The following is a 72,089-nucleotide window of genomic DNA, read 5'->3' on the forward strand; positions in this document are numbered from 1 at the left end:
ACCTTCCTTTTTTTCCCCTGTCAGACAAAAAAAAAGGAAGACACAAGGAAACACAACTGAAGCAAAATCGGACACGGACCACTGAAGCCAAATCACTGACAGTGCATGAGGCCTATCAGTTTTTTTTCACAGCTTAATAGAAATGAATGGGACCTCCGCTAAACTGTGAAAAATCACGGAACGGACGCGGATGCACACAACGGTCGTGTGCATGAGGCCTTAGATGAATCTCAGATGAAGCCACCAAAACTGAACAGACTGGCCTACCATCTCATGGTTTTGGAGTGTTTTAAATCTCCAGATGTTGGGTTGAGTAAATATCAGGCTGATGGACTTCAACATGCTGATCCTTATGTTCTCAAGTGACATAAGCTGCCGTTAGAGGAGTCTGGAAGCAGTTTATTGCCTCTCCTTATCAAGAACACATGAATGCTTGGCCATGCTGAGTGTGCGTGTGTCTGTGGGCAGCCATATATGCCAGCCGACAGTTATCTAAGATGCATTTTCTCCTCAAGGTTGAAGGAACTGTATGGGCTGACTAAGCTACTCTACTGTGCTTCCCCGCACAGGAGTCCTGGCAACCCAATTTGCTTGGAAATGCAGCATGACCCCAATGCAGCATGACCCCAATGCCCTTTTGATACTTAGGAGTCAAGTGGGTGGTCCTATACAGTGAGCATTCATAAAAATTAACTGCTGGTCACTGAGTAGGACCGCCCACTGGACTCCTAAGAATCAAAACAGCAGGCATGTTAATACATAAAATATTGAAACTTTTCCTATAAAACTATATATTAATCTGCTCTGCTCATTCTGCTCTATAACATGCTGCCTGTAGATAAGTCTGCATTTTCATGTTGACAGGTTCCTTTTAAAGGGATGGGCCCATCTCAGGCTTTATCCTAAGAATATGCCATCAATGTCACATAGGTGCGGGTCTCTCCACAACGGGGCCCACACACGCTGTTGCTCTCCATTCACTGCTATGGGAGTTCCGAAAATAGCCAAGCAGGTGCTCTTGGCTGCAGGGCCGGCGTTGGGGGGGGGGGGGGGGAAACTGGGCAACTGCCCAGGGCCCCCATTGTCTAAGGGGCCCCCTGCTTCAATGCTGCTGTTCAGCTGAACATCTGAGGAAGCAAACGGGCGGACAGCTGAACAGTTGCACTTTACAATGTCTCCTCCCTCACATATAAGAGAAATCTTTACCACAGTGCTGACAGGACCTGCGATAATACTTGCGGCTTCTGAGCAAAGTACAAATGTAGCTGGTTCCTACACTGCCCTGAAAAAGTGGACTTGGATAAGTCCAAGAGAGGCGGTATATTAGTGATAGGGACCCGTCTGCGGAAGCCACCTTGACGCCTGGTAGATGGGCCCGACACAAGTTTGATCAAAATGTGCGCTGAGAGCTTCCATTGATCCATTTATAGTAGGTATAACACCACTTGAATTTAGAATGATCCCCATTTCTCAGCTTTACTGCTTATATGTGTGTGCACCTATTATGTTTTTTATTAACCATGTTTGCTTTATGGATATGCACCTATGACTATGAATAAGAATGTGCCAGTCTAAATTTTCTTGTAGGACCTGTGATAATGTCAGATGCAGGAGGCGGAGCTCAGCAGAGAAGAGGGGATGAAGGACCTGCGATGACCTCACCATCATGTGACCAGAACAGGAGGCGGAGCTCAGCAGTGCAGTAAAGAAATGAAGAAGAAGAAGACCAGCCATGCATGTGAAGATGTATAGATTCAATGTAAGTGCCAGGGAAGTGCTGGGAGTTGTAGTCCTCTCCTCTTATGCCTCCTGGTATGTAATATCAGAGTACATTACAAGAGGAGGTATGAGGAGAGGACTACAACCAGGGGCGTAGCTAGAAATGCATGGGCCCCATAGCAAAAAAAAATTATGCCCCCCCCCCTCTGTGCCATCCTCAGATCCCCCTCCCCTAAATAGTGCCATCCACAGATCCCCCTCCCCTAAATAGTGCCATCCACAGATCCCCCTCCCATAAATAGTGCCATCAACAGATCCCCCTCCCCTAAATAGTGCCATCCACAGATCCCCCTCCCCTAAATAGTGCCATCCACAGATCCCCCTCCCCTAAATAGTGCCATCCACACATCCCCCTCCCCTAAATAGTGCCATCCACAGATCCCTCTCCCCTAAACAGTGCCATCCACAGATCCCCCTCCCCTAAATAGTGCCATCCACAGATTCCCCTCCCCTAAATAGTGCCATCCACAGATCCCCCTCCCCTAAATAGTGCCATCCACAGATCCCCCTCCCCTAAATAGTGCCATCAACAGATCCCCCTCCCCTAAATAGTGCCATAAACAGATCCCCCTCCCCTAAATAGTGCCATCCACAGATCCCCTTCCCCTAAATAGTGCCATCCACAGATCCCCCTCCCCTAAATAGTGCCATCAACAGATCCCCCCTCCCCTAAATAGTGCCATACACAGATCCCCCTCCCCTAAACTGCCATCCACAGTATCAGGTGCCTCTCTCCCCCCCCCCATGTGCCAACCCCCCCCCCCCCCCCAGGTGCCAGTATCAGGTCAGGTGCCAACCCCCCCTCCCCCCATGTGCCAGTATCAAGTGCCCCCCGCTCCCCCCATGGCAGTAACAGTCGGGTATTAAAAAAATAAAAATAAACACTTCTACTTACCTCCATGTCAGCGATGCGATGCGATGCGATGCGATGCAGCCTCTTCCTGTGTCCCGCCCTGTATGTCCATATATGGAGTCAGTGCTTGTATTTCAGAAAAAGTTTCTGCTGGGATTCGAACCCACGACCTTCTGTATCAGAGGCAAAGCATCTAACCACAAGACCATAACAGCTGCCTTACTGCTGACTGAAAAAATATGAGACTTCTACTGTTATAGCTGGCTAAGTCTACATCTATACACACGACAGCTGCTCATATATAGAGATATAGCAGGGCTGAGTGTGCTGGGATAGCTGTCAGATAGAGATATAGCAGTGCTGGGTGTGTTGGGGCAGCTGTCATGTGTATAGATGTACACTTAGCCAGCTATAACAGTAGAAGTGTCAAATTTTTTCAATCAGTTGCAATGCCTCCTTTATGGTTGTGAGGGTAAATGCTTTGCCTCTGATACACTGATACATTGGAGGTTGTGGGTTCAAATCCCAGACATATCAGGAGACTTTAGAATACAGTAAGATTAGAGCACATTAACGAGGGGGCCTGAACATTAAGACCGCTGCTGTGAAGGGGCCCTGAACAGTAAGACATTGATGAAAATAAACTGTCGGGCCCCGAAGCAGCTGCTTCCCGGCAGTTACGCCACCTTTTGGCTGCCTGTGTGTAGTGTCTGTGTGTGTTAATAATAAAAAAAATAAAAAATCTGGACGGGCCCCCAGTGGCGTAGGGCCCCATAGCCGTTGCTATGGCGATCCCTATGCCACTGACTACAACTCCCAGCATGTCCAGCTTGTTATGTAATATCAGAGTACATTACAAGAGGAGGTAAAAGAGGAGAGGACTACAACTTTCAGGCCATTATTATATAATATCAGGGCACATTACAACACCCTGATTATGCTGGGAGTTGGATACCTCCTCTTATAATGTACTCTGATATTACATAATAACGGCTTGGACATGATGGGAGTTGTAGTCCCATCCTCTTATACGTCCCCCTGTAATGTGCTCTGATATTAAATGATAATGGCTTAGACATGCTGGGAGTTATAGTCCTCTCCTGTTATACCTCCTGCACTACTGTGCTCTGAATTAGGGCCGGGACGATGGATAGGGGTGGGATAGTCATCCTCCTAGGGCGCCACATTTCTACCCATAAAAGGGGGCGCACTCACGGCCGTCCAACTTCACAAGCCTCAGGCCGCTAGGCCTCAAGCCTCTGAGGCATTAGAACAGAGCAAGAAGCCACAATGGCATCACTGCAACCTCCTGCTCTGGGTCTCGCATGATGACGTCATCACGTGAGACCCGGAACAGGAGTAGTGATGTCATTGGGACCGCATGCATCAGGACGCAGCAACACAAGCCACAGATAAAACTGTGGTCAGCAGCGGGGGGGACAGGAGGGAGACCTTTTTTTATTTTTTAAGGCCTGTTGCACACGACTGTATGTATTTTGCGGTCTGCAAAAAACAGATCCGCAAAAAATACGGATGACATCTGTGTGCATTCCGTATTTTGCGGAACGGAACAGTTGGCCCCTAATAGAACAGTACTATCCTTGTCCGTAATATGGACAAGAATAGGACATGTTCTATTTTTTTGTGGAACGGAAATACGGACATACGGAAACAGAATGCACACGGAGTAACTTCCGTTTTTTTGGCGGACTCATTGAAATGAATGGTTCCGTATATCGTCCGCAAAAAAAACGGGACGGACACGGAAAGAAAATACGTTTGTGTGCAAGTGGCCTAAATGTCCACACTGCTGGGAGCACCAGGGGTGGGGGAAGGACATCATTATATATACTTGGCACTACTGGGGAGGAATGGAGGAGCATTATATACATACTGGCACTACCGTTATATATATATTGGCACTATGGGTGGAGCATTATATATTGGAACTAGTGGGGGACATTAGAGCCATTGGGAACATTATGGTTATATTATTACTACTAGAGTACTGTAGGGGCGTTATTATTATTTGACGCAATACGGAGGTCATTGCTACTAATAGGCTATTTCGGGGAGTATTATCACTATTGGGGGCACCATTACTAATGAGGGCAATCTGGGTGTATAGTATACTGTTTGTGGACATAGGGGGGAGCAGAACAGGCACAGTATTGGGGGTAGCTTCAAGTGGTTCTCCGTTTTTTTTTTTCATATTGATGACCTATCCTTAGGATAGGTACCATATATCACAACGGTAGGTTTGGAGTGGCGGTGCACGTATACTAGGGCCGGCGTCCCGTGGAGATTGCAAAAGGAGGATCGGCACTCGCTGATGGTATATAATATTGCTCTGTTTATTGCCACATAATAGTGACGCGTTTCGGCACATTACGTGCCTTTCTCAAACTGTGAATATACAAGCAACCTTATATAAATGAAAAGATATATACAGGCGGCACTCACCATTCGGTGCAAACTTCCTTTATTTCCTCCATGGCCGAGTACATAAAGCTGGGTACATCACGGCTGGATACATAAAAGCTGGATACAAAAATGGCTCGGGCCGGACAAACATACAGTGCAGTGTGAGGATATACGGCGACGACCGTTAGGCGCCTCCGCGCTTCTTCGGGCCAGTAACATGAATGGCGCCACTGCGCCAATGTTTAAATGTCGGCTCCCACGCATCATCTGCGTGACGTGCGTGACCTCACCAGTAATGTTGAGCGCGAATATTTTTATATCGATTTTTTTTAGCGAATATCGGCACTTCGCTAATTCGCGAATATTTCTAATATAGTGGTATAAATTTGATATTTCGAATATTCGTTTTTTTTTTTTATTGTTATATTTTTTTCTTTCCCACTTCCTAAAAGTAGTTCTTACCTGTCCTTAGGATTCCTGGCTTCCTGGCTGCTCCAGTCAGTGCCCGTTCCAGCTTCTGACGACTTCCGTGCTCATGGAGCGTCCCCATCACCATCGCAATTCGATTAATTCAAGTTATAATAATCGAATTGCGATTTCAAATTAGCACTGCTATATTCCATATGATATTAGGGTAGAATTAACGAATATGGAATATAGCAGTGCTAAGTTGAAATCGAAATTCGATTATTATAACGAATTAATCGCATTGCGATTTCAACTTGGACCTGGTTTACTATGGTTGGCTTGGTAGAATTAGCGAATATGACAAATGTATTCGTCATATTCCTCAAAACGAAGATAACGAAGTATTCTCCATCTTCGTTTTAGCTACCTATTCGTCAACTTCGCTAATTCTAGCAATCAAATAGGAAGGTTGACTATAGAGACAGCTAAGTTTAATTCCCTTTGCGATTATATATTTTTTTAAATTTTTTTTTTATAAATAGAATCATTATAATAATCAAGTATTTAACTATTCAATTTCTTTTAAAAAAAAAGCAAAGTAATATAATCGCATAGCGAATTAAACACAGCTGTCTCCATAGTCAACTTTCCTATTTGATTGCTAGAATTAGCGAAGTTGACGAATAGGTAGCTAAAACGAAAAGTGAAGAATACTTCGTTATCTTCGTTTTGAGGAATATGACGAATACATTCGTCATATTCGTCATCTTCGCTAATTCTAGCTATCAAACCAATAGGAAAGTAGCCTTAAGTTAAAATCGCAATACGCGAGTATTTAAATCGAATATTAATCGCGTTAACTAGAATAATGACGAATATTCGATTTTGACGAATATGAAACGAATATTCTATAGAAAATTTGCGAATTTCGTCGAAATCGAATATGGCACCTGCCGCTCATCACTACTCACCAGCAGCGTCGTGAAATGGCGCTTACATGTGATGTCACACTGGGGTCGGCATTACATAAAGTTTTTAAGAAAACATAATCCTGCATTAAGGCCTATTGCACACGACCGTATGGCTTTTTTTCAGTGTTTTGCGGTCCGTTTTTCACAGATCCGTTGTTCCGTTTTTTGTTTCCGTTGTGTTTCCGTTTTTCCGTTCCGTTTTTCCGTTCTGTTTTTCCGTATGGCGTATACAGTAATTACATAGATAAAATTGGGCTGGGCATAACATTTTCAATAGATGGTTCAGCAAAAAACGGAACGGAAACGGAAGACAGACGGATGCATTTCCGTATGTGTTCCGTTTTTTTTGCGGACCCATTGACTTGAATGGAGCCACTGAACGTGATTTGCGTGCAATAATAGGACATGTTCTATGTTAAAACGGTACGGAAAAACGGAAATACGGAATTTTTTGCGGAACCATTGAAATGAATGGTTCCGTATACGGACCGTATACGGAACGCAAAAAACGGCCAGTAAACGGGGGAAAAAAACGGCCGTGTGCAGGAGGCCTAAGACATACTTGATATTACAAAAACACTCCCAAATCTATTTTTTCATTTAAACCTATGGATTTTGCGCTCATCCGCAATGGGTCCCTTAGGTTTAAATGAAAAAAATCATGTACATGTGAATGTGCCTTGTATGGGTATCCTCTCTCCTGTATGTGGGTGAGTAAGATGTGTACCCCTTGTGGATAGGAACGGGCAACCACATTCCAATGCTTATTTATGACAGCTCGAATCTTATTTATCCAAGGGTGGTATTTTATAACAAAGGGAATGCGTGTTTTTTTGGGGCTTTCTCTACGTGTGTCTCGTCAATTTTCTTACGCTGTTCTTCCAATAAATGTTGTGGATAGCCCCTAGCTAAAAAGTTAGTGGTCATTTCATCTAATCTGGCCTCACAGTTCTCTTCTTCACTGACTATGAGCTTCACCCCCTGATATTGGGAATAAGGGAGGGATCTCTTACTGTCAAAGGTAAGTAAGCTGTTTCTGTCTGTATCTTTCACATATAAATCCGTCTGCACTTGACCATTGGTCCCCTGTATTACCCATGTATCCAAAAATGAAATTTTTAGGGGATCATAGTGAACCATGAATTGGAGTTCTGTCCAGATGGAATTAATGTAGGAGGTGAATTCCAGGAGGGTACGGACATTGCACCGCCACACACTAAAGATATCATCTATAAAGCGTCGCCAAAAAATGCAGTGTGTTTTATACAGTTCATTCATGGACTGTATCACCCCCCCTGATCACCCCCCCTGTAAGGCTCCATTCAGACGTCCGTATGTGTTTTGCGGATCCGCGAATCCGTGGATCCGCAAAACACGGACACCGCGGATCCGCAAAACACATACGGACGTCTGAATAGAGCCTTACAGGGAGGTGATCAAATAGACTCCCTGATCACCCCCCTGTCATTGATCACCCCCCTGTAAGGCTCCATTCAGATATTTTTTTGGCACAAGTTAGCGGAAATTGTTTTTTTTTTTTTTTTCTTACAAAGTCTCATATTCCACTAATTTGTGACAAAAAATAAAATCTCACATGAACTCACCATACCCCTCACGGAATCCAAATGCGTAATTTTTTTTTAGACATTTATATTCCAGACTTCTTCTCACGCTTTAGGGCCCCTAAAATGCCAGGGCAGTATAAATACCCCACATGTGACCCCATTTCGGAAAGAAGACACCCCAAGGTATTCGCTGAGGGGCATATTGAGTGTCACGGAACCATGAACCAGACGTACAACAAGAGATAAGTGAAAATAAGAAGGCTTTATTGAAAATAAAGCTGTAAAGCAAAAGTCCAAACGGATGGTGAAACCGAGCAGAGTCTTTGCGAAGCCAGAGGTCAGGAACCAGAAGGGTAGTCAGACGAAGCCAGGATCAGGAACCAGCAGGGTAGTCAGACGAAGCCAGGATCAGGAACCAGCAGGGTAGTCAGACGAAGCCAGGATCAGGAACCAGCAGGGTAGTCAGACGAAGCCAGGATCAGGAACCAGAAGCAGCAGCAGTCTTAGAAGCATGTGAACACAAGAGGACCAAGCAAGGAACTGAAGCCACAGACCTCCTATATATAAGAGCTAGGCATCCAGCTCCTCCCAGGGGAAGGAGGAGCCGCAGGGTGGAAGGCTACAAGAAACCCAGAAACCAAGATGGCCGCCAGCACATGTCAAACGAAGGAGAGCAGCAAGCAGGTAAGACCATGACAGTACCTCCCCCTCAAGGGCCCCTCCTCCGCGGAGCACAAAACGGTTTCTGAGGGAAGCGTGCGTGGAAGGCTCGGAGCAAGGCAGGAGCATGGACATCTGCGGAGGGAACCCAGGAACGCTCCTCTGGACCATAACCACGCCAATGGACCAAAAACTGCAACCGACCGCGGACCAGGCGTGAGTCCAGGATATTGCTCACCTCATATTCCTCACGATTGCCCACTTGGACCGGACGAGGCCGAGGAACCGAGGAAGTGAAACGATTACACACCAGTGGCTTCAACAGGGAGACATGAAACACGTTGGAGATCCGCATGCCAGGAGGAAGCGCAAGGGCATACTCTACCGGGTTTACCCTGCGAAGCACTCGGAAGGGACCAACAAAGCGAGGCGCCAGCTTGGGAGTGGGCACTCGAAGGTTGAGGTTGCGGGTGGACAACCATACACGGTCTCCGACCTGGTAGGAAGGAGCAGGCGCTCGTATGCGATCAGCCTGGAATCTCTGGCGCTGCGCAGAGACCTCAAGGGACTTCTGGATCTGTACCCAAGAAGCACGTAGGACGGAAAGGTGATCCTCCACAGCCGGAATATCCTGGGGAGAGAATACCTCCGGTAACACGGCAGGTTGGAACCCATAATTGGCCATGAAGGGAGACGTCCCAGAGGAAGAGTTCACCGCCGTGTTCCTGGCAAACTCAGCCCAAGGCAGGAGGTCAACCCAATTGTCTTGGTGATCGGAGACATAGCAACGAAGGAATTGCTCCAAGGCCTGATTGGATCGTTCTGCGGCCCCATTGGACTGAGGGTGGTAGGCCGAGGAGAAGGAGAGATGAATCCCCAACTGGGAGCAAAAGGCGCGCCAGAACCTGGACACAAACTGACTCCCCCGATCCGACACAATCTCCTTAGGCAAACCGTGCAACCGGAAGACCTCCCTGGCAAAAATCGTGGCCAACTCTTGTGCAGAGGGTAACTTCTTGAGAGGAACACAGTGGCACATTTTGGAAAACCGATCCACAATCATGAGAATGACCGTATGGCCTCGGGATGCAGGGAGGTCCACAATGAAATCCATCCCCAGGTGTGACCATGGGCGCTCCCCGGTGGCTATGGGTTGCAGAAGGCCCAACGGAAGGTGCCGAGGGGACTTACTCTGGGCACAAACGGAGCATGCCGCTACATATGCGGCGATGTCGGAACGTAGGGAAGGCCACCAGAACAGACGTGAAACAGCCCAGGACAGCTGATTCTTTCCAGGATGCCCCGCGGTCTTGGAGTTATGGTAGGTTCGCAACAACCGAGTGCGCAACTCCTCAGGCACAAAACATCTGCCGTTGGGTCTCCCAGAGGGAGCACCAGATTGAGCCGCCAAAATCTGCTCACCCAGGGGAGAGGTCAGGCTGGTGCGAATGGCGGCCAGGATCTGATTCGGAGGTATGACCGAAGTCGGAATCGACTCCTCCCTGGACAGCTCGGAGTACTGCCGTGATAAGGCATCCGCCCTGATGTTCTTGGAACCGGGTAGGTAGGAGACCACGTAATTAAAACGTGACAAGAACAGAGCCCATCTGGCCTGACGTGGTGTCAATCTCTTGGCCTCAGAAAGGTAGGTCAGATTCTTGTGGTCCGTCAGGATGAGAACCGGAACCACCGAACCCTCAAGCAAGTGCCTCCATTCTTTAAGGGCCTGCACGATGGCCAATAACTCCCTGTCACCAATCTGATAGTTGCACTCCGCGGAAGACAGTTTCCGGGAGTAAAACCCACAAGGAAGCAGAGGACCCTCTGGTGTTCTACGCTGAGACAGAAGGGCGCCTACTCCCGTCTCAGACGCGTCCACCTCGAGGACAAAGGGCAACCCAGGGTTGGGATGCGACAGAATCGGAGCCGACACAAAGGCGGACTTTAGGGCCTCAAAAGCTCGGATGGCCTCGAGCGGCCAGACCTGGGAATTACTGCCCTTCCTGGTCAGATCCGTGAGAGGCTTGGCCAGCATGGAAAAGTCCCTGATGAACTTCCGATAATAATTGGCGAAGCCCAAAAAGCGCTGCAGGGAACGAAGACCACTGGGCTGGGGCCACTGTAAGACAGCCGAAACCTTCTCAGGATCCATGGAGAACCCCTCAGCGGAAATGATGTAACCTAAGAAGGTTACCTGGGATCGGTGAAATTCGCATTTCTCAAGCTTACCGAACAGCTTGTTCTCTCGTAACCGTTGCAACACTCGTCTGACATCCAGAATGTGGGCCTCCATGGATTCAGAATATACCAAGATGTCATCCAAATAGACTACCACACACTGCTGCAACAGGTCACGGAAAACATCGTTGATGAATTCCTGAAAGACTGCGGGCGCATTGCACAACCCAAAGGGCATAACCAAGGATTCGTAATGACCGGTCCTGGTGTTAAACGCGGTCTTCCACTCATCGCCCGCCTTGATCCTTACCAGGTTATATGCCGCCCTCAGGTCGAGTTTGGTAAAGACCGTGGCCCCTTTAAGGCGATCGAACAGCTCGGAAATCAAGGGTATCGGGTAAGCGTTCTTGATCGTGATGCGATTGAGACCCCTGTAATCGATGCAAGGCCTCAACTCACCGCCCTTCTTTTTCACAAAGAAAAATCCAGCCCCTGCCGGGGACGAAGATTTGCGAATGTGTCCGCGTGAAAGCGCCTCCCTCACGTACTCCTCCATGGCCTCATTCTCCGCTACCGACAGTGGATAGACTTTGCCACGAGGAGGAACGGCACCAGATTGTAACTCTATGGCACAATCGTATGGGCGGTGCGGAGGTAGGGCAACCGCGCGCACCTTATCGAATACATCCCGGTACTCCTCGTATTCAGGAGGCAACAGAGAGTCCGAGGAAGTACACAGCAACTTGACAGACCCATGGATGCAACTAGCCCCACACTGCGGTGACCACGAGAGGATCTCGACCGATCTCCAATCGAAAGTCGGATTATGCTTCTGGAGCCAGGGGTACCCCAAGACCACCGAGTAGTGTGGAGACGAAATAACCTGGAGGCAGACCGACTCTCTGTGAACGGCACCAATGGCTATCCCCACTGGAAGGGTCTCATGAGTCACGTGTGGCGGCAGAAGGGGTCTGCCGTCTATCGCCTCAAGAGCCAGTGGGGAACCTCGAGCCTGCAGAGGAATGGAATTGGCGGCAGCGAACACACTATCAATGAACAAACCACCAGCACCAGAGTCCACCAACGCCTGGGTCGTCACCGAGCCCCCGACCCAGGAGAGGACAACAGTGATCAGTGGTTTGTCAACACGGGAAACCGGGGACGAGGAGACTCCACCCAAGATCTGCCCCCGACAGGATCTCAGGGTACGAGCGTTTCCCGGACGGTTCGGACATGCCAACCGAAAATGCCCACCGAGACCACAGTACATGCATCGGCCCTCGCGTCTCCGGAGTGCCCTCTACCCCTCGGACAGGCGAGCAAACCCCAGCTGCATGGGTTCACCCCCAGACAAGTCATCCCCAGGAGGCGTGGGAGGAGAGGGAGGCACGGGTGGGACAGCAAACGTAGGCACCAATCTGTTAGAAGACCTCCGCAGGTTCTCCTTAAAGGAAGGTCTCTCCCTGAGTCTGGTGTCAATCAAAATCAGGAAAGAAATAAGAGACTCGAGCTCAACTGGTAGGTCCTTAGCTGCAACCTCATCCTTCAAGGCATCCGAGAGACCATGAGAGAAAGCAGCGACCAGAGCCTCATTATTCCAGCCCACCTCTGCTGCCAGGGTACGAAACTCAATGGCGTATTCAGCTACGGATCGTGAACCCTGTCTGATGGACATAAGGAGCTTCGCAGCAGAGGCAGCACGAGCCGGCACATCGAATACCTTCCGAAGAGAAGCAACAAAACCGGAAAACTCGGCAACCACCGGATTGTTGTTCTCCCATAAAGGGCTGGCCCAGGCCAAGGCCTTGTCCGAGAGCAGCGAGATCAAGAAGCCCACCTTTGATCTCTCAGTAGGAAAGGCATGTGGCAGCAACTCGAAATAAATGCCCACCTGGTTAAGGAAACCTCGGCACTGAGTTGGCTCTCCCCCAAAGCGCCGTGGAAGAGGGGCAGAACCGGTCATACCCCGAAACACCGCAGGCGCAACAACAGGTGTCGGGGTAGACTCTGGCGCAACAACCGGAGCGGCAGTAGGAGCGAGCCCAGGAGCGACAACCGACCCATCGGCAACGGGAGCGAAATGAGCCGTGCGTTCAAGCAGGGTTTGCAACGCCACAGCGAACCGACCCAACAGGTGATCCTGCTGATCAAGTCTGGCAACCAGCGTGGGTAGCGAGGATGGCCCTGTACCGTCAGAATTCATGGCTTGGTCCTAATGTCACGGAACCATGAACCAGACGTACAACAAGAGATAAGTGAAAATAAGAAGGCTTTATTGAAAATAAAGCTGTAAAGCAAAAGTCCAAACGGATGGTGAAACCGAGCAGAGTCTTTGCGAAGCCAGAGGTCAGGAACCAGAAGGGTAGTCAGACGAAGCCAGGATCAGGAACCAGCAGGGTAGTCAGACGAAGCCAGGATCAGGAACCAGCAGGGTAGTCAGACGAAGCCAGGATCAGGAACCAGCAGGGTAGTCAGACGAAGCCAGGATCAGGAACCAGAAGCAGCAGCAGTCTTAGAAGCATGTGAACACAAGAGGACCAAGCAGGGAACTGAAGCCACAGACCTCCTATATATAAGAGCTAGGCATCCAGCTCCTCCCAGGGGAAGGAGGAGCCGCAGGGTGGAAGGCTACAAGAAACCCAGAAACCAAGATGGCCGCCAGCACATGTCAAACGAAGGAGAGCAGCAAGCAGGTAAGACCATGACATTGAGTCCATGAAAGATTGAACTTTTTGTCCCAAGTTAGCGGAAAGGGAGACTTTGTGAGAAAAAAACTAAAAAAAATTAATTTCCGCTAAGACTACTTTCACACTAGCGTTCGGGGCTCCGCTTGTGAGCTCCGTTTGAAGGCTCTCACAAGCGGCCCCCGATCCGTCCAGCCCTAATGCATTCTGAGTGGATGCGGATCCGCTCAGAATGCATCAGTTTGGCACCGTTTGTCCTCCGCTCCGCTCATCAGGCGGACCCCTGATTGCAGCTTGCAGCGTTCGGGTGTCCGCCTGGCCGTGCGGAGGCAAACGGATCCGTCCAGACTTACAATGTAAGTCAATGGGGACCGATCCGTTTGAATATGACACTATATGGCTCAATTTTCAAACGGATCTGTCTCCCATTGACTTTCAATGTAAAGTCAAAACGGACCCGTTTGCATTATCATGAACAAAAAAAAAAAAAAAAAAAAAATTATTATTATTTTTTTTTTTGTTCATGGTAATGCAAACGGATCCGTTCTGAACGGATCTAAGCGTTTGTATTATATTTGCGGATCCGTCTGTGCAGATACCAGACGGATCCGCACCTAACGCAGGTGTGAAAGTAGCCTTGTGTCAAAAAAAAAAATCTTCTATGAACTCACCATGCCCCTCATTGAATACCTTGTGGTGTCTTCTTTCCAAAATGGGGTCACATGTGGGGTATTTATACTGCCCTGGCATTTTAGGGGCCCTAAAGCGTGAGAAGAAGTCTGGGATCCAAATGTCTAAAAATGCCCTCCTAAAAGGAATTTGGGCCCCTTTGCGCATCTAGGCTGCAAAAAAGTGTCATACATGTGGTATCGCCGTACTCAGGAGAAGTTGGGCAATGTGTTTTAGGGTGTCATTTTACATATACCCAAGCTGGGTGAGATAAATATCTCTGTCAAATGCCAACTTTGTATAAAAAAAATGGGAAAGCTGTCTTTTAGAGAGATATTTCTCTCACCCAGCATGGGTATATGTAAAAAGACACCCCAAACCACATTGCCCAACTTCTCCTGAGTACGGCGATACCACATGTGTGACACTTTTTTGCAGCCTAGGTGGGCAAAAGGGCCCACATTCCAAAGAGCACCTTTAGGATTTCACAGGGCATTTTTTACACATTTTGATTTCAAACTACTTCTCACGCATTAGGTCCCCTAAAATGCCTGGGCAGTATAAATACCCCACAAGTGACCCCATTTTGGAAAGAAGACACCCCAAGGTATTTTGTGAGGGGCATGGCGAGTTCATAGAATTTTTTATTTTTTGTCACAAGTTAGCGGAAAATGATGATTTTTTTTATTTTTATTTTTTCTTACAAAGTCTCATATTCCACTAACTTGTGACAAAAAATAAAAACTTCCATGAATTCACTATGCCCATCACGAAATACCTTGGGGTGTCTTCTTTCCAAAATGGGGTCACTTGTGGGGTAGTTATACTGCCCTGGCATTTTAGGGGCCCTAATGCGTGAGAAGTAGTTTGAAATCAAAATGTGTAAAAAATGCCCTGTGAAATCCTAAAGGTGCTCTTTGGAATGTGGGCCCCTTTGCCCACCTAGGCTGCAAAAAAGTGTCACACATGTGGTATCGCCGTACTCAGGAGAAGTTGGGCAATGTGTTTTGGGGTGTCTTTTTACATATACCCATGCTGGGTGAGAGAAATACCTCTCTAAAAGACAACTTTTCCCATTTTTTTATACAAAGTTGTCATTTGACAGAGATATTTATCTCACCCAGCATGGGCATGTGTAAAAAGACACCCCAAAACACATTGCCCAACTTCTCCTGAGTACGGCGATACCACATGTGTGACACTTTTTTGCAGCCTAGGTGGGCAAAGGGGCCCCAATTCTAAAGAGCACCTTTAGGATTTCACAGGGCATTTTTTACACATTTTGATTTCAAACTACTTACCACACATTAGGGCCCCTAAAATGCCAGGGCAGTATATCTACCCCACAAGTGACCCCATTTTGGAAAGAAGACACCCCAAGGTATTTCGTCATGGGCATAGTGAGTTCATGGAAGTTTTTATTTTTTGTCACAATTTAGTGGAATATGAGACTTTGTAAGGAAAAAAATAAATAAAAAAAATCATCATTTTCCGCTAACTTGTGACAAAAAATAAAAAGTTCTATGAACTCACTATGCCCATCAGCAAATACCTTAGGGTGTCTACTTTCCGAAATGGGGTCATTTGTGGGGTGTTTGTACTGTCTGGGCACTGTAGAACCTCAGGAAACATGACAGGTGCTCAGAAAGTCAGAGCTGCTTCAAAAAGTGGAAATTCACATTTTTGTACCATAGTTTGTAAACGCTATAACTTTTACCCAAACCAATAAATATACACTTATTTTAATTTTTTTTCTCAAAGACATGTAGAACAATTAATTTAGAGAAAAATCTATATAGAAATGTAGTTTTATTTGAAAAATTTTACAACTGAAAGTGAAAAATGACATTTTTTTGCAAAAATTTCTGTAAATTTCGATTAATAAAAAAAAAAATGTCAGCAGCAATGAAATACCACCAAATGAAAGCTCTATTAATGAGAAGAAAAGGAGGTAAAATTCATTTGGGTGGTAAGTTGCATGACCGAGCAATAAACCGTGAAAGTAGTGTAGTGCAGAATTGTAAAAAGTGGTCTGGTCATTAAGGGTGTTTAAGCTATGGGGGCTGAGGTGGTTAAGTAGAAAGCCAATAGACTGTCTGCCTAATATATGGTTTTACGAATGGAACGGAAACCTCTCCATCACCTTCTAATGTCCTCCTTTCTGAAAGAAGATGATTAGCCTTTCTATACCTAGAATATTTAGGGGAGTGAAGAAATAAGACATCCTGGTCAATATGGGACCCTCAGTCCCTTTAATCGGCTTTGGCATTACAGAAAAGCAATGACTGATTAATGATGATTGATCTCTTGGCATATGATTGTGACCTTGGACTGGAGGTTCTGATGAATGACTATAATATCCTGACATACAGATGTGATCTTCTTTTTCTTCTGGCTGGACATGTCCTGATATATGTGTTACAAGACAATCAGCTTTTCAAAGCAACATTATTTTGCGATATTGTGTAACAAGATGTCTATCCCATGATGTGTCAATGTGTGGCCACCCAGTAGTTTGGCTGTGATTTGCAGACTTTGCTTATGCAATGAGCAGGACCGTAGTACGGTGGACAATTATGCAGTGGATCAAGGTATGTGTACAAAAGTCTATAGTTTTTGTTTGTGACGCCAATTGCAGCGTGCGCATGGTACTGTTGCAGGGCCCTTTAAGATGTTGTAACTCACGTACCAGGGGAGGAATGCCAGAGTGGGGATAGTGTCTCTGTGTAATGTCAACGGTGTCTCCTACTTTTGTACGGATGGACTCCTGGATCCTGGCTCACTTGCAATAAATTGAGTGTTGTTAGTAGGAGTAATTGAGGAACTTGGTAGTAATGAATGAGATCTAGACTTGGAATATAATCCAACTTGTCTTTACTGAATGGCAGCATAAATCCATACGAGTTATAGCATTAGTCTTTAGGTCCCAGCAGGTATTTGGCAAAGTAGGGCAGGGATCAATATCTCTTCTGCAGCTATACTATGTGCCTGGAGGATCTGGCAGGAATCTGTCTTCTGCTCTGTCTATCTTCTGCTTGGTGTGGGCCTGACTAGCTGAGGAGGAATTTGGCTTCTCCTGGTCTCTGGATAAGTACTCACAGTTATGCTCACAGGGAATGGCTCTTCCTAGAGGTTCTGCTTGCTGGTCAACAGTTGAGGCTGAAAGGCTCAGACTGTGAAGGGTGATCTTTGGCCTCAGCCGAGGCACGATCCTGGGTTGGGATCCCTATTTCTGGGAGCTCCTACCAACACAGCCTTCCGCTAGCAGGGGTAGCTGGAACACTCACTAGAACTTCCCTTCCTCCCCATGAGGCAGGATGTGGGAACATTCCACACCTCCCCAAAGAGGGGGGAGCTAAACTGGAATGTACTATTCCAGTTTAGAAACACTAAACTGACACTAGAGACCTGCTAACATTGCTGCCACCTGCTGGTGTACATGGAGATTACAGCAAATATATGAAACCGGCATAGAAAATGCACATAATGAAGGATGCAATGTTAGATTACACAGGATGACAATATACATACACTTAACATGTTGTAGCGTAGCGGGGTAACAGAGCGTAGTAACATAACTCTGGGATGTTACATTTGCATGTTGGAATATAGTATTGAATAGGTTTGAACTGGAGTCTAAGCTCAAGGCTATGTACACCTTGTTTTTGCATTTTACTCATATTAGGCTAAAAATAATTTTTTCAATGGGTCTTTAAAAAAAAAATTAAGCCATTCTGTCACAAATGGGTTAACTGTTTGTCCAGCTGTATGACTGGTACTTTCACTTTCACTTGGTCATCTAAGAAACCTTATCTCTAAATTGCTAGGTCATAAGGTCATAAACACTTATTTAAACCATGTTATAATCAGTAAGGTACACATTGAACTATAATGAGGGTTTATAACATAAGAAGCCCATCAGCTCCCTGCCTGATGGAACAGAGTGAAAATTCAGAGTCTGCTACTAGAGAAACTCAAGGCTGCACAGAGACAAAGGTTCAACATTTTTAATAAAGAACAGTTGAAAAAAAAAGGATTTTTTTTTAGCTCAAAATGAGTACAGTGCAATATTTAGCCTCTAAATGATTTTTCCAGGACTTAGGCTACTTTCACACTAGCGTTTTAGTTTTCCAGTTATTGAGATCCATCATAGGGGCTAAATACCAGAAAAAAAATGCTTCAGTTTTGCCCCCATTCATTGTCAATGGGGACAAAACTGAACTGAACAGAACGGAGCGCTCCCAAATGCATTGCGTTCTGTTTAGTTGCGTTCCCATACTGGAGAGAAAACCGCAACATGTTGTAGTTTGCTTTCCGTCCAGGGATACGGAGCAAGATTGATCTGGCATGACCCCCGTTGTAAGTCAATGGGGACGGATCCGTTTTCTCTGCCACAATAGAAAACAGATCCGTCCCCCATTGACTTTCAATGGAGTTCATGACGGATCCGTCTTGGCTATGTTAAAAATAATACAACTGGAGCCGTTCATAACGGATGCAGACGGTTGTATTATCAGTAACCTACCGGATCCAGTAAAAAAGCTAGTGTGAAAGTAGCCTAAGGGATGAGGCTCGGTCATTAATATCGGATTGGGGGGGGGGGGGCGAATATAAAGTAGATGGAAAATATACATCGGACTGAACTGACATCAGAAGTTTTTAGTTTCTGGTACCAGTGTACTGCAGCTAAGCTTCCATTCATAAGAGCTGAGCTGCAGTACTTCAGCCCGGCCACTACCCAGAGGCTGCCCGAAATAGCTGATCGGTGGGGTTGCTGGGGATTGGCATCCTGGGGGTGGCCATCAATACCCCCATATCCAACTTGGAGCTAAGGTGAACATATCTGTTGCAAAGACAAGGCCACAACTGGAGATAGGTATATATGACTGCTTGCTATTATCACTGGTGGGGGGTTCATGTGGCTGGAGTCCCACCAATGTGACTTTTATTAATCTCAGATTAACGGCTGAGCATTAGTGTTGATCGCAAATATTCTAATCACAAATTTATATTGCGAATATCAGCACTTCGAGAATTCACGAAGATCTAGAATATAGTGCTATATATTCGTAATCGCGAATATTCTAGAATTTGTTTTTTCATCAGTAACCTCACTGCTTCTTGCTTGTGGGCCAATGAGAAGGCTGAAATGTCTTTGTTTGAGCTTAGCAACATCCCTGGCAACCAATAGGAAAGTTGCCTACCCCTTACTATATAAGAACCTCCCCAGCAGCCATTTTCTGCAGTTTAGAGAGAGACAGCAGTGACATTGCTGTGCTCTGTGCTTTCCACTCATTAAATTAGATAGTTAACTCATACATATAATACAGATAGTTAGTGGGAGATAGTCAGTGTAGGTTAGATCAGGGATGCTCAACCTGTGGCCCTCCAGCTGTTGTAAAACTACAACTCCCACCATGCCCTTCTGTAGGCTGTCCGGGAATGATGGGAGTTGTAGTTTTGTAACAGCTGGAGGGCCGCAGGTTGAGCATGCCTGGGTTAGATGATATAGTGTAGCTGATAGGTTCCAGTGCAGGGTGACAGGTAGTGTGATAGGAATTACTGTGCTGTGATAGGGATTAGTGCCAAATTGCGCAATCGTGAATATATTGGAGCACTCTATCTGCATATTAAGCTATTGTTCTGCCATGCATGCGAAATGTAATCAAAAACAGCGCTGTAATGTAAAATTACTTACAGTGATCAGGAGTTCTCCATTACAGTTGTAACATCCCAGAGTTATGTTACTAAACTCTTTTTCCCCGCTACTATTTGTTGGTAACATGTGCCTTGTCATCTAATGTGATTTTATTTAATATTCCTCACAAATGTGCATTTTCTAAGCCTGTTACATGGATTTGCTGTAATTTCCATGTTCACCAGCAGGTGGCAGCAATGTGTCAGCAGGACTTTAGTTCAGTTTAGTATCTAGACTGGAATAGTTCATTCCAGTTTAGCTCCCCCTCTATGAGCAGAAGTGGGCTGGCCCATGTCCTGCCTCATGGGGAGGAAATTAAGTCAGAGTTAGTGGCCAGCCACCCCGGCTAGGGGAAGGCTGTGCAAGTAGGAGCTCCCAGAAATGGGGATCCCAACCCAGGATCTTGTCTCGGTTGAGACCAAAGATCACCATTCCCAGTCTGAGCCCTTCAGCCTCAGCTGGTAGAGGGCAAGCAGCCACCTCCAGAACTCCAGGAAGAACCATTCCCTGTGAGATAACTGTGAGTACTATCCAGAGACCAGGAGAAGGCAAATTCCTCCTCAGCTAGTCAGTCCCAAACACAGCAGAAGATAGACAGAGCAGAAGATATAGATTCCTGCCATATTCTCCAGGCATATGATAAGAGCAGAAGAGATATTGATCCCTGCCATACATTGCCAATACCTGCGGGGACCCAAAGACTATTGCTGTATCTCATGTGGATTAATGCTGCATCCAGTAAAGACAAGTTTGAATTATATCCCAAGTCTGGATCTCATTCATTGCTACCAAGTTCCTCAATTACTCCTACTAGCAACACACTCATTTATTGCAAGTGAGCCAGGATCCAGGAGTCCAGCCGTACCAAGGTAGGAGACACCGTTGACACTACACCACTCTGGCATTCCTCACCTGGTACGTGAGTTGCAACACTTTAAAGGGCCCTGAGACTGTACCCTGCGCACGCTGCAATTGGCGTCACGAACAAAAACAATAGACTTATATACCCATATCGGGACCCACTGCATAATTTGGCGTCCGTGTAACCGTACCATGGTCCTGCTCATTGCACAGTCACGAAAGTTGCTGCCAACCATTTTCTCCAGTCCATTTTTGGCGTCACTGGAACAGGATCGATCGAGCTGTGTGCCAACAGAACTGTATTGTGTGCCAATAGAACCGGATCCAATTGCGTGCTACAACAGAACCGGATCCAATTGTGTGCTTAACCGGATCAAATTGTCTGTTTCACAGTACTGCAAGATCTACAGTTTGTGCAAAAAGCCTGAAAATTGACTTTATTGCCTTGTTGCTGTGCCAGAAAGCACCATGCGGTGCCCACGAGTACTCAAACGGTTAATTCGCCATATTCGCAAAATGGCGAAAAGGCGCCGCCTCTCCATGCTTGTCGGAAGCGGGAAAAGACAAGAACGCCCTCTCAAGAGCGCGCAGATGCCGAATACGCCCCCCTAGAAGCGGGAAATCTAAAGACTGCCCACCAAGAACTTTGCATTGTGAGCCAAGGGAGTGCAGACTCCTCCCTCTGGGCTCCACCCTCACCTCCTGCACTCTTCATGACAGAGGAAGCAAGGAAGATGGCGCTCCCTCTACCAAAATGGGCCAGGTGGCGATACAGGGAGAACTTGTCTACGAGCCCACTGTGCCTGAGATCCGAGTTTCCCAGCTCGTGAGGAGAGATGGCCCCTGTGCATTTAAAGCGTCCCCAGAGCCAGCACCTGCTACAAGCAAGGACGAGTCAGCCGCCGCTAACTAACCAGAGAAGGCCGCTGCTACTGAACCAGTTCCCACGGAAGAAGACGCGACTCTGGTCAAGTCCTCGGAGGCTGTGGATCCCTCCGCTACTTCTACTGTCAGCATCGAAGGCGAGATGTCACCCAAGATGGCTGCCGACGCTGAACCTGCTCCCACGGAGGACGCCGCCAACACAGATGCCCAGGCTATGGATCAGCCTGCACCGCAGACGGCGATGGGACCCCGCGACGACCACCAGGAGGCACCGGAACCGGCCGCCCGGCCGCGACATCAGGTAGGAGCAGCCGCGCTCCCTGAGGCCCAGGCCCGGTCCGTACCTGCCCCTGCACTGCTTCCCGCGGGTCTTGAAACCTCCAACAGGCCTAGGCCTGCTCCGAAAATGACACCTACTGGTGCGGCGGAGGCGGCTGGAACTTCCACTCCACCACCCAGTTCCGCTACTTCAAAACAGGGATGCCTAAACCCCAAAGTCCCTTGGGAAATCACCGCCTACGCCCAGACGGCTTGGGAATACAAGTCCGCCATAGAGGAATGGGTCAAGCAGGTGGTGAATGACCCCCAGCCAGGAGACCCCAAACTCACCAGGCGCACTGGGACTGTGCTCTGGTTCTCCTTTGAGAGGGGAGTGGGATTCCTACAAGATAGCCACACTGGGTCCGAAATCTTTGTGGGCCGACTATTGCTGTATCTCATGTGGATTAATGCTGCATCTAGTAAAGACAAGTTTGAATTATATCCCAAGTCTGGATCTAATTCATTGCTACCAAGTTCCTCAATTACTCCTACTAGCAACACACTCATTTATTGCAAGTGAGCCAGGATCCAGGAGTCCAGCCGTACCAAGGTAGGAGACACCGTTGACACTATACCTACTACCACACAGAGACATTACACCACTCTGGCATTCCTCACCTGGTACGTGAGTTGCAACACCTTAAAGGGCCCTGAGACCGTACCCTGCGCACGCTGCAATTGGCGTCACGAACAAAAACAATAGACTTATATACCCATATCCGGACCCACTTCATAATTTGGCGTCCGTGTAACCGTACCACGGTCCTGCTCATTGCACAGTCACGAAAGTTGCTGCCAACCATTTTCTCCAGTCTCTAGCTTGAAAAATGTAGCAAAAGTGAGCAACGCCTGTATTGCACACGCAATACGCGCATATTACATTGCCGTTTTTCACAATCAAGAAAATAATGACTGGAGATCACAAATTTTTGAATTTATGGTGAATATTAGGCCAAAAATTCACAAAATATCGCGAAAACAAATATTGCCTATGCTGCTCATCACTACTGAGCATCTAAATATAAAAATTGTACTTTGTATAATTAGAAAATAATTTTGGGACAAATGTATTTTCTTCAAAGCTCACAACGAAATTTGATTCGCAGTAATGCTGAATTTCCTCATGCTTCGTGGTAGTGAATTGATTTTTCCTGAATGGTGGTAAAAAAAAACAAAAAAAAACTTTTCCCTCATCTATTTGAGCGCAAAGAGGCGGCGGCCGCACGAAATCCTCTGCGCGGTGATGTAAGGCCATTACCACGCCAGACGACATGATGATTTCATCACGGGATACGCAAGATTTCGTTCCAGATCTTCAATTAAGATGGCAGAGGCTAGCTCTTTGCAACCAAATGGATAAGGTCAGTATGATTTTTATTTATTTTATTTAAAAAAAATTTACACTGAATTATTGCTATCAGATCCTACAATTGGCTTTGAACGCGGCACCTGAGGGGTACAATGACGGGGGGGCGGTGAAATTGCCACTCCCTGTCATTGCACCCACTACTTACAAAGAAATTCGCTTTACGACGAAGTAATTAATCACAAATGGATTTTTATTTTTTATTCGGCAAAGCTGTGAGATTGAGAAACAGCTGTCATTGAACACTGTTTGTGTGTGGATAAAGTTAAATGATCAGGACTGATATTCTACTGTTTGGCCACAAGATGCTGCTGTTTTCTTAAACACAGCTAATAGACTGCAGATATTTGTATATTCAAAGGAGGTGGGGTTTTGAGAACTTGCTAGAAGGAGGCAGCAGCCATTTTAGAAGCTAGCTGAGACTGAGGAGCTGTGTGTGAGCAGAGAATCTGATCGATCCAGGAGTGAGAGGACCCCTCAGTGATCACAACTGCAGGTGAGTGAAGTTGATCGTTGTCCAAGACCCAGATCCTGTCCAGGGAAAGGAGAATTGTTTCTAGGAAGTCTGGAAAGAGCTAAGGACCAAAGCTACATACACTGTGGGACCTCATGTTTGCTGGAGAGACTGGTTGTTCGGTTCAGAGTCATCAGCGGGAGAAGAGCAGACCCTGGTCAGTAAGATCGTGCACGCACCTCATTGCAGTGTTGGTGCCTAGAAACTGAGACCAGGCCTGTAGTTAGCTAGTTAGGGTCTCTGCTTTGGGTCAGGCCACAAGTGTTCCTACTGTTACTACAAGAACTCCATTACTAAAAGGAACATTGCACATTTGAGAGCTGATAAACACCCCCACAAACTCGATCCAGTTCAGCATTTTTGCTCAGGAGTAATACTCAGGCATGTGCTACTGTACTAGTTATGGGAGGGGGAATACTGTAGAGCACGGTAAGATTATAAACTGTTGTGTTGCACCGCAGGCTAGCCCGTACTAAGCACCCAAACAATTGTTCGTGTTTGCTTCAGGGTAATAATAAATACGGCGAGGCAGTTTTAGTTGTGCCCGCCAGTAGGTAAATTATCTCACTTTTTTCCTCCGGCATCCATCAGAGGGCGCCGTGCTGTGCAGCACAGGGGTCTCAGCCTTCAGGCTGGGTGTATGTAAATTTATTTCCTGTTCTCAGCATTTGTGGTTGTGTTTGTTATCACATGTTAGTAAAATTCTGTTTTGGCAAAAGCTGGTGTCAGAGTTGCTTTCCTCGTTCGTGACTTCTCTGTATCCTGGGGAGCCCACCCCGGTAAACGGTTTACAAAGCAGCCAAATCAAATTTTTGAATACTTTGCTCATCAGTAGTTGCAACATCAAATCTGCTCTCTTTCTGCATCCTTCGCAGGTGGATAAGATATTTTACACCCATTAACATCTCAATCAATTATTTTTCCACAGCACAGAAAAAAAGTCATCCTTGTGATTTTCTTTTAATTCTTTTGCAGATTCGGCACAGAAGAGCATTGAATTGGCCTAAACCTCATGGATTCATCGACACATCCACTGCGCATGCGCTCCAGAAATTTGTGTTAGCCTAGATTTTCTCCTGCGGATCCTTCTGTAAATAAACAATGTCTTTGCTGTAGGCCAGTGGTCCCCAACCACCGGTCCGCGGCCCTGGATGATTGTTTGCTGGGAGTAGAGATGCTAGGCGCATGTGCACGGGACACGCACATCACACTCAACTTCAGGTGGCAGAGCAGGAAGGAAAAAGAGCGCTCCTTCCTTCCAACTGTGATGCTGACCAGCCACTGCCACCAATGAAAAGCCTGACAAAGGGGTGCACCTGTGAAGGATTTCACCTGGAGACAAGGTGGAGAGAAGATGCTGGGGTGAGGAGCTGGGCTTCTAGAAGATGGGAGTGCCTTGGCACCTTTTGCCCTGTGAACTGTCTCTATGACTGTTTTCAACCGATTTGCATATCTTCATGCATGCGGTTCAGTGTACTGACTGCACAGGCGCAAACAAATTCAGCTGTGTGCATGCACGGGATTTCATCTAGGGTTTTATTGACGTAGAGAGCTAAAGGAGGTGGACAGAAGACAACAAAGGGAGGAGCAATGCATCATTAACCCTGGGGACCGCCCCATGGACTCTTTTTAAAGGACTTTTTTCTGGGGCTATGAAAATGACCAAAGGGACTAAAATGTTGTATATGTAGGAACTGTTTAAATGCGCAATCATGTGGTGACATCCTCAGAAGTCACCATTGTGCCATGCTGTACAGATCTACATTTCAGTACATCTACTTCACTCAGTCCCGCTTTATTGGACTCTCGGAGTTAATAAGACGGGGGTCAGCCGGTCATCATCCATCTTTCGCCGTGCCAGGCCAGTGTAATGAATAAACGCTTTTATCTCATCTAAACAAATTAGAAAATATGTATCTGGATTGTAGGGCCACCTGATTAATCACCCGGCATTTTGTCACACGAGAGCCTGTGATTGCTCAGCTCGCCAGCCCGGGCGCAGGGTGTGAGGGAACTGACAGCTCACATGGGTGTTTGTGGTGTGCACCGAAACCACAGAGCCCCAGGCATATGGCTCTCATTCACTGTGCTGACGGGCCTCGTGTAGACCTTCCGAGGACCGATGCAGCGAGACCAGATCGCATATCACACAGACTGAATTCGGCAAGACTGGCACTTGCAACGTAGAATTATCGTGGTGCTTATTACGTATATGGATTTATTTTTTACTTTTTAAGTGTGTCAAGCAAACACATGAGATGCAACAATATCAGGGAGGGTTCTTAGTTGTATCTACAGTAGAAACTTTCTGAGATGACCACACACATTTGCATTGAAGAGGTGTCCTGAATATAGACGCCTTCAGCAGAATCTGTAGTCTTCGATCCATAAGGTCATAACTTTGGCCATTACAGATCCAGGGGTGCACCACCAATGAGACCAGGTGAGGTGATCGCCTCAGGCAGCACCAGGTAGGGGCAAGAGAGGGGCAGCCTAAGGGCTATGTGCTGAAGGGAAGGGGATAGGTTACAAAATTGACATTGCAGAGGGAGGGGCACCGTTTCAGTTTTTGCCTCAGATAGCAGAAAGGCTAGGTGCACCCCTGCACAGATCACAAGCTACAGTAGAACGGTTTTTAGGCTTTGACCAAATGATTGATATGTTCTGCTCTTTCAGTGTTTGGGTTAATGTTAATTTCAAAAGTAACGAGCCGTCAATCTCAGCCCGGACTAGCAGGAACATGCCGTTCAACAAGGTCATGTAGCCGGAGGACACTGGTCATCCCATGGTCAGCTTAACAAGGCCTCCCTTTGCTATGACCTTCCCTGGTCAGCAGGGCCTGCTCATTCAGCTTTCCTGGTGTCCTTCAAATAGAAATTAGACTTCAGTCTCTGAACTTTCTTGAAGGCCATAGCTGGGCTCGTTGGTCATGGTCTTTGGGATCCTCACACATTCGCAACGCAACAGCAGCGAGGACTGTCTCCAGAGGCAGCAGAGGACTGATGCTGGAAGACAGGGGTAACTATGTGCATGGCGTACATTGACCAGGGGGGGCTGTGGTGTCACTCCGAGTGCAAAATTAGGGGAGGTTTGGAATTGGCTCAGATTTCAGGTGCAGATTTTGCAACAATTGGTGCAATAAATAAAAAAGTTGTGCGGAGCTCAAGGCACTGTGCAGATTGCGTTGCTCCAGTCCTCCCTGCCCGTCTTGGTTTATAGGGCTGCACTACTGAATGTCATGTTGACAGCATGTGAGCTGGGCGTGGAGAACCTCTTTGGAAGGATGAGCATGGTCACCAGCATTCAGGATCTCTTGAGATGGAGACAGTAATGCCAGCTGGAACTACTATTGCCTTTTGTGGACGGCGCTCTAAAGTGGAAATGTCCTAGTAGACCGGACACTTTAGTATTACATATATATCATAAAACACTGACGCATTGTGATCCATTTTGAACCAGGCACAGCAAGCATAGAATCTATGTATGGTCGTTGGCCTTTCATTATTTAGGGTGCACTCGTACTGTGAAAGCCCCTAGGGGGTTTCCAAGACTTTTATACTGATTACCTATCCTCAGGATAGTGAATGGGGCTGAGCTGCAATACCAAGCACAGCCACTATACAAAGGACGGCACTGTGCTTGGTTAGCTAACAAAAAAAGGTATGATAGCACAATATTTCACATACAAACAATAAAAAAAAACTGAGAAATAAGGATAATTCTAACTTAAAATGGTATTATACCTACTATAAATGAAAAAAAATAGAAGCTCTTTGCACACATTTTTGATCAAACATGTGTCGGTCCCATCTACCAGGCGTCAAGGTGGCTTCTGCAGCTGGTTCCTACACTGCCCTGTAGCTGGTTCCTACACTGCCCTGAATATTGTAGGCTTAGTCAAGCCCTGTATGGGCTTCGGAGGAGCTCCCCCCAGCTGCCGGACACAAAGCAGTAGTGATCTCCTCGGTTCCTCCTCATGTTCCTCCATCGTTCTTCACATTCCTGAGCTTTGTTTCCATGCACTCATCTCACATGCTTCTCTATTATTATTTTTTCCATTATTACAGCCGGTCGGGACTTTCTTCCAAGTCCATAATAACATGTTACTGGCGGCGTGTAAGAACCATAAGTGACGTTCTGTGGCATGTAGGGGGCTCGAGGAGTCCTAGTTACATCTGCCTGGAACATGGCTTTCTGCAGACTCATCCATGGCCGCAGCACAAACCAAAGACCGTATTGTTTGACCTACGTCTGCCGGGCTTAGCCTGGCCGATGGCCAAAATTATCAGCAGCCGCCCACCAGATGGATGATTGCTGTCTGGTTCCCCCCATCTGGCTGCGGACCACGGAGGGAATTCTGATGCTGGAAGACAACTATGTGCATGGCGTACATTGACCAGGGGGGCTGTGGTGTCACTCCGAGAGCAAAATTTGGAGAGGTTTGGAATTGGCTCAGATTTCAGGTGCGGATTTTGCAACAATTGGTGCAATAAATTTAAAAGTTGTGCGGAGCTCAAGGCCTCCCTGCCGGTCTTGGTTTATAGGGCTGCACTACTGAATGTCATGTTAACAGCATGTGACCACTGCAGCCAGTCACTGGTCTCAGCAGTATGCCTTTCAGTTGGTGGACACGAGGTTAGCGCTGTAGCGGCGGGCAGCTCAACATGTAAGCAATGCTGTTGTACACTGGCCCCTGCTTGGGCCCCAATTTTTAAATTAAAACATTTTGAAATTATTCTAGAGCACCTATTGTGGGTTCCTCTGTTATTCCTCTTAAAAAATTATAGGAATGAATAGACCACTGGGTGTTACCATTCCTGCTGTCAAAGGTGTGTGTCATTTATTAGCAGCACTGATTGGTCAGTGTCAGACTGTGTAGGTACACATCTCCAGCTATTTCTAGGATGACTAACAGAGGAACGCCAAGGAATGGAGAGAAACATGTATTGGAGGCTGCATACGGACATGTCTCACTTGGGTCAGTACAGGTCAGGGATCAGCAACCTCTGGAACTCCTGCTGTTCTGAAACTCCAACTCCCAGAATCCTCCTTTCACTTTTTTGGCAGTCATAAGAACAGAGCAGCAAATGTGCATGCTGGGAGTTGTAGTTTCACAGCAGCTGGAGTGCTGAAGGTTGCTGAACCCTGGTATTAGTTTTTGTGATGACTGCTAGTGCTATTAAGAACCTCGTGGAGGTGCATACACAGTCCTCTTGCTTCGTTTGGCTGGTCTTCTTAGTCAGGTGTGTCAGTATACACAGATTTTTTTGCATTATATTCAGATTTTGAATTAATTCGACTTGCTCCTTATTTATGTATCATTGTGATTGCCCTAATGTATGCCTGCCATCTGCCAAGCTCTTCACCTGCTAATTGTTTGAATGTCTTTTTGTCATCCATGTTTTAGTCTCATCTTGCTCGCTGCGGCCGCATTGCGGTTTTTGCAATTATTATTTTTTCTTTGCTATCGCAGCAAATGCACAGAAAAAACACAGCAAAACCGCACTGTAACCGCAACATGTAAACCCAACCCTTTTGGTACAGTGTTAATTTTCTGATTGCTGCAGGCTTCTTTCTTGGTTTTATGATGAGTGTCATTATAAACCGCTGGCTTGGAAGTTCTATTCATTTTGCGGTCCTTGTCTGTCTAGCCCACGTTTATCTAAGCCAATCTAACAACAGAGATGCCTTCCTGTCACATTTTACAATCCTCCACTTATCACTATAATGCAGATTGCCTTGCAGATAAAATGCGGAAATAAAAACAAAAAATCAGCGGTCAAAAACTTGTTTTTCATAAATATTGAGTTTAAATAAATACCTCCTTCTGATGGACACATCCCTTTAAAGAGGACCTGTCCCCTCTCCTGATGTGTTGGCTTTAGTAACTACTTGAATAACAATTCTGCAACATCTATTCATATGACTCTATGTTGCGTCATTCCTCTATTATTCCTACTGGAAGTTATGACTGAATTGTTAGCAATCTGCAATTATCAGTGTGGGAGCATGTATAACACCAGCAGCACTGACTGGAGAGTGTCGTACTGTGCAGGGTCAGACTGGTAACACTAAAAGCTGGAACTTTGCCAGCAATTCGTGTATAACTTCTAGTAGGAATAATAGAGGAATGCTCCAGAATTGTTATTACATGGGGAATGCAAGCAATTAGTAAAACAGACATGTAGAGGAGAGGGGACAGGTGCTCTTTAAGATGAAACCACGAGATATCTATGACCCAGAACTGGTTAAACTACTTTCTGAGTGCGCAGTAAGCGCGGCGCTGGTACACGTCACCGGGGCTCGGTCGCTTCCCTTTGTGCTGTCTTGTGATCTCGCTGTCAGTGTGCTTCTTTCCAGGAAACTGTTACTTCTGAATGCTGCCCTGTCGGGGGTGAAGCATGTGCGTCTGGGGCTGCTGTTTACAAGGCGAGAATGAGGAGAAGGAGGACGAGGTAGGAAGAAACGTACTGGTTCCCTATGATCCCTGCCTTAAAGGGGCACAACCTGAAGTGCACTGTGTTGTCCTCTGTTATCAGTCATCTCGGACCATGGACTCCTTCCTGAGAGATTATTTTATAAACTGACTAGCAATGATAGGAGGCGGCAGAGAGCCCCACGGCAGAGCCACCACCCTCCAGTTTCATTGCATAGAAACAAGGAAGACTTGTTCCCACGTTTTAGTAAATAATTGTGTTCCCCATGACATAGCAATTCTTGGGCTTCTTTTCTTATGATTCTGTACTGTGCCGTTCCTCTATTATTCCTGCTAAAAGATCCAGCTGGGTGTTACCTGTGGGGTGTCTGTCTCTGTCTGACAATATCCAATCAGAGCTGCCGGAATCAGACTGTGCAGAGATACACCCCTCACTTTTACTCACTGTATTCAGGTGCACTTCTAATAGGAATAATAGAGGAATGGCAAACATAGTCCCGAATTGTTATTACGCGGGGAATGCAAGTAGTTACTAAAACAGGAGTTGCAATTGCACCAGGATTCCTATGCCAAGGGGTTAACAGATCAGGATTTTGCGGTGGGTGGGGGGTGGGAAGGGCGGTGTACTAAGCGGGTCCAAGGCAGGTTGGATCTATCCATCTTCTCCAGGGTCCTAGATTTGTAGGCAGGCTATACTTCAACAGGGGGCACATGTTCAGGTTGCTGCCCTATGCTGTGTATCTAAATACCCTGGCCATGGCACAGTGGCTTGTTGGCACCCCCTGGCATTGTGCACCCACCACCACATTCCTCCTAAATACACTCCTGGCAATGCAACATTGGCAAACAATGACGTAGCGAAGTCCAGAGTCATGCTGCCCTTTAAGAGATGAGCAAGAATTGGGGGTGCAGAAAGCAATGGTGCTTATTGACAGTGGCACCACTTAGATTTATGCTCTGAGGTCTTCTGTACATGCCTCAGAGGGATCGAAACCCAGGTTTGCTCCGGATCTCAAGGAGGGTGATGTCTGCACTGAATATCCGCACAAACAGGTGACATGCTGCAGATTACAAAATCCTCACCGCAGGTTAATTTCCCCGTGTAAAAAAAAAAAAAAAACTCGCTGTGTACATGGCGGGAATTGGAAACCCCCTCATACTGTCCCCAGTATGACTAATAGCCCCCATAGTGCCCCCCAGTATGAATAATTGCCCCATAGTGACCCCAGTATGAATTTGGCCCCATAGTGCCCCGAGTATAATTATGGCCCCATAGTGCCCCGAGTATGAATAATGGCCCCATAGTGTCCCCTCGATATATATAATGTCCCCTTAGTGCCTCCCAGTATAAATAATGGCCCCATAGTGCACCCCAGTATGAATCATAGCCCCCATAGTGCCCCCCAGTATGAATAATAGCCGCTATAGTGTCCCCAGTATGAATATGGCCCCATAGTGCCCCTAGAATAAATGATGGCCCCATAGTGCCCCCTCAGTAAGAATAATGGCCTCATAATGCACTCCAGTATGAATAATCACCTCGTAATGCACCCCAATAGGAATAATGGCCTCATTGTGCACCCAGTATAAATAATAGCCCCCATGGTGCCCCTAGTATAAAAATAGCCCCATAGTGCCCCCAGTATAAATAATTGCCCCATAGTGCACCCCAGTATGAATAATAGCCCCCATGGTGCCCCCAGTATGAATAATAGCCCCCCATAGTGCCCCCAGTAAGAATAAGTGCCCCATAGTGCACCCCAGTATGAATAAACATCCCATAGTGCACCCCAGTATGAATAATAGCCCCCACAGTGCCCCTAGTATGAATAATAGCCCCATAGTGCCCCCAAAGTGCCCCCTCTGTATATATAATGTCCCCTTAGTGCCTTCAGTATGAATAATATCCCCCATAGTGCACCCAGTATAAATATTAGCCCCCATAATGCCCCACAGTATGAATAGTGGCCCCATAGTGCCCCAGTATATAGCAGGATCTGCACTTTCACTCTGATGACATCACATTATGTGACATCACCATCCTTGGAGAGTCAGGTCCTAAAGCCTGCACTGAGAAGAGAGTGCCCCTGCACATGCAAGTGGACGAGGTGGGTATTAACCCCTGAATGGCTTTTGGTGTACCCATTTTTAACGACTGTTAGACGGGTGCACTCATGCCTAAATGGGCGTTAAAAACACAGCCGTGTGAATGTATCCTTAGAGTGCACAGACACAAACCGAAAATGTCTGCCACTTATTTCACTGCAGATTCTGCGCAAATCCTCTGCAGATTTTGACCACAGCACAGGTCAGTTTCTGCACGGATTTCTTTCTGCAGCATGCGGATAGGGGTTATTAAAACGCTGCGGCAGTCGGGACTTTAAATATGGTGCTCGCTTTAAAGCTGATGACGGCGGTAACGTCGATCGCTGCCTTTTAACTGCTCAGATCCCGTGATGAAATGTGACCACGGCCAAGATGTGGAGGAGACATCCGCCGGTTCTGTAACACCCCGAGTGGTGTTGCCACTCCTGCATCCTGCTACTATCTCTAATGGGCTAACAAAACGTCATCTTATGTATTTTGTTCAGGTCCTATACACTGTGCATTTGTAATGTTTGCAACTGTTATGTTAACATGTAACATGTAATGTGCCTGGTTCACCAGCAGGTGGTAGCAAATACAGCAAAGCTGTACTTAGAATGGAACTTATCATTCCATTCTAACCCCCCTCTGTGGAGAAGTGGCCGAGTCCTACTTCCTGCAGGAAGGGTGGGACAGAAGTTCTAGTTAGTCTAGCTTACCCCCTGCTAGGGGACAGGTGTGCAGGGGGCACGTCTCTGCTGGACGTGCCCACGCCAGCCACAGCAACCTAATCTCTGCTGGCCATGGAGGCCAAAGCTAGAAGACTCAGGTGCCAGGAGGAAAGTTCCCTGGCATAACCTAGAATCAGACTACAAAGTGAAGTACAGCCTACAGAAGGAGCTGAGTTATACAGCCAGCCTGTCAGTACAGCAGAGTCAGAGAAAAACAGATATAGCAGAGTGGAGTTTGCCTGCCGGTTTCATGCTAAAGCCTGCTGGAACCAAGACAAAGCCTGTAAACGGTTATGGAGAACGTTTATGCGAAGTAAAGCTGCCGTTGAACTTCATCTCAAGGTCTGGAGTCAAGTTATTCTTTTATCCCTCAATTATTCCCCCTATTTATAGCTTTGGAGGCAAAACCTGGGGTCCAGCCGTATCCAGGTAGGAGCACCATGACACACATAAAGAGACATTTTAGGCCACCCTATACCACTCGGCCATTCCTACACCTGGGTACCAACCTTTTAATAGAGCCCCAGGGGGCGAGCGGCTCGTTGCACTTCCTCTGGTAGCCGGGCAAGTAGTGATGAGGAGAGTGGCGTAGGAGCTGGTGTTGCGAGCGGTCAGGCTCCTGGCCCAGAGATCGTTGAGGAGGACATCAGTGACGTGCAGACAGTACTCGATGATGATGTAGCTGATCGCACTTAGGAGCTGGGTGAATTACGGGCTTCATCATCATCGGGAGAAGAGGGTGGCAGCTTGCCCGTGAGGCAGCGGCGGAGCCAGCAAGTCGCTAGCGTGTCCGGGAGTCAGCAGGGTGGCAGCAGTGGGAGGTGGGGAGCCAAATGTGCCCGGGGTAGACCACCGGCTTTGCAGTAGCAGTGGCGGTAGCAGTCAGTCAGTGCGTAGTGTTGGGGGTAAAATAACCTACTCGGCGGTGTGGCAGTTTTTTGTTAACATGGCCATTTGTAGAATCTGTGGGCAGAAGGTGAAGGGTGGCCAGGGTGCCAATGTTGGCACAACGGCCCTGCGTCAACATATGCAGCGTCACCATAAAGTGGCCTGGGAGAACTGTGGCTCCGATGTGGTGGTCCAGCCTGCCACAGCAACTGCTGCATCACCCAGTGGCACGCAGCCGATTTCAGGCAATCAAGGCTCTACCATCTCAGCCGAAGGGAGCTGTCTGTCCTTCCTATCATCTGCTGGTCCTGATGCTCCTGCTTCTCGCCCTCCTACTCCTCGTCACGCATTCCGTCAGCAATCGATCACCGAAGCGATTGCCAAAAGACAGCAGTATGCGTGCACTCATCCAACGGTTCAGAAGCTGAATGTGCTCCTGTCCAAATAGCTGGTGCTGCAGTCCCTCCCTTTCCAAGTGGTGGACTCTGCACCTTTCAGAGAACTGATGGCTTGTGCCGAGCCGAGGTGGAGAGTCCCAAGCCGTCATTTCTTTGGCAAAAAGGCAGTACCAGCCCTGCACGCACATGTAGAAAAGAAGGTGGGCCAGTCCTTGAGCCTGTCGGTGTCTGCCAAAGTGCACGGCAGCGCCGACGTGTGGAGCTGTAGCTACGGTCAGGGAAAGTACATGTCCTTTAAGGCCCACTGGTTAAATGTGCAGTGTCCCACTACGTGTGAAAAGGGGACACTTCAAACTTTTGTACATGTCATGCTATTTAATGGAATTTTTCTATTTGCACTGTAAAGGCTGCTAGTTCCTCACAACAGGCTGGTAACCGTATTTACACACTTTCACCACTAGGTGTAGCTGTTACCTCATATAAATAGCAGAAGTCAGACACAGAAGTTGGTTAGGAGTTGGGAGGAGGTTAGGAGAGGAGAACATGTAGCCTGTATAGTGTGCCCCTGGATACTCCCCAGACAGGGCCTAAAGCAGATAGGACATCAAGTCTAAAGTACTACTGGATCCATTCTTGAGGTGCCACTATTATGGAGTCAGAGACAAAGTGGACTTACTATTATGGAAGCAGCCTGTTCAACTAATGGAGCAGAAGAGTAATGCCTGCCACTAGGGAGACCGCCCTGTTGGTTGCCAAGTTTTAATATTCAGAAGATCCAGAGGACCTAAAGGCTGAGTTGTCAGAGTAAGCTGAGCAAGCTAAGGAAAGTAACCCTTTCTAAGAATTGAGTTGGAACCTGCACTTCACTGTCACTGTGCCTGTTGTCTGGAATTGCAGCTCACTTCCATCTGTATGTACCATGGCATTAGTTATATGGATGTCATTTACCTTCAAAGCAAATGTCTTCAAGTAAAGTTCTTGTTGGTTCAACTATTGACTCTCTCCTTATTCCACACCAACTCTTAACGCACCTTGCGGTGCTGGCATCACGAACACCAGGGACCCTGCCTCCAAGGCACCCTAAATACCCATACAACCAAGGGCACCTCAACTTCCATCTGGCTGGGAGTCCCAGGACAAACAGAGTGTGCCCCGAAGGAACTGCTGCTGTCCTTCCCGACACTGCACTCTGGCCCAGGGAGCTACAGAACAGTGAGTTATACTACTACCCCCATCGGCCCACCATAACTCACACATATTGCCCATGCAGCCCGGTCGCTGCAAATGTGGTTCCTGCACAGTCACAACAGCAACTTGGCCAGTTGACGCCACTTTTACCTCCACATTCTCATGCTGTTGGTCCTGCGACAATGTCCGCCTCTGCCTTCTCATCCTCCACTATGTACTCAGCCTCAAATGTAGGGACAATTCACAGTGCCCCTCCAGCATACCACATGTGCAGGGCTCGGCGGTGTCACGCTGTTCTACACCTCGTTTGCCTGGGCGAATGGAGTCGCACAGGGGAGGAACTGCTCCGTGTACTTCATCAAGAAATCGAATCCTGGCTTTCTCTGCGACAACTCAAAATTGGAACCATGGTGACCGACAATGGGGAGAACATGGTGTCGGCGCTGCGTCAAGGAGGGCTGAGTCATGCGCCCTGCATGGCACACATGTTCAATCTGGTTGTCAAGCAGTTCCTGAAGTCTTCCACCCATCTGCAAGACATCCTAAAAATGGCCAGGAAACTTTGCATGCACTTCAGCCACTCGTACACTGCAAAGCACATCCTCCTTGAGCTGCAGCGGAAGAACGGCATCCCCCAACATAGGCTGATATGTGATGTTTCCACCCGTTGGAATTCCACCCTCCATATGTTGGACCGACTATACGAACAGAGAAAGGCCATAAATGATTTCTTGATGATCCAAGCGGACAGGAGTACTCCCCTGTGTAACTTTAATGTTCGCCAGTGGCAGCTCATGCGTGACACCTGCCGTTTGCTCAGGCCCTTTGAGGAGGCCACGTTATTTGTCAGTCACCAGGACTACGCGATGAACAACATCATTCCACTGCTTCATGTCCTGGAACAGATGCTGGTAAATCTGTCTGGTCAGGGGACTGGAGACATGGCGCCTAGATCTCATGGCCACATGAGCCCTGTGGGGGCTGAACTGGAGGAGGAGGACATTGGAGCACAAGCAATGTGTAGCGGAATGGGTGATTTTTTTACACAGGTGACAGGAGAGAAGGAGCAGGAGCATCCAGAGGAGCTACAGGGCGATGAGGAAGATGAGGCAGAGGAGCCAGACACACCATGGCAGTATGCAGTAGAGATGGAGGCAGGAAGTCCCTCCGAGTCACTTGCACAAATAGCCCGATGCATGATCACTTGCTTGCGTAGTGACAGACACATTTTCAGGATTCGGCAGAGGAATCACTTCTGGCTTTCCACCTTGTTGGACCCTCGCTACCGGTCCAAAATGGGGGCCTTTTTTACACCCGCTGAGAGGGAGGACAAACTGAACTAATATAGAGACATCCTATGTAGTGAGATGGCGGCTGCCTATCTGCGCCATCGTCCATCCTCTCACAGGTCTGCCCGGGGGCCCCCTCTGCGCTCACGTTTCTATGCCATGGCTGCTGTGGCAGGTTAGGGGGGTAGGAGCTATTCCAGCTACATCAGCAGCAGCTTGAGTCTAGAGTCACTGATGAGCAGCTTTCTTCACCCGCCTAGTGAAGAAACTACTCGCCAGCAGCAGCAGCTAGACCTGTAGCAGGACCTGAACCAGCAGGTGGTGGCATACTTGGACAGCACCCTGCCACCCCGCATTGAAGATCTGCTGGACTACTGGGCAGCCAAACTGGATTTGTGGCCCCAACTGGCAGAGTTTGCCCTGGAAAGGCTGTCCTACCTGGTCAGTATTGTGGCATCACAGCGGGTGTTTAGTGCGGCGGGGGCCATAGTTAACCCAAGGAGAACTCGTCTTTCCACCCAAAATGTGGAGAGACTGACCTTTTTCAAGATGAATCAGGCGTGTATCAGTCAGGATTTCCACCCACCAATGCCTGATGCATCAGACTAGATCATCCATGGTGCCACACCAGCACTTTGACAAAAGATATTGGTTTCTTCTGGCTACCTGCCTCATCTACCATTCTGATGCTGCCTCCCGCATGATGCCACACATCTGATGCCAAGTGCTCCTTCTTTCACCTACCATCTTTATCTGGTATTGCCACCCACCTCCCCACTCTGTCAACGGGTCACTCTGTGGTCTCCTCCTGATGCTGCTGTTGCTGCCACCTACACTCTCTGTCATTGTGCCACTCTGTGGTCTCCTCATGCTGCTGATGCTGCTGCTAACTACACACTTTCATTGTGCCACCCTGTGGCCTGCTGATGCTGATGCTACCTACACACTCTGTCATTGTGCCCCCCTGTGGCCTCCTGATGCTGCTGCCACCTCCACACTGTCATTGTGCCAAACTGTGGCCTCCTCCTGATGCTGCTGCCACCTCCACACTCTGTCATTGGGCCACTCTGTGGTCTCCTCATGCTGCTTCCATCTCACCACTGTGTCATAGGGCCACTCTGTGGACTTTTCATGCTGTTCCCAACCTCCCCATTTCATGACTGGGCCACTATTTTACCTTTTGGCCTGGCTGACATCATCATTTATTTGACCCTTCTTCTGATCTGTCAGAAGGAAGGAAAAATGAGACGCACAACGGATCCTGTCTATGTGACAGCTCTAAGGCCTGCATGACATAGTCCCTATTTTGCATCAGATTTGGCTTATTATTATTTTGCAGCCGAAAGCAGGAGTGGGTACAAAACACAGAAGACATGCAAATATTCTATTCACGTGTCATCTCTGTTTTGGATCCACTCCTGTTTTTTTGGGCTTTAGCAATACTGATGGATTGCTGACCAAAGCTGACGAGTGAAGGCGGATGCTCCACAGACAGAATCCGTTTTTTGGGGGTTATTGTTCTGACGGATCAGAGGAAGGTCAAAATAATCAGTGACGTCAACACAAACTTACTGCTGACACCCTCTCCACTCTTTCAGGGGGCTCTACTTGTATAAGTGTTTAATAGAACAGGTTCTGTAGACATCTATGAGGCATCAGCTGACGACGGTGTAAAAGGAGTGCACTCTTTCACGCTATAGTAGGATCTTGGGCCTCTGCACGGTTCTTTATACCTGGCGCTAACATTGACCTGTAAGGCTGAGTTCACACTTGAGTTATTTGGTCAGTTTTGGCCCCGTAACTGCCCAAAGAAGTGAAGTGTGCAGTGATTCTAAGAGCGACTCCTGTCATCTACATGTCATACTAACTCACAGTATTATATCACTACCACAGCAGACTCCCTATGCGTGTTACTTCAAGGCACAGTGTTCTAAACCACTATAAAGGCTCTCTGCAACCTGGAAATAGCCATTTTTTAACGCGATTCGCCACAAATTCAGATTGAACCAAATTTTGGGGGGAAATTCGGCAAACCGGCCAAATCGAATTTTTGAGACATTTACTCAACTCTAATCACTACCCTTTTCCCAAAATGAAAATAAAAGTACATAAACAATTAAAAAAATGAACATCATGGGTGTTGGCGCATGCGAAAACGCCCATACTATTAAAATATACAAATACGTGATCCAAAAGTCACACAAACTCCAAAATGGTATCAGATCGCCCTGCAAAAAAATAAGCCCTCACACAGCTCTGTACACATAAAAAGAAAAATAAAGTTATTGGGGTAGGAATATAGTTATGCAAAGAAAAAAACATTTTTCCAAAGTTTTATTTATTTTTTTATATTAAAACACAAGAAAAACTATTCATATGGGGTATCGCAATCATAGTGCCCCCGAGAATGAAGGTAGCAGGTCAGTTTTACCACATAGGAAATGCTATAAAAACAAAGTTGTTGATCCAAAAACAAGCCCCCTTACGGCTATGTGAATGGAAAAATAAAAAAGTTATCGCTTTGAAAGCTGGGAGTGAAAAACGAAAATGGAAAAAAAAAAAAAAGGAAAATTGCCCAGTCATTAAAGGGTTAATATCTCTTCAGCAGAGTAATAATATGGGAGATGTATTTACAGGAATAATAGAGGCACGGTGGCGTAGCACATAATGATACATCCCAGGCCTCTCATTTTTCAGCATTGGGCAATGCTTCATGTCTGGTAAAGTGGAAACAGAATGACGGCGATCTGATGGCATTCCTGGGTCACATGACTGCGGCAGTATATAGGGCCGAGCCCGACTGTGCAAATACTGACAAGTGCCTTATGTGGAACTGTATCCAGGAAGAAGGCACTGAACACCGAAATGGGCATAAAATGGGTCAATTATGCTGTTAAAACCTACGTACATGCAACAGAATATGTACCAATTTGTGTACTGTACGTACCAATGTATTCGCTATACGGTATATACCACTGTATGAACTGTATGTAGGAATGTATGCACTGTACGTACCAATGTATGCACTGTATGTATCAATGTATGCACTGTATGTACCAATGTATGCACTGTGTATACCAATGTATGCACTATACGGTATATACCAATGTATGAACTGTATGTAGCAATGTATGCACTGTATGTAACAATGTATGCGCTGTATGTATCAATGTATGCACTGTATGTATCAATGTATGCACTATACGGTATATACCAATTTATGTAGTGTATGTACCAATGTATGCACTGCATGTACCAATGTATGCACTATACGGTATAAATACCAATGTATGAACTGTATGTACCAATGTATGCACTGTATGTATCAATGTATGCACTGTATGTGCCAATGTATGCACTGTATGTACTAATGTATGCACTGTATGTACCAATGTATGCACTTTATGTGCCAATGTATGCACTGTATGTACCAATATATGCACTGTATGTACCAATGTATGCACTATGCAGTATATACCAAAGTATGCACTGTATGTACCAAAGTATGCACTGTATGTACCAATGTATGCACTATACAGTATATACCAAAGTATGCACTGTATGTATCAATGTATGCACTGTATGTACCAATGTATGCGCTGTGTGTATCAATGTATGCACTGTATGTATCAATGTATGCACTGTATGTACCAATGTATGCACTGTATGTATCAATGTATGCACTGTATGTACCAATGTATGCACTGTATGTATCAATGTATGCACTGTATGTACCAATGTATGCGCTGTATGTACCAATGTATGCACTGTATGTACAAATGTTTGTGCTGTATGTACTAATGTATGCACTGTATGTACCAATGTATGCACTGTATGTACAAATGTTTGTGCTGTATGTTCCAATGTATGCACTGTATGTACTAATGTATGCGCTGTATGTGCCAATGTATGCACTGTATGTACTAATGTATGCGCTGTATGTATCAATGTATGCGCTGTATGTACTAATGTATGCGCTGTGTGTATCAATGTATGCGCTGTATGTACTAATGTATGCGCTGTGTGTATCAATGTATGCACTGTATGTACCAATGTATGCACTTTATGTGCCAATGTATGCACTATGTGGTATATACCAAAGTATGCACTGTATATACCAATGTATGCACTGTATGTACCAATGTATGCGCTGTGTGTATCAATGTATGCACTGTATATACCAAAGTATGCACTGTATGTACCAATGTATGCACTGTATGTACCAATGTATGCGCTGTATGTATCAATGTATGCACTGTATGTACTAATGTATGCACTTTACGGTATATATACCAATTTATGCACTGTATGTACAAATGTTTGTGCTGTATGTTCAATTGTATGCACTGTATGTACCAATGTATGCACTATACAGTATATACCAATTTATGTAGTGTATGTACCAATGTATGCGCTGTATGTATCAGTGTATGCACTGTATGTACCAATGTATGCACTGTATGTACTAATGTATGCGCTGTGTGTATCAATGTATGCACTGTATGTACCAATGTATGCACTATGTGGTATATACCAAAGTATGCACTGTATATACCAATGTATGCACTGTATGTACCAATGTATGCACTATGCAGTATATACCAAAGTATGCACTGTATGTACCAATGTATGCACTGTATGTACCAATGTATGCGCTGTGTGTATCAATGTATGCACTGTATGTACCAATGTATGCGCTGTGTGTATCAATGTATGCACTGTATATACCAATGTATGCACTGTATGTACCAATGTATGCACTGTATGTACCAATGTATGCACTTTACGGTATATATACCAATTTATGCACTGTATGTACAAATGTTTGTGCTGTATGTTCCAATGTATGCACTGTATGTACCAATGTATGCACTGTATGTACTAATGTATGCGCTGTATGTGCCAATGTATGCACTGTATGTATCAATGTATGCGCTGTATGTACTAATGTATGCGCTGTGTGTATCAATGTATGCACTGTATGTACCAATGTATGCACTTTATGTGCCAATGTATGCACTATGTGGTATATACCAAAGTATGCACTGTATGTACCAATGTATGCACTGTATGTACCAATGTATGCGCTGTGTGTATCAATGTATGCACTGTATGTACCAATGTATGCGCTGTGTGTATCAATGTATGCACTGTATATACCAATGTATGCGCTGTGTGTATCAATGTATGCGCTGTGTGTATCAATGTATGCACTGTATGTACTAATGTATGCGCTGTATGTGCCAATGTATGCACTGTATGTATCAATGTATGCGCTGTATGTACTAATGTATGCGCTGTGTGTATCAATGTATGCACTGTATGTACCAATGTATGCACTTTATGTGCCAATGTATGCGCTGTATGTATCAATGTATGCACTGTATGTACTAATGTATGCACTTTACGGTATATATACCAATTTATGCACTGTATGTACAAATGTTTGTGCTGTATGTTCAATTGTATGCACTGTATGTGCCAATGTATGCACTATACAGTATATACCAATTTATGTAGTGTATGTACCAATGTATGCGCTGTATGTATCAGTGTATGCACTGTATGTACCAATGTATGCACTGTATGTACCAATGTATGCGCTGTATGTGCCAATGTATGCACTGTATGTATCAATGTATGCACTGTATGTACTAATGTATGCGCTGTATGTGCCAATGTATGCACTGTATGTATCAATGTATGCACTGTATGTACTAATGTATGCGCTGTATGTGCCAATGTATGCACTGTATGTATCAATGTATGCGCTGTATGTACTAATGTATGCGCTGTGTGTATCAATGTATGCACTGTATGTACCAATGTATGCACTTTATGTGCCAATGTATGCACTATGTGGTATATACCAAAGTATGCACTGTATATACCAATGTATGCACTGTATGTACCAATGTATGCACTATGCAGTATATACCAAAGTATGCACTGTATGTACCAATGTATGCACTGTATGTACCAATGTATGCGCTGTGTGTATCAATGTATGCACTGTATGTACCAATGTATGCACTGTATGTACCAATGTATGCACTGTATGTATCAATGTATGCACTGTATGTACCAATGTATGCACTTTACGGTATATATACCAATTTATGCACTGTATGTACAAATGTTTGTGCTGTATGTTCAATTGTATGCACTGTATGTACCAAAGTATGCACTGTATGTACCAATGTATGCACTGTATGTAACAAAGTATGTAATGTACTGTATGTATCAATGTATACAATGTACAGTTGCAAGAAAAAGTATGTGAACCCTTTGGAATGATATGTAAACATTCACAGTGCAGGTGGAAAAAGTATGTGAACCCTTGGATTTAATAACTGGTTGAACCTCCTTTGGCAGCAATAACTTCCACCAAATGTTTCCTGTAGTTGCAGATCAGACATGCACAACGGTCAGGAGTAATTCTTGACCATTCCTCTTTACAGAACTGTTTCCGTTCAGCAATAGTCTTGGGATGTCTGGTGTGAATCGCTTTCTTGAGGTCATGCCACAGCATCTCAATCGGGTTGAGGTCAGGACTCTGACTGGGCCACTCCAGAAGGCGTATTTTCTTCTGTTTAAGCCATTCTGTTGTTGATTTACTTCTATGCTTTGGGTCGTTGTCCTGTTGCAGCACCTATCTTCTGTTGAGCTTCAGCTGGTGAACAGATGGCCTTAAGTTCTCCTGCAAAATGTCTTGATAAACTTGGGAATTCATTTTTCCTTCGATGATAGCAATCCGTCCAGGGCCTGATGCAGCAAAGCAGCCCCAAACCATGATGCCCCCACCACCATACTTCACAGTTGGGATGAGGTTTTGATGTTGGTGTGCTGCGCCTCTTTTCTCCACACATAGTGTTGTGTGTTTCTTCCAAACAACTCAACTTTGGTTTCATCTGTCCACAGAATATTTTGCCAGTACTGCTGTGGAACATCCAGGTGCTCTTGTGCAAACTGTAAACGTGCAGCAATGTTCTTTTTGGACAGCAGTGACTTCATCTGTGGTATCCTCCCATGAAATCCATTCTTATTAAGTGTTTTACGTATCGTAGATTCGCTAACAGGGATGTTAGCATATGCCAGAGACTTTTGTAAGTCTTTAGCTGACACTCTAGGATTCTTCTTCACCTCATTGAGCAGTCTGTGCTGTGCTCTTGCAGTCATCTTTACAGGACGGCCACTCCTAGGGAGAGTAGCAGCAGTGCTGAACTTTCCCATTTATAGACAATTTTTCTTTCCGTCGACTGATGAACAGCAAGGCTTTTGGAGATACTTTTATAACCCTTTCCAGCTTTATGCAAGTCACCAATTCTTAATCATAGGTCTTGTGAGAACTCTTTTGTGCGAGGCATCATTCACATCGGGCAATGCTTCTTGTGAAAAGCAAACCCAGAACCGGTGTGTGTTTTTTATAGGGCAGGGCAGCTGTAACCAACACCTCCAATCTCATCTCATTGATTGGACTCCAGTTGGCTGACACCTCACTCCAATTAGCTCTTGGAGAGGTCATTAGTCTAGGGGTTCACATACTTTTTCCACCTGCACTGTGAATGTTTACATGGTGTGTTCAATAAAAACATGGTAACATTTAATTCTTTGTGTGTTATTAGGTTAAGCAGACTGTGATTGTCTATTGTTGTGACTTAGATGAAGATCAGATCACATTTTATGACCAATTTGTGCAGAAATCCATATCATTCCAAAGGGTTCACATACTTTTTCTTGCAACTGTATGTAGCGATATATGTGCACTGTATGTAGTAATGTATTCACTATACAAAGCAATGCACTGTGTGCTCTGTATTTACTAATGTATGCACTGTATGTAACGATATATGCACTGTAGGGGAGTTTTCTGGTGTAATTGTTTAGACAAATATGCTTTGCCGAGGCCCCAACTCCATGCTAATACCTCAATGCTTCTTTTTTTGGCACAATTGTTTTTAGCCTATGCTCCATCAGGAACAATTCCTGAGAACTGCCTGTGTCACTGGGGTAGTGGAGAGACACTGGGGTGGTGGGGGATATTGGAGTGGGAGATACTGGGATGGTTGGGAGATACAGGAGTGGCAAAGAGATACTGGGGTGGTGGGGAAATACGTGGAGAATGGGGAGACACTGCCATGGTGATGAGACACTGGGGTGGTGGAGAGATACTGGGTGGTGGGGAAAGATAGGGGTAGTGAGGAAATACTGGGATGGTGGGAAAATGCTGGTATAGTGAGGAGATACTAGCAAGGTGAGGATATACTGGGGTGGTGGTGGGAGACACTGATGTAGTGAAGAGTCACTAGAGGTGATTGGGAGATAATGGGGTGGTGGGAAGACACTGAGGTGAATGGGAGATACTGCGGTGATGGAGAGATATTGGAGTTGTGGGAAGATACTTGGTGTTGGGAAAATACGTGGGGAGATAGAGCGGTGGTGGGGAGACACTGGTGTGGGGAGGAGATATGGTATGGTGGGGAGCTACTCGGATGGTGGGAAGACATTGGAGTCTTTGGGGCTTACTGGGCTGGTGGAGACAGACTAGGATGGTGGGGAGACACTGCAATGATGGAGAGATATTAGGGTAATGGCAAGATACTGTCATAAAGGGGAGACATTAGGTTGGTTGGGAGGCCCTGAGATGGTAGGGAGACACTGGGGTAGTGGAGAGACACTAGGGTGTTGTGGAGACACTATGGAGATGGCAGCAGGCCGTACACTTCGGCTATTCTTACCAATCCCACTTACACATGCACACTTGTCATTTTTTATTGTAAAATATTTCATTTTGAAACTGAAAAATGTAATCCTTCTCAACCTGATTTTTATTTATTTTGCTCACTTATACAGCACTGACATATTCCACAGTGCTTTACCGACATCATCATGCTGGCTTCAGTGCAAGGCATCAGCGTTCACCACGAGCCCCCATGCTGATATCTTGGCACAGAGACTGATTATGGTTTGTCTTATGACATTTTTATTTCTTTTGCAGACTGTTCCTTTTTCTAAAACCGCGCAGGTCCCAAAGCAAGTGAAGGGTAAGTCCCCGATACCGCATCTCATCACCCTCTTATCCTAGAAGAGCCTCCAACCTCCTTATCACCTTCAAGCCCTTATTACATGAGCCGAGGCTCAGGATAAGTATTAGGTGATGGACATTTGTGCAAATTCTTGTTCCTGATAGTTGCTTCGTGTAATGGTGCCGCCAACCACCCGACGAACGGACAAAAACTAATTTCTCTGGTGATCGCATCTGATATCCTCTTTGGCGGGCAGCACATAGGTAGACAGGGATGGGCGGCCGACAAAGAAGGAAGCCATGGGGAGGAATGATTGGCGGCATGTTTCCATGGAGAAATAATTGAGAAGAAGAGCCCTAAGAACTTCCCTGAGCACCGCTTATCTCCATTGCATTAATCAATGCATAACTTTTACACTAAGAAGCTGTGACTCGTCGGTCCCCTAGAGCAGTGTTTCCCAACAGCTGGAGGCACACTGGTTGGGAAACACTGCCCTAGAGAATGAATGGAGGGGTGTCGTGGATGCTCCATGTGCCTATCCATTTATGGAAGCATAGGATCGGTCTTGTGAGCAAGGTGATGGGTCTGTGTGGGTAGGGGATGAGTGTTCAACTTGGTACAACCCCTGCAAGTTTCACTTCTCTTACTTCAGAGAGGTCCCAGAGATCACAATCTGCAGATAATCATGGTGAGCACACGATTGTTACCAGTGTTACATAGTTGCCTTTTTGTTGCAGAATGTCCTGACGGTTTCCATTTTCCTCTTCAACAAAAATTTGGATCTAAAACAAAATTTAAAAAATGAAGTACAAATGACTTTCTTGGCACCAGGGCTGAGAAATGTCAAGTGCAGTGACATTGATAGACATTAGTGTTGAGCGGAACGAAGTTAACGAATTGGCTTTGATTCGAAAAATTCCATTGGCCACGAAGCCGAATTTCCTCGCGCTTCGTGTTAATGAATCATCTTTGCCTGAAATGGCAGTGTGAAAAAAAACTCACCTTGTCCATTTGCTTGAGAAGAGGCCTTGATTAAAGAAGCCGAGCAAAATGTCTCATGCTCTGATGTGTGACGTCACCAAGTCAGCGCTCTTGCCGGACGCAGTGACGTCATTAGTGATGATGTCACTGTGCCCAACCATTGTGATGACGTGGTTACATCAACACGTCACCGTGCAAGATTTCACAAGGTTTCTTCAATCAAGATGGCCGCGACGGCCTCCCCACAAGCAAATAGATGAGGCCCCTGAAATGCCTCAATGTTAATGTCAGATGCCATGATCAGTGATGAACGCGGCATCTGAAAGGTTCAATGACAGGAGGTGGCACGATCGCTGGTCCCCATCATTGCGCCTGCTACTTACGAAGGAGTGCGATTCAAGATGACGGAATTCATAACAAATCTAATTTCTTTGTGAAATTTGGCGAAGCAGCCAAATCAAATGTTTGATAACTTCCACAGGAGTGATGAAATATAACAGTATCAGATAAAAGCAGTAGTCGTGACCCTGTTGGGGTACAAACCATCATAGAGACTAACTATACCACACCTGGGGGTCTACTTCATGAGGGCAGAGTCGGAATGGCCCACCAGAGTACCAGAGGATCCTCTAGGGGGCCCAGGCTTTGATACCACAGTGGGCCCCAAAGGTCCAGGAAAAAAACAAACAGTTGGATGCCTTTTGTGCCAATCACTAGCCCCTAGAGTGTATTTCTGTGATTCAAAGCCTATTACATTTTTTGATATATAGGGGTTGGACCTCAATTATAATTTCCTCTGGTGGGCCCCAGGGACCCCAGTTTGACACATTAGGAGGGCATTGGCTAGAAAGCCATACCTATCAATTTGATTGTGCTAAAAAAAAAAAATGAAGCAACACTCCAAACCAATACATGGGGGCCAGATTTACTATTCAAAATGCTCCAGAATTTTGTTAAAATGTATGCCAAAAAATTGGCGTACATATTTTGCACCAAATTTATTAAAAGATTTTTTCAGGACTTATAGGTAGACATTGATGACCTATCCTCTAGGTCAGGCATGCTCAACCTGCGGCCCTCCAGCTGTTGTAAAACTACAACTCCCACCATGCCCTTCTGTAGGCTGATACCTGTAGGCTGTCTGGGAATGAAGGGAGTTGTAGTTTTGCAACAGCTGGTGGGCCGCAGGTTGAGCATGCCTGCTCTAGGTCATCAGTATCCAACATTCGGCACCCCCATTGATCAGCTGTTTCGGTCAGTTCCGATCAGTTGGGTCGAAACCATGTGTTCTTCTGGTTCCATCCATTGTTTCTGGAGCCCAAAACAGCTGATCACTGGCGCTGCCGAGTGTTGGACTCCCACCAATGTGATGTTGAATACTTATCTAGAGGATAGACCAATATCTAAACCCCTTTAACTGTTTTAAACACTTTTAGACACGTTTCCCACTTTGCCCTTCGTAGAGGTATAGCTTAACAGACAGGGAGTGACAACGGGGAAGTGATTTGAATGTAACATTGTGTGCCAAAAAATGTGCCAAAAACTTTTTGGAGTAAGCTAAGCCACCAAATACAGTAGGTGGTGGAAAGTTATACTAGACAGTGTAAGTCTAAGTTTACAGTTACTGTTAGACAGTATTAGTAAAGCTGCCCCATTGTGTTATGCCCAATACTGGGTGTAAGGGGGTTGTAAATTAAGTAGGTTGATTGATCGGCACTCCTGTCGTCGTAGGTGGTGCTCAGTGGTATGAATAGCATGAACATCAAATGAGTTAAACCACGGCACTCAAAATTATGAACTTAGGTATATTCTTTATTCCATCCAAAATTTTAATTTAACACAGAGCCATTGGCTAACGTTTCGGTCTATCCTAGACCTTGATCATGGCCTAGACAAAATATACAAACATAATAAGTGATGGCATATTTACATATGACATATATATAGTAAAATTTACAACAGTTACATATATATCATTAATATAGTTCAATTTGCGTAGTCCTCATAGGTGTTGCTTCTTGGATACAGTACCATTTATAGAAGCCAGGGGAGCTGGGAATATAATAAAACCACATATGTGTATATATATACTGTACATAACATATATGTGATAAGAGGCCCCTAAGGGTAGAGTGAGAGACCACAGCCAGAGGTAAGTATATAGTATATATAGTACATAGAGTCCCAGTCTGAGATTTATACTTATGACTGCATTTAGAATATAGTAAAGAGACATTTTAGGGCTATTGGAGAATATAACCCAATAAGTAGGTAGGGTACATGAAATAATAAACATGTAAAGAAGCATAAAGAAGTTGGTGATCAGTGGGAGCTTACTAGTGTTGAGCGCGAATATTCGAATCGCGAATATCGCTACTTCTAGAATTCGCGAATATTTAGAATATAGTGCTATATATTCTTTTCGCGAATAGTGTTGAATATTCTAATCGCTAATTTATCGTGAATTTATCGCAAATATATTACATTGCCGATTTTCGCAATAAAGTAAACAATGACTGGAGATCATGAATTCTTGAATTTGACAATTTATGGCGAATATTCAGGCCAAAAATTTGCAAAGTATCGCGAATTCGAATATTGCCTATGCTGCTCATCACTAGAGCTTACCATATACACGGCTGCCATAGATGCGCAAGTGCAGGGTGGTGTATCGGCATAGGAGTATATGCCGCGTGTTTTTAAGCTGACTGGGCGGACGACGTCTGACATGACATCCGGTCTCTCCGCTCTGGCGCATGCGCAATGAATGTAATAAAGACGCGAAGGTCCTGGCGGAAGCGGGAGGGCTATGTTGACTTCCCGTCTAGTTTGAGTACGGTATATTAGTTAGTTTGTTGAAGTACAAGCAAATGAGCGGGCATCACTATGCGCTTTTGGAGCAGCAAGAGCAATCTATTATATACATAATGGCTATGGTCTCTCATGTACCCAAATAGGGGCTAATACATAATTAGTACATCGTTAGTATAAAGAATATGAGCAAAAATGACAGACTGAAAATAACAAAATACGAAGTAGGTGCTCGAGAATACAATAATAAAGATGAAGGATGACATAAAGTTGACAGATAACATAAAATTTTGTAACAAAATAAGGGGGGGGGGGCGGTTGGCCCAAACGAGGCAAAACCAATAATAGAAAATATGGATCCTATAGGAGTCAATTCATTTAATAAGTAATGATCTGTAGAATCTTGTGTTTGAAGTTAGATGGTGGACATCAATGAAATTTGGTAGTATGAACGGAATTAGTACATAGTAAATGACCATTATAGGGGGAGCATTAGTACTCCACAGATATATTACCTGTATGGGAGACACTTCTATTTGGTCTGTAGGGAATGAATGAAAAATGATTAGCAGTCTAATCAATCACCATTTATGTGATACAGAAATCAAAATCCCTATTCAGACCCCGAGGTGAAAGAGTATTTAGCTCAAAAATCCAATATGCTTCACGTTGTTTTAATTGTGCTATTCGATTACCGCCTTGTCTTGCCAGTGGGACATGTTCTAAAAGGGGGTTTTGAATGACACAGGAGGTGTTCTTTAACATTACGTTTGTCCCTTCAGTGCTGAAGAAAGGAGAGAAGATTGTCTTAAAATATGTAAATGTCAAGGAATACGATGAAAGGTTTGATGAGATTGCCGAGCTGTACAACAACCAGATGGAAAATTACATGACTATGAAGAAGAGTTTATTTGAACTTAATGAGGTCAACAATTCTTCCAACCTCACCGATTGTATGGAGAAGATAAAGAAAAAGTACAGTAAGTGAAGATATATTTGTTGTACTGTTTAACCGTTCAGGTCCCTATGCAGCATGCTAGATGAGTGTATATCTTCTGTGGATCATTCTGTGGACCATGGTGGTGATTAGATGCCCCACGAGCACCACACAGATTGTGAAATGTGCTCATAATGTGGACTCTACTCTGTGTATATCATGTGGATGACGTCCTGCTACACCATCTTTTGCTAGGAGGAACCATTTATAAACCAAAAATCACGATAGGACAATTTTTGGCAAATAAAGTATTGCCCCACAACTATTCTTTTTATTTTTCTTTGCTCTTTTATTTCATAATGTAGATACATTCAATATAGGTCCAAGTAGTATAGCAATTGTGGTTGCAATTGTGGATAGGGCTCTCATTATATGTAGCCGTTTCGGTCCAAAGAAAGACGTTCCTCAGTATAATGAGCCTGTAATATACTATTCCAGTGATGGCTGTTGAACCCAATTTTTGGTAGTCATTAATGGACCATTTGGTGAAAAGGGATGGCCCTTTGGATTTCTCAAAAAAAGGATTTGGTGGATCAGATGAGTAAATGGGTCAATAATTTTACTTTACAGTAAAAGCGAAAGCAAATATTGTATCTGGTCATCAGTGCTCCCTGGAAGAGGAAGAGCAGGATAAAGATGCTGAGCTTGAGACATGCATTTTAAAAAACAGATCCCTGTATGCAAGCTCATACAGAAAAGGCTGTCAAGCTTTTTGTGTGGGCAAGGGGAGTAGCAGGACTTAGATGCTGTCTTTCTGAGGGGAGGGGGAAGCAGAAGGCACAAGCTTTCTCTGTGAGTTGGAAGGAGAATCAGGACTCAAAGGATTTTTCTATGAGGAGGTAGTGAAACAGGACTCTCAGGCTTTCTCTATGAAGGGATAGTGGAAACAGAATGCTCAGGCTTTTCTGTGAGTAACTGGGGGAAGCAGGACCCCCATGTTTTCTCTATGAATTGGAGGGTAAGCAGGACATAGGCTTTCTCTTTGTATGGATGGGGAAAGCAGGACTCGCAGGCTTTTTCTATGACTGGGTGTGGGAAACAGGACTCAAAGGCTTTCTTTATGAGTTGGAGGGAGAAGCAGGACTCATGGGCTTTCTCTACAAGTTGGAAAGGGAAGTGCAACAACAGCGGTCCGCAAGGGGTCCCTTTTGTAAAAGAACAGTTTTTACTGAAGAATCAAATTCAGATACATCAGTTATAGTTCTCAGCATGCATGGACTGGAAGATGTTATACAAGGTGTGATTTCCACAGGTCTCAGGGGTTACACAGCTGCAATGGTGGTTAATCGGCCAAAGTGTATCTTCAAAGCAATTCTCCTCACACTGCACCTTTCTAGCTGTCTGAGGCACAAGCATTCAGAAATAGGGGTGCAACACTGACTTAACCAGAGGGAACCACAGGGTGGACTCCAAAGACATACTAAGTTCTGCACATTTTGTACAGGTCCCCATGCTCACTGTTATAATTTACACAAAGGCCTCAGTGGGATGAAGTAATTTTGTTACAGCTGTTTGCAATGTATGTCTAGGCACCGTAAAACTTAAATATCCTGAACGAGTTTCCTGTCAGTCCTTTCAGACAGCTTATCTCCACAGAGCTTCTACATGCACCTTCCTCTTAACACTGGAATGCTGTTCAAATTTATATTCAGTTTTTTTCTCTCTGCTTCCCTCTCACTGGTTTTCTCCAGGGTTGTCTTTCCATCTCCATCTGCTCTTATCATCATCTAGACACTGTCTCCTAACACTAAATTATAAGCACTCCCTATGGAGAAGGCAACAATAGCCCCAACTAGTGATAGTAACTAAGGCCTATTCCCTCTTTGTGCACCAATATTACGTGAAATGCATACCTTACATAAAAGCGCATTTTTAACCTTTTTGCAATGTACCACTATCGTAGTAGTGGGACACTGCTCTTGCATCATTTAAGTTGCTTTATACATGAAAAATACTAATTCATATCTTAAAAAATGATACATATTCTCACGCTCACCTCCTGGTTCTCTATACTATACCGTCACATAAGCAATGATAGGACAGCTGACAGAACCGCTTTAACAAAGATGCAGAAGCATCTCAGGGAACACCTAGCCCTTTCCTAAGGCTATTACAGCTTAAGAAGGGGCTCGGTCCACCCTGAAATGTGTTACATTTGTATTTTTATGCACTTTTTAAAAAAATTGAATAAACTCTTGTGGTGTTCATGGACCCATTTTTTACAGTGATTAGTTCAACGATAGTGGCGCCAATTTACCACAATTTTTCCTTCATTCATCTTCTGCAAAATAAGAAGTAAAACCAGGATAAGATGCTACCTCCCTGAAACTGTCGATGAGTGTCCAGCGCAATGCTGAAAGATCTGGTTGGGATATGAGACTTCAATTTTGATGTCTATGCCAACAACCTTGTTTTCTCAGCAGGAAGTTCCTGCTCTTCCATTTTTCTTCAATAATTAGTTATAAGAGATCTATATTTGTTTGCACTTCTACTTGAAGGTATGTTTTTCGAACCAATGGGCAACATGGCAGTATCATAACTTTTCCGCAAGAGACTTAAGGGACCTTTACAGGCTTTCTCAAATTTTCCTCATCCCAGTCCAGTTTACAGGTCTTATATTTTTTAGGTGGTGTGTGCAAATCAAAACCTTCTCGCTGGCCATAAATCTGTCCGGCCAGGCACAGAAAGAGGCAAACATGTGGCCAAAATACATACGACTCTTAAACAAACCCGCATTAAAGAAAATAAACCAGCAGCTCGCAGATTTCCAGGCGGATCATGAGGCAATTCCATTAGCGTAGGGTCTAATACACCAAGGAAAACGCTCTAACCGGTCGACTAATTAATTATACAGAGTGATTGAAAAGACAGAGGCTAGATAATGTGGACAGCAGTCTTTACCATAGTTTCCTCTTACCAGTCCATGCATAAAATTATAGACATTATACAGTATACCATACGACAATATAATAAAATATATGCCATGGCATCACCAAAGGTATATTTTAGTACTGTAGCCGCCCATATAGATTGGAAGAGTCACAAGAAGGAATCTATAAATATAGTAAATTGAAGTGAATAGGGGCAACGCTGCAGTTACCAGCTCTGTCCACCACACAAAGGATGGAGCTGTGTAGTCTCAGCACCGGAGCTACTGGAGAACAGCTGATCGGCAGGGGTATGGGGTGTCGGACCCCTGCCGATCAGGTAGTGATTGCCTATTCTAAGGATAGGTCATGATTTGTAAAAGGGTTGGACAACCCCTTTATCATGCCATGACGTACTGTGCCAGTCCATCATGGATGGGCATACATTAAAGTATCGCAAAGTACAGGTATGTCATGATGATCATGGGACTATAGGAGCTTTCTGGTCCATCGCCCCCCCCCCCCACTGCACATTACCATGGCAACCAACGACCTAACAGGGGTATTATTAGCATATACTAATGTACTATATAGCAGTGACAGATTATACAGTAACGCTTTGGAACACTCAGTATTCCAAAGAATTACAGATGCAATCAAATGATCATAGGTTTAAATCCCCTAGTGGGACATAAAAACAAGTGGAATAAAGTATAATAAAGTTTAGTTAAAAAAAAATAGCTCCCACCCCCAATAAATAAATAAATAAATAAATAAAGCTATGTTTCATGAAAAAAAAATTGCATTGCTTTAAAGGGGTTGTCCAGACATTATTATTGATAACCTGCCTTCAGTATAGGTAATCAATATCTGATCCGACACTCCCAACGATCAGCTGTTTGACGAGGAGGAGGCGGTGCTCCATGAGAGCGCTGCTTCCTCTTCATTACACTACATCTCATCTCCTGTGGGGCTGGCCTCCTCTTCAAACAGCTGATTGGCAGGAACGCCGGGTGTCCGACGCCCACCGATCAGACATTGATTACCTATCCTGAAGATAGGTCATCAATATTAATGGCTGGGCAATCCCTTTAAAAATAGTAAAAAATTAAAAATAATAAAATATCTAAATACATAGCAGGCACTTGTTCATAGCAGGAATTTGTGGGTTCTCCAGTTTTATAATGAAATGGGTTTTTATCTGTCCAGAGCACCCCAAACACTGCATAACTTTACCCATATGCCTGTTTTTTATGTCAGCACTTTCCTTCACATGTTCTTGCCATCACTGCATTCTGACAGAATGTTTACATGCAGAGCTTCTGTAATGTCCCGGAGTGCCATTACCACTTCCGTACTCTGCTACTGTCTCCTATGGGCTAATATAGTGTCATCTTATGCATTTATTTCAGGTCCACTGTACATTTCTAATGTTGGCAACTGTTCTTGTTCATGTAATTTACCTGGTTCACTAGAAGGTGGCAGCAAGTATGGCAGAGCTACAGTTAGAGAGAATGGAACCCTTCTTTCCATTCTGGCCCTCTCTCTGGGAAGGGGAGGAGACTGGCTGGTTGGAGTCAGTCTAGCTTTCCCCCTGCTTGGGGAAGGAAGCAAGGGCTGGGCACGTCGCTGTTTGATGTGCCCATGCCAAGTCCTGTCTAAGCCAGGTAGAGCACCTTCAGCTCTGTTGGATATGGAGGCCACAGCTTGAAGCCTCTGAAGCCAGGAGGAGAAAGTTTTCCCTGGATTAAGCTACAGTCAGACTACAAAGAGAGAAGTTGCAGCAGATAGCTAAAGCAAAGTTATTTATTTAGTCAGCCTGTCAGCACAGCAGGGCCAGAGAGCACCAGATGTAGCAGATTTGAGTTTGTTCGCCTGCCAGAGTTAATGCTAAAGCCTGCTGGGAACCAAGACAAAGCCTGAAACTGTTGAAGAAATGTTTATTCAAGTAAAGCTGTTATTGAACTTCATCACAAGGTCTGGACTCAATTTATTTCTTTAAATCCCTCAATTATTCACCCTATTTGCTCTGCTTCAGACGACAATGCCTGGGTTCCAGCCTATCCAGGTAGGAGCACCGTGACACGTGCACAAAACAATAAGGGACATTATAGGCCACCCTTTACCAATATAGGCCATTCCTACATCTGGGAACCATATACTATATCATTAAAAAGGGGCCCTGTTCCCTTGTTGCTTCACTGCAACTGGCGTCACAAAACACTTATCTCATCTTAAAAGGGACCCCTTGTCACTGTCGGACGTTGCACTTCCTGTTTTCATCTGCTTCCTGCTGTGTTTTCAGAGCTTCACTCTGTAATGTTTCACAGGACTTGCTATACCTAGTTAACATGGAGAAAAGAGATATAGGGGGAATTACTACTGCAGAGAGAAGAATATGGAAGGCAGAACAAGCCCTACAAAACATTATGGAGCAAAGCATGATGGAATTGGTTAGTAAACCCAGCAGAAGGCTGATGAAAACAGGAAGTTCTGCATGTAAACATCCTGCCATGATGCAGTGATGCTGAGAACAGGGGAATGAAAGTGTGAGATTCTCTGGGCAGAGAAAATATCCTTATTATAAAACCAGAGAACCGCTTTTAACAGATTAAACAGGTTTCCTACCATATTTTTGTTGTAGAGCCTGTGCTGCTCCTGTACATAACTGGCTGTCCTGCTGTTTCTGACACAGATCTGACAGCACCTTTTGTTCTTCATCACCTCTCTGCATTTGGTTAAATCAATAACATATATAGATTTAAAGTGTATTTTTATCTAGAAGGTCATGGCCATCAAGAATCTACCAGAAGGCAATATTGCAACATGTTTTATGAAGTACTAATACTGTTCTTGTATCCAATGTACTGTCTCTGTGCTTTCTTTTCAGACAATTATGACATCCAGATACAAATGAAAGGCTACAACTTCACTTTATTGGTAAAACCAACAGAGGATATCCCAGATAACTTGCAGGAATCACAGGAACTCATGAAAGAGCTGAGTCGGGCAACAAAGGTTCTTATTAGTAGTCAGACAAAGCTGGGAGGTATGGTGTTCTCCATGGATCAGATCCAAGAAGAAATAGATAAGAAAATAAAGGAGGTCAATACTGGATACCTGGATCAGAAACGTCTAGTAGAAAACCTCAAGGAGAACATGAAGAACATAGACATAGTTAAACAATGGTCCATGGAGTACGAAGAAGAAGCCAGTGAGGTTCTCAAAGAGATTGCCCACATTGCAGGTGTTACAATCTGAAGTAACGTAACATATAATATATATCCAAAATCAAAGATATCTGTATTATCTACAAATTTGCTTAATTCCAAAAGGCCTTCAAATCCTGGAAATTCTGGAAATAAGTAAGGCTAAGGTTACCTAAGGTGAGCAATTTGTTGCTATAATGGCAACACCAATGGTTATTAGCTGGGCCAAGACTGTTGGTGGCCATTTCAGGCATGAAATTAGGGTCTGTTGAAGATGGGACACAATGGTCGAAAGCCTCAACGCAACAGGTGCCAATTAGGTGTGGGGCCCCATAGCAGCCACTATGCTAACCGCCCCCATAGCTATATCTATGCGTTTTGCCAATCTCTGGTTGTTTTATCTCATCCATTTCCATTTCGGACCTCTGTGACTTTTCACCTGTCTGCTCCCTGGTACTATTGTCATTGTCAACTTTAAACTCTGATCATGCATGGACCATGTCCTCACCTGTTGTGCCCTGATGACAATACAATAAACCTAGTGATTTCAGCCCAAAACACCAGTGCCTCTATATAAATGAGAAAATCCATCATCTCCATTGCTAACATCCTATTGTGGTTACCTTTGGAAGTTGGCTTTCCTCCCACGTACCAGAACCACACCATTAGGTTGATCACCTGTGATATAAGCTTTAAACTTGCAGAAGGAGGCACAGAGATTTTCTGGACTGTAAAGTGTAAAGTGCAGATGTCTGTTACAGTATATTTTGCCAGTGAATGATGCACCTTTTAGTGTACATATCTCATACTTTCTGTGTGACTCGTCCTGACTCTGGCTGGCGTTTGCTATATCAATTAAATGCTATTTTATTGCCCATGTGTCTTCTCTGAAAAGAAATTCCTGCAAGGAATGTTTTTTTTTCCTTTGGTAAGATGAATTACTCTAGATCACAGAGCCGAAACTCTCTGGTTGAAAATCCAGTCATTCAGGGTGGAGACCTCAGAATAAATCAATGTTCCTGTCAAGGGGGTTAGGAGCATCAGCAATAATAGGTAGGAGCATCAGGTTCCCCTGCCTGACCAGGCTCAGGGGTCCATCACTGAAGCACTTGTAGAAGGACTAGCCACCAGATTCACCATATTTTATCAGATTTGTCAACCAAGGGCTATGTAGGTAAGCTTACACATGGTCAACACATTGAGGACCAGAGCTAGTAAGGAGGCTTCTACAATCATCATCCAGATCAGATATGTCTCCCTTCCATCACTCCAGCACCTTTTCTCTCAAATGGCCAAGAGTGAATGAAGATAGAAGGTCGTTCTATCTTCATTCAGTAGCACCTATGATGACGTCACCGCGCTCACCACGTGGTGGGCGCGGTGACGTCATCGCAGGTCCTTTCGCAGGTCCTGCAGAAAGAGGAGGATACCGGCTGCGCGATCAAGAGGAGGAGGTGAGGTTTTTTTAATTATTTTTAACTCCTCAATGGCCATTTTATTTAGCATTCTGTCTTAAGAATGCTATTATTTTCCGTTATATCCATGATATAACGGAAAATAATAAAGTGAAGTTCGGGTCCCTATTGACTTTAATGGGGTCTGGGTTCGGGGTCAAGTTCGGATCAAGTTAGGGTCCCGAACCCGAACTTTGACCTGAAGTTTGGCCGAACCCGGCGAACCCGAACTTTCACGGGTTCGCTCATCCCTACTAATGGATTATCAGGCAGTGGAGTGACTATAGGGGCCGCAGCAGTTGTGGTCGGGCCCAGAAGCCAGGGGGACCCACCGGACTCCTCTCTACACTAAGTACTTGTTTGATCTTCCTGATTTCCTTTGATGTCTGTCAACCAAGGTATGGTAAATCAGAGACACTGGTGAAGAAGATTTATGATGCTGCACAACCCCACTGTCAGAAAGGAGATCTTTAAGGCCTCCAGCACACGTGTGTGCCCCGTGGTCGGGCTGCGGCCTGCAAAACGCGGGCCGCAATGCACGAACACCGTCCGTGGGGCAGCCGCAGCAGATCACGGACCCATTCCCTTTAAAGGGTCCGTGGTCCGGCCGTTCCGTAAAAAGATAGGACATGTTCTACCTTTTTGCGGAACGGAAGTACGGGACGAAATCCCACGGAAGCGTCCCGTAGGGTATCGTTCCGTGCTTCCAATCCGCACCATTCTGCATCTACGGATTTGCGGACCCATTGAAGTGAATGGGTCCGCATCCGTGATGCGGAATGCACACAGAACGGTGCCCGTGTATTGCGGATCAGCAAATGCGTTCCGCAATACGGCCACGGAGTGCACACGTGCGTGTGTAATAGGCCTAACCTTGATGCAGATAGAGAGTGTGAGGTGCGGTCCTGCTGGGGGGACCCAAACTGAAATTTTGCAGGGACCTGTGAGCCCTTAGTTACACCCTAATCAGAGATCATTCACACTAGTTTAAGCTCTAGGAAGCAAGGGGTCATTATTTGATTTTTGTACATGGGGCCTTCTTATGTCGGTGGCTATCATGCAGCTAGATGCTATCTGTGCCATACTATCTGGTAGGGTTGATACTGCTGATTAAAATGATATCAGTCTTGTGAAAGTCGGTTGTGGCGATGTGGCTGTAAGCTGGAGCCCTGATCTGCAAAAAGAATAGAAGACTTTATTGTCCCAAGAAAGAAACAACCAATTTTCACAAGGCTGGTATTATTTTAATCAGCAGGCGTAACCTTATGAGGCAGAATGCCTGGTTTAATAGAGTAGATTCCGCTGACTGATGCCCCTAATAATAGCAATGATAATTTCTTATCCTGAAAGGGATGGGGTGGGTCTGAGGGGCTATGCATTTCTATTAAGTCTGCAAAAAAAAAAAAAGAGTCTGCTAAAACTTCCAGGACACGGCTACACCCTCCGGCAGGGCGTAATAGGATTATGTTAAAATTAAAGAAAAATACAATATACATTTCTGAATTATACAAGCAAGGTTCAAGTTCCATAGTGGGATTGAAAAAATTAGTTCAATAAAGTATTTTAAATATATAATTTTTCCCATTGTGTATACTGCGTATATATATATATATATATATATATATACACTCACCTAAAGAATTATAACACCTGTTCTATATTATTATTAACACCTGTTCTATTTCTCATTAATGCAATTATCTAGTCAACCAATCACATGGCAGTTGCTTCAATGCATTTAGGGGGTTGCTCCTGGTCAAGACAATCTCCTGAACTCCAAACTGAATGTCAGAATGGGAAAGAAAGGTGATTTGAGCAAATTTGAGCGTGGCATGGTTGGTGGTGCCAGACGGGCCGGTCTGAGTATTTCACAATCTGCTCAGTTACTGGGATTTTCACGCACAACCATTTCTAGGGTTTACAAAGAATGGTGTGAAAAGGGAAAAACATCCAGTATGCGGCAGTCCTGTGGGCGAAAATGCCTTGTGGATGCTAGAGGTCAGAGGAGAATGGGCCGACTGATTCAAGCTTATAGAAAAGCAACGTTGACTGAAATAACCACTCGTTACAACCAAGGTCTGCAGCAAAGCATTTGTGAAGCCACAACACGCACAACCTTGAGGCGGATGGGCTACAACAGCAGAAGACCCCACCGGGTACCACTCATCTCCACTACAAATAGGAAAAAGAGGCTGCAATTTGCACGAGCTCACCAAAATTGGACTGTTGAAGACTGGAAAAATGTTGCCTGGTCTGATGAGTCTCGATTTCTGTTGAGACATTCAAATGGTAGAGTCCGAATTTGGTGTAAACAGAATGAGAACATGTATCCATCCTCTGATGGCTACTTCCAGCAGGATAATGCACCATGTCACAAAGCTCAAATCATTTCAAATTGGTTTCTTGAACATGACAATGAGTTCTCTGTACTAAAATGGCCCCCACAGTCACCAGATCTCAACCCAATAGAGCATCTTTGGGATGTGGTGGAACGGGAGCTTCGTGCCCTAGATGTGCATCCCTCAAATGTCCATCAACTGCAAGATGCTATCCTATTAATATGGGCCAACATTTCTAAAGAATGCTATCAGCACCTTGTTGAATCAATGCCACGTAGAATTAAGGCAGTTCTGAAGGCAAAAGGGGGTCCAACACCATATTAGTATGGTGTTCCTAATAATTCTTTAGGTGAGTGTATATATATATATACACAGTACAGACCAAAAGTTTGGACACACCTTCTCATTCAAAGAGTTTTCTTTATTTTCATGACTATGAAGGCATCAAAACTATGAATTAACACATATGGAATTATATACATAACAAACAAGTGTGAGACAACTCAAAATATGTCATATTCTAGGTTCTTCAAAGTAGCCACCTTTTGCTTTGATTACTGCTTTGCACACTCTTGACATTCTCTTGATGAGCTTCAAGAGGTAGTCCCCTGAAATGGTCTTCCAACAGTCTTGAAGGAGTTCCCAGAGATGCTTAGCACTTGTTGGCCCTTTTGCCTTCACTCTGCGGTCCAGCTCACCCCAAACCATCTCGATTGGGTTCAGGTCTGGTGACTGTGGAGGCCAGGTCATCTGGCGCAGCACCCCATCACTCTCCTTCATGGTCAAATAGCCCTTACTTTCAAAGTTTTCCCAATTTTTCGGCTGACTGACTGACCTTCATTTCTTAAAGTAATGATGGCCACTTGTTTTTTTTACTTAGCTGCTTTTTTCTTGCCATAATACAAATTCTAACAGTCTATTCAGTAGGACTATCAGCTGTGTATCCACCTGACTTCTCCTCAACGCAACTGATGGTCCCAACCCCATTTATAAGGCAAGAAATCCCACTTATTAAACCTGACAGGGCACACCTGTGAAGTAAAAACCATTTCAGGGGACTACCTCTTGAAGCCCATCAAGAGAATGCCAAGAGTGTGCAAAGCAGTAATCAAAGCAAAAGGTGGCTACTTTGAAGAACCTAGAATATGACATATTTTCAGTTGTTTCACACTTGTTTGTTATGTATATAATTCCACATGTGTTAATTCATAGTTTTGATGCCTTCAGTATGAATCTACAATTTTCATAGTCATGAAAATAAAGAAAACTCTTTGAATGAGAAGGTGTGTCCAAACTTTTGGTCTGTACTGTATATATATATATAGACACATATACATACATAATGAGTATTCTGGGGTCAAAAATTATTAGAATAATAATTATTTAACCTACACAGTTAAGAAAAAAATCCCAGTGCCAAAATTGCTATCTTTTGGTCACCTTGTTTAAAAAAAAAAAATTGGACAACAAAAAGATTTTTAAAAAGTCATATGTTCCCCTGAATGGTACTAATATAAACTCACCAAAAAATAAGAGCTCATGCGCCAATGGAAAAGAAAAACAAAACAAGGATTTTGGAAAAAAAGTGAGGAAAAAACAAAAAAAATTGGTGCTAAGACTGGCTTAGTCCACTTTCACACTGCGTTGTTAACGCTGGTATTGTGATCCGGCAGATGATCTCTATACCGAAATTTAACGGACCCGTTTTTATTTTGCACATCAGGATGCATCCGTTCCGTTCGGTTGAGTGAAATCAAAATGGAAAGTCAATGGGTGACGGATCCGTTTTTTTAGGCTCCTAAAAAAAACGGATCAGTCACCATTGACTTCCATTGTTTTCAGTGACGGATCATTTTTTATGATTGGACACAAAACCGCAGTTTGCAGCGGTTTTGTGTCCGGTCACAAAACGGAATGCTGCCGGAACGTAAGACATCCCAATGTATCCTGAACAGATCTCTTTCCATTCAGAATGCATGACTAAACAGATTTTTTATTTTTTTTCGGTATTTGCAGGATCTCAGTACCGGAAAATAACGACGCAAGTGTGAAAGTCGCCTTACTGGCTTGATCCTCACTACGACACTGAACATCACTCGCCCCCTATACTATTGTTTTGCGTCTTCTAAAGCGATACAGATGGGGTAGAGAAGAAGCAAGGACTGTAGATCCCCGAGGAACACCCAGGTCCTGGAACGATAGGTAATAGACATGGGCATCCCTCCGGGTATTCAGCCCCAGCTATGTACTAAGATTTATTACTCCCACCATCCACTAAATTAGGCATGCTTAACCTACGGCCCTCCAGCTGTTGTAAAACTACAACTCCCACAATGCCCTGCTGTAGGCTGATAGCTGTAGGCTGTTCGGGCATGCTGGGAGTTGTAGTTTTGAAACAGCTGGAGGGCCGCAGGTTGAGGATGACTGCTCACTAAATGATTACCAATAGTCATCACTTGTGTTGAGCGAATCAAAGTCAACTAAGTGGAATTTGATCCGAATTTAAGGAAAAATTTGTTTCCTGGCATTTCATGGTGACGAATCATTTTTTCCTTAAATGGTGGTAAAAACAGAAAAACAAAAAACATACTCACCAGGGATGAGTGAGCTTCTGTTTTAGAAGTTTGCATTTGGGTTCCAGTTACCGCAGAATTGTTATGGTCCGTGGTCATGGTATCCATAACGCAATTCTGCAGTAACCGGAACCCGAACGCAAACTTCTAAAACAGAAGTTCGCTCATCCCTAATACTCACCTCATCCATTGGATCGCGGAGAGGCCGTCGCGGCTATCTTAATGGAACAAAACGCACCAATTCACATCAGCTCGCCAGAATTAGTGTGTTTTCTTCCATCAAGATAGCCGCGACGGCCTCTCCGAGATTGAATGAATGAGTGTATATATTTAAACTACTGATTAACCACCCGATAGGCTGAATGCGACTCCCAGATGCCGCGATCAGCATTGAACGCGGCATCTGAGATGTTAAATGACGGGGTGATCACCGTTCCCCATGATTGCACTCAGGGCCGGCCTTTGGGGTGTGCGAGCTGTGCGGCCGCACAGGGCGCCATGGCAACAGGGGCGCCCGGCGGCCGACACAGCTCGCAGTCGGTCTCTTACAGCAGGCCGGCCCGAGATTGTGTGAGGCGAGCCTGGCGAGCTGAGCCGCTGCAGCTGCCAGGTCAGGTTCCGGAGCGTGGAGGAGGAGCTTAGGGGCGCAGGCGCAGCGTCCAAGTGCTGCGCCTTCATAGAGAGCCGCGGAAGGATCCGCTCAATGTGTGAGGGCGGCAGCCGGTGCTCTGCAGACAGGGAGGGAGCAGAAGACTTCAAATAGAGAGGACCTGTTCTTATTGTTTTTTTTTGGCAAATATCTTTCATTAAATGGGGGCAGTGTCTAATTAAGGGGGGTAGGGGACTGGATGAGGGTGACAGACACTGGGTATGATTAAGGGGGCAGAGAACTGGATAAGGGTGACACTGGGTATGATTAAGGGGGGCAGGGGACTGGATAAGGGTGACAGACACTGGGTATAATTAAGGGGGGCAGGGGACTGGATAAGGGTGACACTGGGTATGATTAAGGGGGGCAGGGGACTGGCTATGGGTGACACTGGGTATGATTAAGGGGGGCAGGGGACTGGATAAGGGTGACACTGGGTATGATTAAGGGGGCAGGGGACTGGATAAGGGTGACACTGGGTATGATTAAGGGGGCAGGGGACTGGATAAGGGTGACACTGGGTATGATTAAGGGGGGCAGGGGACTGGCTATGGGTGACACTGGGTATGATTAAGGGGGGCAGGGGACTGGATGAGGGTGACAGACACTGGATATGATTAAGGGGGGCGGGGGACTGGATAAGGGTGACACTGGATATGATTAAGGGGGGCAGGGGACTGGATAAGGGTGACACTGGGTATGATTAAGGGGGGCAGGGGACTGGATAAGGGTGACACTGGGTATGATTAAGGGGGGCAGGGGACTGGATAAGGGTGACACTGGATATGATTAAGTGGGGCAGGGGACTGGATAAGGGTGACACTGGATATGATTAAGGGGGGCAGGGGACTGGATGAGGGTGACACTGGGTATGATTAAGGGGGGCAGGGGACTGGATAAGAGTGACACTGGGTATGATTAAGGGGGGCAGGGGACTGGATAAGGGTGACACTGGGTATGATTAAGGGGGGCAGAGGACTGGATAAGGGTGACACTGGGTATGATTAAGGGGGGCAGGGGACTGGATAAGGGTGACACTGGGTATGATTAAGGGGGGCAGGGGACTGGATAAGGGTGACACTGGGTATGATTAAGGGGGCAGGGGACTGGATAAGGGTGACACTGGGTATGATTAAGGGGGGCAGGGGACTGGATAAGGGTGACACTGGGTATGATTAAGGGGGGCAGGGGACTGGATAAGGGTGACACTGGGTATGATTAAGGGGGGCAGGGGACTGGATAAGAGTGACACTGGTTATGATTAAGGGGGGCAGGGGACTGGATAAGAGTGACACTGGGTATGATTAAGGGGGGCAGGGGACTGGATGAGGGTGACAGACACTGGATATGATTAAGGGGGGCGGGGGACTGGATAAGGGTGACACTGGATATGATTAAGGGGGGCAGGGGACTGGATAAGGGTGACACTGGGTATGATTAAGGGGGGCAGGGGACTGGATGAGGGTGACAGACACTGGATATGATTAAGGGGGGCGGGGGACTGGATAAGGGTGACACTGGGTATGATTAAGGGGGCAGGGGACTGGATAAAGGTGACACTGGATATGATTAAGGGGGGCAGGGGACTGGATAAGGGTGACACTGGGTATGATTAAGGGGGGCAGGGGACTGGATAAGGGTGACACTGGGTATGATTAAGGGGGGCAGGGGACTGGATAAGGGTGACACTGGGTATGATTAAGGGGGGCAGGGGACTGGATAAGGGTGACACTGGGTATGATTAAGGGGGCAGGGGACTGGATAAGGGTGACACTGGGTATGATTAAGGGGGGCAGGGGACTGGATAAGAGTGACACTGGGTATGATTAAGGGGGGCAGGGGACTGGATAAGAGTGACACTGGGTATGATTAAGGGGGGCAGGGGACTGGATGAGGGTGACAGACACTGGATATGATTAAGGGGGGCGGGGGACTGGATAAGGGTGACACTGGATATGATTAAGGGGGGCAGGGGACTGGATAAGGGTGACACTGGGTATGATTAAGGGGGGCAGGGGACTGGATGAGGGTGACAGACACTGGATATGATTAAGGGGGGCGGGGGACTGGATAAGGGTGACACTGGATATGATTAAGGGGGGCAGGGGACTGGATAAGGGTGACACTGGGTATGATTAAGGGGGGCAGGGGACTGGATAAGGGTGTCACTGGATTTGATTAAGGGGGGCAGGGGACTGGATAAGGGTGACACTGGGTATGATTAAGGGGAGCAGGGGACTGGATAAGGGTGACACTGGGTATGATTAAGGGGGGCAGGGGACTGGATAAGGGTGACACTGGGTATGATTAAGGGGGCAGGGGACTGGATGAGGGTGACACTGGGTATGATTAAGGGGGGCAGGGGACTGGATAAGGGTGACACTGGGTATGATTAAGGGGGGCAGGGGACTGGATGAGGGTGACAGACACTGGATATGATTAAGGGGGGCAGGGGACTGGATGAGGGTGACACTGGGTATGATTAAGGGGGGCAGGGGACTGGATAAGGGTGACACTGGGTATGATTAAGGGGGGCAGGGGACTGGATGAGGGTGACACTGGGTATGATTAAGGGGGGCAGGGGACTGGATAAGGGTGACACTGGATATGATTAAGGGGGGCAGGGGACTGGATAAGGGTGACACTGGGTATGATTAAGGGGGGCAGGGGACTGGATGAGGGTGACAGACACTGGATATGATTAAGGGGGGCAGGGGACTGGATAAGGGTGACACTGGATATGATTAAGGGGGGCAGGGGACTGGATAAGGGTGACACTGGGTATGATTAAGGGGGGCAGGGGACTGGATAAGGGTGACACTGGATATGATTAAGGGGGGCAGGGGACTGGATAAGGGTGACACTGGGTATGATTAAGGGGGGCAGGGGACTGGATAAGGGTGACACTGGATATGATTAAGGGGGGCAGGGGACTGGATAAGGGTGACACTGGGTATGATTAAGGGGGGCAGGGGACTGGATAAGGGTGTCACTGGATTTGATTAAGGGGGGCAGGGGACTGGATAAGGGTGACACTGGATATGATTAAGGGGGGCAGGGGACTGGATAAGGGTGACACTGGATATGATTAAGGGGGGCAGGGGACTGGATAAGGGTGACACTGGATATGATTAAGGGGGGCAGGGGACTGGATAAGGGTGACACTGGATATGATTAAGGGGGGCAGGGGACTGGATAAGGGTGACACTGGATATGATTAAGGGGGGCAGGGGACTGGATAAGGGTGACACTGGGTATGATTAAGGGGGGCAGGGGACTGGATAAGGGTGACACTGGATATGATTAAGGGGGGCAGGGGACTGGATAAGGGTGACACTGGGTATGATTAAGGGGGGCAGGGGACTGGATAAGGGTGTCACTGGATTTGATTAAGGGGGGCAGGGGACTGGATAAGGGTGACACTGGATATGATTAAGGGGGGCAGGGGACTGGATAAGGGTGACACTGGATATGATTAAGGGGGGCAGGGGACTGGATAAGGGTGACACTGGATATGATTAAGGGGGGCAGGGGACTGGATAAGGGTGTCACTGGATTTGATTAAGGGGGGCAGGGGACTGGATAAGGGTGACACTGGATATGATTAAGGGGGGCAGGGGACTGGATAAGGGTGACACTGGATATGATTAAGGGGGGCAGGGAACTGGATAAGGGTGACACTGGGTATGATTAAGGGGGGCAGGGGACTGGATGAGGGTGACACTGGGTATGATTAAGGGGGGCAGGGGACTGGATAAGGGTGACACTGGGTATGATTAAGGGGGGCAGGGGACTGGATGAGGGTGACACTGGGTATGATTAAGGGGGGCAGGGGACTGGATAAGGGTGACACTGGATATGATTAAGGGGGGCAGGGGACTGGATAAGGGTGACACTGGGTATGATTAAGGGGGGCAGGGGACTGGATGAGGGTGACAGACAATGGATATGATTAAGGGGGGCAGGGGACTGGATAAGGGTGACACTGGGTATGATTAAGGGGGGCAGGGGACTGGATAAGGGTGACACTGGATATGATTAAGGGGGGCAGGGGACTGGATAAGGGTGACACTGGGTATGATTAAGGGGGGCAGGGGACTGGATAAGGGTGTCACTGGATTTGATTAAGGGGGGCAGGGGACTGGATAAGGGTGACACTGGATATGATTAAGGGGGGCAGGGGACTGGATAAGGGTGACACTGGGTATGATTAAGGGGGGCAGGGGACTGGATAAGGGTGTCACTGGATTTGATTAAGGGGGGCAGGGGACTGGATAAGGGTGACACTGGATATGATTAAGGGGGGCAGGGGACTGGATAAGGGTGACACTGGATATGATTGTACTTGTTTGCACTTGCACTTAAATTATCTGTAATAAAAAAAAAAACAGTTTGTTACAAAGATTGTTTTCCTCTTTGTGTATGTTTAGGTGAACCTGGGGGGGGGGGGGGGGGCACAAGATTAGCTCGCACAGGGCGCCTGAACACCTAAGGCCAACCCTTATTGCACCCGCTACATACAATGGGATGTGATTCGTTACGAAGTACTTTGTAACAAATTTAATTTCTTGTTAAAGTTTGGCGAAACAGCGGAATCAAATTTTTTAGAACTTTGCTCATCTCTAGTCATCACAGAAAGCCGCCCGGCCAGAGGTTCATTAAAGGGGTTTTTCATGTTCTTTTTTCTCTGCAGTCTTTCCTGGAAATACTGTGTTATTTTATCCGGCCAGAAATGTGAAATATTCAGACACTTCCTTTTTAGAACACCCATCGGATAATACAGATTGGCAAAATGTAAGCAAATATCAGCCGCTGTGTCTGGGGCAATACAAGGTGCAAAAATAGTGGAATGCAAATCTCTCTATTATCTATCTATCTATCTATCTATCTATCATCTATCTATTATCTATCTATTATCTATCTATCTATTATCTATCTATTATCTATCTATTATCTATCTATTATCTATCTATTATCTATCTATCTATCTATCTATCTATCTATCTATCTATCATCTATCTATTATCTATCTATTATCTATTATCTATTATCTATCTATCTATTATCTATCTATCTATTATATATCTATTATCTATTATCTATCTATTATCTATCTATTATCTATCTATCTATCTATTATCTATTATCGATCTATTATCTATTATCTATTATCTATCTATCTATCATCTATCTATCTATCTATTATCTATCTATCTATCTATTATCTATCTATTATCTATCTATCTATTATCTATCTATTATCTATCTATCTATTATCTATCTATCTATTATCTATTATCTATTATCTATCTATCTATTATCTATCTATCTATCTATCTATCTATCTATCTATCTATTATCTATCTATCTATCTATCTAATATCTATTATCTATCTATCTATTATCTATCTATCTATCTATTATCTATCTATCTATCTATCTATCTATTATCTATCTATCTATATTTCATCTATCTATCTATCTATCTATCTATCTATTATCTATCTATTATCTATTATCTATCTATCTATTATCTATCTATCTATTATCTATCTATCTATCTATCTATCTATCTATCTATTATTTATTATCTATTATCTATCTATCTATTATCTATCTATCTATTATCTATCTATTATCTATCTATCTATTATCTATTATCTATTATCTATCTATCTATCTATCTATCTATCTATCTCCTATCTATTATCTATCTATTATCTATCTATTATCTATCTATCTATTATCTATTATCTATTATCTATCTATCTATCTATCTATCTATCTATTATCTATCTATTATCTATCTATTATCTATCTATCTATCTATCTATCTATCTATTATCTATCTATCTATTATCTATCTATCTATCTATCTATCTATCTATTATCTATCTATTATCTATCTATCTATTATCTATTATCTATCTATCTATCTATCTATCTATTATCTATCTATTATCTATCTATCTATCTATCTATCTATCTATCTATTATCTATCTATCTATTATCTATCTATCTATTATCTATCTATCTATTATCTATTATCTATCTATCTATCTATCTATCTATCTATCTATCTATCTATCTATCTATCTATCTATCTATTATCTATTATCTATCTATTATCTATCTATCTATCTATTATCTATCTATCTATCTATCTATCTATCTATCTATATCTATTATCTATCTATTATCTATTATCTATCTATTATCTATCTATTATCTATCTATTATCTATCTATTATCTATCTATCTATCTATTATCTATCTATCTATCTATCTATCTATTATCTATCTATCTATCTATCTATCTATCTATCTATTATCTATCTATTATCTATCTATTATCTATCTATCTATCTATCTATCTATCTATCTATCTATCTATCTATCTATCTTTTTCATATCTATCTAATCCCTCCATCACCAGCACAAAAATGCTTAAGCTGTTGACCTGTGGTGTCCCTTTCATGTCTTAAAGGGGTTATGCCATGGTTAATGTAAAAAGTGTAAAAATCAGACATCATATAGGACATGACAATCTCTTTCCAACAAAGCTAGAACCAGCCCTGCCCTCACATGGATCCAGAGATTGCTGTGCTAGATTCTCTTCAGGCTGGCACCACAGGGGCGTGCCCTTTCTGCAACAGCTCTCCCACTGTAACTGTCACAGCTTCTAACAGTAGATAACACCTGGTGGCAGTAGAAGGATAAAACTTAGAATACATGAGGTTTCTGAGATGGTCAGAGAAATAAGGAACAGAACAAACAGCAGGTGGCGCTACACAGACACATTTTATTGAATAACTTAGTTACGTAAAAGTTTTAAATACATGCTATTACAAAATTATTCCGATCCAGAGGCTGGTTTGAAACATGCAGAATATTTTTTGTGCAACATCTCCTTTAAGAACTTTGACAGAAGAGATGAGTAAAAATCTGGATGAAAATGCCTACATAAGACATGCTTATGAATGTTCATGTTCAGGTGCATTCACATAAGACTGAAATGCTGCAGATTTGCCAGAGCCGATTTGTATGCAGCAAATCCACAGTTTGACAGTAGCAGCAAAGAGGACGAGATGTTAAGAAACCTTATAACAAACGGGAAAAAAAAAATCCTCAGCAGGACAATGTAAGGAGCAGTGGTTCACTGAGGTTCACTGAGGATTTTACCTTTTGCGATCCCTGAGGTTATGTCGCAGCAAATTTGGAGCATCTATTTTTATAACTCTATGATGTACCATCCCTCTGTTATTCCTTCCTAGTTTGTGAATGAATTACTAGCAGTTTGCAAACAAGGTCCAGCTGGGTGTTACCAGTTGGGTTTGTGTCTTTGCACAGTCAACGGGCTCATTCACACGAACATTGTTTGGTTCCGCATCTGAGCCGCATTTTTGGCGGTTCGGATGCGGACCCATTCACTTCAATTCACTTCAAGGGGGCCGTAAAAGATGCAGACAGCGTTCCGTGGTCCCACAAGAAAAAATTAGTACATGCCCAATTCTTGTCAGTTAGGCATTTCTATCATGAGCAGCCCGTTCCGTTCCACAAATTGCGGAACGCACACGGGCGGCATCCTTGTTTTGCTCATCTGCAGTTTACGGCCGCGCGCATAGCCCTAACAGTGGCAGCACTGATTGCCAGGGCCGGCTTCAGGTTCATGTGGGCCCTTGGGCGATAAATCTCAGTGGGCCCCCTTGCGGCATTTGTCAAATGTCACCAAGGCATCTGAGAGTGTCAAAAAACGGAAGCGCGGGCTTCCTGCTCAGACGCGCCTTCCCCCAGCGGAGATTGGGGAAAGGACCCTGTTCTAAAAATGAGCCACAGCCTGTACTAGGCTTTCAGGCTCATTATTAGTATATCCCAGTTCAGGCCATTAGGTGGCAGCACTAAACTGTGATATAGTGATTTCTATAGAGAATAATGGAGCAATTTTCATTATTCTGTATAGTTGCAATCTGATGAAAAGTAATTAAAAAACAGTTAAAAAAAAGTTTTGAAAATATAAAAAAAAATAAACCAAAAAAATAACATTATGGACATCGTCACATGCGAAAACACCCATACTATTAAAATATTTAAAAAAGTTAGCCCATATGGTGAAGGGTGTAACAGAAAAAAATAAAAAAGGCTGATTTGCCGTTTTTTTCATCACTTTATCTCCCAAGAAAATTGAATAAAAAGTGATCAAGTCATACACACCACAAAATGGTATTGTTAAAAAATACAGATTTCCCTCAAATGAGTCCCCACACAACTCTGTAGACATAAGTATAACAAAAGTTATGGGGGTCCCCGGGGAGCAGGGGTTTTGTTAGGGTT

General features: G+C 45.1%; 1 protein-coding gene across 1 annotated transcript; it reads left to right on the forward strand.

Moving 5' to 3' along the window:
• The first annotated feature begins 30,119 nt into the window (after positions 1–30,119).
• Positions 30,120–57,617, forward strand: LOC121005189. The gene is made up of 4 exons (XM_040437774.1): positions 30,120–30,291; positions 45,850–45,895; positions 50,452–50,649; positions 56,424–57,617. The coding sequence occupies exons 1-4, from the start codon at positions 30,238–30,240 to the stop codon at positions 56,792–56,794; spliced, it is 669 nt and encodes a 222-aa protein (XP_040293708.1). The 5' UTR covers positions 30,120–30,237; the 3' UTR covers positions 56,795–57,617.
• The last annotated feature ends 14,472 nt before the right edge of the window (positions 57,618–72,089 follow it).

Source organism: Bufo bufo, chromosome 6 (assembly GCF_905171765.1).
Source record: "Bufo bufo chromosome 6, aBufBuf1.1, whole genome shotgun sequence".
Taxonomy (NCBI): Eukaryota; Metazoa; Chordata; class Amphibia; order Anura; family Bufonidae; genus Bufo; species Bufo bufo.

Excerpts from the sequence above, each read along its gene's own strand:
- LOC121005189 (XM_040437774.1), top strand. The coding sequence starts at position 30,238 with ATGTGCGTCTGGGGCTGCTGTTTACAAGGCGAGAATGAGGAGAAGGAG. Across the intron at positions 45,896-50,451 it reads GGTCCCAAAGCAAGTGAAGG|TGCTGAAGAAAGGAGAGAAG; the intron begins GTAAGTCCCCGA and ends TTGTCCCTTCAG. Across the intron at positions 50,650-56,423 it reads GAAGATAAAGAAAAAGTACA|ACAATTATGACATCCAGATA; the intron begins GTAAGTGAAGAT and ends CTTTCTTTTCAG.